This window comes from Ovis aries, chromosome 5, assembly GCF_016772045.2.
Source record: "Ovis aries strain OAR_USU_Benz2616 breed Rambouillet chromosome 5, ARS-UI_Ramb_v3.0, whole genome shotgun sequence".
NCBI lineage: Eukaryota > Metazoa > Chordata > Mammalia > Artiodactyla > Bovidae > Ovis > Ovis aries.
In genome coordinates, this window is record NC_056058.1 from 57,353,949 (window position 1) to 57,426,037 (window position 72,089).

A 72,089-nucleotide genomic window follows, 5' to 3' on the forward strand; every position below is an offset into this window, starting at 1 on the left:
ACAGTGTTATTTTCCTGGGCTCTCTTAAACGTCTCTGGGTAAGCCTTTCAACAATGACACTTTATTTTATTGAATTGTAGGTTCGAGAGAAAGGTAAAATGAATAGTTATCTAGGAGGTGGGAGTCATTGCTTTAGAAACAAGAAGCTTTCTAGAACCTGGTTCTGGAGTCTATCTACCTAATGTGTCATGTACCATTGTTGCAAACACTCTTTAAGGTCTCTTCCACAGACTTGATAACATGTCCTTCTTCTCATCATGGATCAAAGCTATTTTCATCATTGGTTTGGCATTTCCACTTTATTCTGGTGAGTAAAATTTTCAATCCTAGATGAAGCAGTTCACACATCATAGAAAATGCAGGAAACAACTACCATCATTTAGGAAGGGAGGTGCTTGATGTCCTGGGTGTGTAATACTTAAACTGGCAAAATGAAATGGGATATGTTACAAATATCTTTTTAAAAATTACATCAGATTGGTTTTTATTTCCCACTTTAGAAAGGTGGGGACAGAGAAGGTGTTTAGAATGAGCAGTAGAATTTAGTCGTTTGTTCATTTAAGACTAAAGATATCTATCTAATTTCCCCTCTTTTGAAGGTCAGATTTCATGGTTGCTAAATGCAGAGTGTGGGGAGTAATGCTGTCCTCTAGACCTAGTATCCCTCGACAATTCAACTTCTTGTTTGCCAGCTCTAAGTGTATGAAGGACAAGGTTTTGTGTAAGGAGAGAACGATCCCTCTGCTGACAACTTATCTTTCTTAAAGCAAAGGCAGCCCATCAATTTCAGAGTAGAGTAGCTTAAAGTTATTAAAGTGATCCATGAACCTCAAGCTGAGTATGAAGGAATTAAATAGTCATTTACTTCTACATATTAAGTGACTTAATAAAAGCACATTACATGGCACTAAGCAAGATGTTGTTTTCTCTGACTAGAACGTCTCACATATAAATATGGGGGGGAAAGGGATCTCCACAGAAGGGTTGGTGATTATTAAGCCGTACTTCATTTTTCACAGAGTGAGATGAATTTAGAATTGTTTCCAGACTTTAAGTTATTTTGTGAAATTATTTTGATACTGCCACAAAAGCCTCACTTCATTATGGGAGGGGTTTGGGGTAGACAACTTGCATAGTATTTTGCTCTTAAAAGATGTGAGTATTTCCCAATTAAGACAGTGTTTTTCTCTCTTCATCTTCTTTTTAATTTTCTATTTTTGTGTTGGTTGCAGAAACTGCTTTTGTACCTTCTGGAGAAATTCGCAAAAGGGCAAGTTCATATTACTTAATTTGGAAATTGAAATTTTTAAAATTATTTTTATATTTTAAATTTTAACAGAAAACTTCACCAGAAAAAGTAAAACATAATAACCCTTCAAAAAGTACATAAAGTGTCATTATTACACTCAGTTCAAAAAACAGAACCTTACCAGACATATTAAACCATTTGTCTTTTTACAAGGTAAAATTATCACATCATTCAAAATTTTACTATTAGGCAGACAGGCATCTGAAAAGGATGTTTAAAGTAAGAATTTTTCCCCTCACAAATAAGAAGCTTAAGAAAAATAACTTTTCACTGAAAGGAATGTAAACTAATCATTTTTACACAGAGTCAAATATTACATAGAGATGAAGAAAATCAATTATACTTCTAAACATCTAAATAAATAAAGGTAACTAAAGATGTTAAAAGAGCATGTCATATAAGAATACACACATTATTGTTTAATTATGTATATTGACTACAAAGTCATCACTCACCAAATTACATATATACATATATAGTTAAACACACATATACAAACAGTCATATATATGAATACATACATATATGGTGACAATCTGAAACTATAAGATTATCTAGTAATGAAACTATTGAGAAAAACAGTAGACTCACAATACTTTCACTTTTATCATTTCTTGTGCTATGAGATAATGAGGAAACTCTCACTCAGGTATGAGAAGAAACACGGGCAGAGTAGCTAAATTATTAAAATGTATCCAGCTATTTGAATGTTTTTAAAACATAACACTGGGGTTGTAAGAACATATCAATATATATTTATGTCTAAACTGGTTGTTGATACTTGATATTTATATTTAATCTCAATATAGAAAACATTTATTCTATTTTGATGCATACAATGTTGTATGAAGAATAAGGAATATTTTATTCAAAAAGTCCACTATCTGAAAAATTTGATGTTGTCTCTTTGTTTATCAGCCAGAATGTAACGTGTATAAGGATCAATTACACTTTTGCACAAAAGAAAAAGATCCAGTCTGTGCAACGAATGGCCAAACATACTCCAATAAATGCAATTTCTGCAGTAAAAAGCTGTAAGAACACATGACTAAATACTGGTTCTCCCAACATAATGAAGAAACAACCAGAAAATAATAGGAACATCCATATTTCTGATAGCCAAGGCTCAGTATACACGGAAAGTAACTGTTTTTCCTCTGTGAAAGCCACAGAAACATGCCAGTACCTTTCCCTGAAGTCATATTCCTAAAAGTAGTTTTATTTGACCTCGAAGTATATCCCTGCTGGATATTACCCACATGCATAAATCATTACATTAACTGGATTTTATTGCTATGACTTACTACTGGCAGTCTGCTTACCAATACAATGTAATTCTTAACTCCAGAGGCTGAATGATAACCTCATAATGTAGCTCCAAACTACAGGGAGCATAACTGAGCAAGAAACTCTACTGACTTCATCAGTTCTAATGAGGTGGCTGAACCTAGAACCGATTATACACAGTGAAGCGAATCAGAAAGAGAAAGATAAATAACATATTCTAACACATACATACGGAATCTAGAAAAACAGTACTAAAGAATTTATTTACAGGGCAACAATGGAGAAACAGACATAGAAAATAGACTTACGGACATAGGGAGGGGGGAGGAAAGGGTGAGATGTATGGAAAGAGTAATATGGAAACTTACATTATCATATGCAAAATAGATAACCAACAGGAATTTGCTGTATGGCTCAGGAAACTCAAACAGGGGCTCTGTATCAACCAGGAGGGGTGGGGTGGGGAGGGAAATGGGAGGTAGTTTCTAAAGGGAGGGCATATATGTATACCTATGGCTGATTCATGCTGAGGTTTGACAGAAAACAGCAAAATTCTGTAAAGCAATTATCCTTCAATAAAAAATAAATAGATTTTAAAAAAAAGAAAGAAAGAAACTCTACTGACTTCAGAAATTTGAATCCATCACAATTTATGTCAAAAGGAATTCTCACTATGTCAGGAAGAACCATCCAGGGGATGGTCCATTTTGTCCCCTGAACTTCATGACAGGACTCCAAACTTTCTTCAGAGAGCAGGGCAGTCTAGGACACTTCCACCCAGAGTCACTTCCTGCCTCCTTCCCCCGGGGTGGAGTTTTCTGAGGGTTTAGCCAGCCTTCCTACCTCCTGCCTCATTTTCTCTTTCTGGTGTTTCCTCTCACTGAATCTCCAGATGGGCTTCTACTTCTAGAGAACCAAGAAAGCAATCTCTACTCCTCCTCCTGAGGTCTGGGAGGGTTCCCAGGTTGAGTCAGGAGGGAGCATGTAGGAAGAGTCAAGTAGCCTCAGGGGATCAGGAGGACCTGTGCAGGGTAGGCGGGGCGGGCAGTGGGAGGGGCCCCGCTGCTTGTGTAAGGGAGCATAGCCCTCCTAGCTCTCTCACAGTCAAATATCCTCATGGAGAAGCATTTAGTGCAATACTCAAACAATTTTAAATACTTAAAAAAATTTTTTTTCTCTTTTTTTTTCTTTACAGAGAAAACAGAGGAAATTTTGATTTCAGTCATTGGGGTCGTTGTTGCTGACTCTGCCTCAACTGCACATTCCTATGGCTCTTATTACAATCCTATTTTGCCATGGATTCTACAACCAATCAGTCTTCACAATCAGGGCTTTAAATTCCTAGATGAGCAGACTAACCCTTCAGTAGTACACAAGATGTACTACAGATTGTTGGAAAATTTTTCAACTCTAAGAGCCTACCAGTGAAAGATTTCTATTTTCAATTTTCGATTATACAATGATGGTTAAAAAACCTATCTTAATTGTGTGTTCAATAATAGAAAACCTAGTGCAATTTGTAATCATGAATATTCCAGTCAATAAAATGCTAAATACTATTATCTCTATTAAAATACCCTTTCTTTTTTTGTGGTTGGATTGGATTCAGTCCAGGTCAGTTGCTCAGTCGTGTCCGACTCTTGGTGACCCCATGGACTGCAGCACACCAGGCCTCTCTGTCCATCACCAATTGCCGGAATCCACCCCAAACTCATGTCCATTGAGTCGGTGATGCCATCCAACCATCTCATCCTCTGTTGTCCCCTTCTCCTCCTGCCCTCAATCTTTCCCAGCATCAGGGTCTTTTCCAATGAGTCAGCTCTTCGCATCAGGTGGCCAAAGTATTGGACTTTCAGCTTCAACATTAGTCCTTCCAATGAACACCCAGGACTGATCTCCTTTAGGATGGATTGGTTGGAACTCCTTGCAGTCCAAAGGACTCTCAAGAGTCTTCTCCAGCACCACAGTTCAAAAGCATCAATTCTTTGGCTCTCAGTTTTCTTTGTAGTCCAACTCTCACATCCATACATGACCACTGGAAAAACCATAGCCTTGACTAGATAGATGGACCTTTGTGGACAAAGTAATGTCTCTGCTTTTGAATATGCTATCTAGGTTGGTCATAACTTTCCTTCCAAGGAGTAAGCATCTTTTAATTTCATGGCTGCAATCACCATCTGCAGTGATTTTGGAGCCCAAGAAAATAAAGTCAGCTACTGTTTCCCCATCTATTTGCCATGAAGTGATGGGACTAGATGCCATGATCTTAGTTTTCTGAATGTTGAGCTTTAAGCCAACTTTCTCACTCTCCTCTTTCACTTTCATCAAGAGGCTCTTTAGTTCTTCTTCACTTTCTGCCATAAGGGTGGTGTTATCTGCGTATCTGAGGTTATTGATATTTCTCCCAGTAGTCTTGATTCCAGCTTGTGCTTCATCCAGACACACAAAGACTTCTGGTAACTATAATTATAGAAATAGTCTCAAAGGTCAATAAATAATCTATTACTTGAAAGTTTATTAAAAAGTACAGACAACTGCACTTCTCTCTATTGTAAAGCTTCAAAAGCTCTAGAAGAAGAATCTGAGAACTTGAATTCTCACAAATACTCCATGTCAATCTTCTGATCAAAAATGTTAGCCAAGACAGACTTAAATTCTAAGACATAGGACATACCTGTAACTTAATGAATTGCAGAGACTATTCAAAATATTGCATGATTTCTGAAGTTTGGGAGAAAAAAAATTATGTTATTTTCTCTCTCATGAAGCATCAAGAGACAGTTCAGTGATCCTGGCAGGCCAGCCAACTCTGCTTTTACCGATCTAGGATATTCATTTGTAGTCCAAGTCTGATGCTCCTCTATTTCTCTTTACCTCTGAGGCAACAAGAAACTGAATGAAATTTGATTGGTCAAAAACTTATTTAAAGTTTGGTTTTAATGGCAGAAATGCAGACTGCTAGAAAGCAAGTTTCAAGTTGCTACATATGTGATATCAGATCTGCTCTTCCTTTCAGTAAATATTTTCACCTCTAAGAGATAATCTACATGGGAGTTACTTTCACTTACTTTCCTTAGTATTAATTCTTAATGAAAGTATCCATTAAAATGTACAAATATGGAGCCACATTATAAAAATGAATTCAACTACTTTCATGGTTTTTTTTATTATAGAATACATATATAAAAACATTATTCAGTGAATGCTGCTAAATTCATATATGTATTCTTTTATTTGGACATGGGGTATCTCCATACAGTTGTCCAGCGAAGTGCAGCTACCGCTCCTGACCTTGGAGGTGGGGTGTCTCTTCAGGGCTGCTCTAGTGAAGCACAGGCACTGCTCCCGACCTTGGACATGGGGTATCTCCTCTCAGCCGGTTGCTGCTCCAGCGCCACATGGCCACTACTCCAAGGTCAGAAAAACCCTGGTAAGACGGTAGGCACTGGAGCAGCTGTGAGGAGATACCCCACGTCCAAGGGCAAAGGAGAAGCCCCAGCAAAACAGTAGGAGCAGCAAATTCACGTTGAGAATCAAACCCTGTTCCTGCCAGAGATGCTCAGAGGGCTCAAACAAACCTTGTGCGCATCAGGACCCAGGGACCCCACAAAGACTGAGATGGAACTGTGTCTGAGTGTTTCCTGTGGAGGTACAGATCAGCAGTGGTCTGCCACAGGGATAGGGGCTCTGGTGTGGGTATGATAGAAGTCCTCTTGCAGGATGTCACCATTAACCCCACTATAGAACTGCCAGAACTTACGTAGGACTGAAAAACATACTCTTGGAGGGCACAACAGAACCTTGTGCACCAGGACCCAGGAAAAGGAACAATGACCCCAAAGGAGACTTGACTGTGGGTATCCAGGAGTCTCCTGTGAAGCAGTGGGTCAGTGCTGGCCTGCTGCAGGGTTGGGGGCATGGACTGTAGCAGTACGTGCCTGGGATCTTTTGAGGGAAGTTCCTATTATTTTCATTACCTCCACCACAGTGTGGCCCCTCGTAAATAGCAGGGAGGGAACACAGCTTCACCTATCAACAGAAAATTGGATTCAAGATTTACTGAGCACAGCCCTGCCCATCAGAACAAGACCCAGTATCCCCCTTAGTCAGTCTATCACATCAGGGGGCTTTCATAAGCCTCTTATCCTTCTCCATCAGAGGGAAGACAGACTGAAAAACACAATCACAGAAAACCAACCAATCTGATCACATGGACCACAGCCTTGTCTAACTCAATGAAACTATGACCCATGCCGTGTAGGGCCACCCAAGAAGGATGGTTCATGGTGGAGAGTTCTGACAAAATGTGGTCCACTGGAGAAGGGAATGGCAAACCACTTCAGTATTCTTGCCTTGAGAAGCCCTGAACACTATGAAAAGGCAAGAAGATGGGACACTGAAGGATGAACTCCCCAGGTTGGTAGGTGACCAATATACTACTGGAGATCAGTGGAGAAAAAAACTACAGAAAGAATGAAGAGATGGAGCCAAAGCAAAACAATACCCAGTTGTGGATGTGACTTGTGATAGAAGCAAGGTCCGATGCTGTAAAAAGCAATATTGCATAGGAACCTGGAATGTCAGGTCCATGAATCAAGGCAAATTGGAAGTGATCAAACAGGAGATGGTAAGAGTGAACGTCGACATTTTAGGAAACAGTGAACTAAAATGGACTGGAATGGGTGAATTTAACTCAAATGACTATTATATCTACTACTGTGGGCAAGATTCCCTGAGAAGGAATGGAGTAGCCATCATAGTCAACAAGAGAGTCTGAAATGCAGAACTTGGATGCAATCTCGAAAATGACAGAATGATCTCTGTTCATTTCCAAGGCAAACCATTCAGTATCACAGTAATCCAAGTCTACATCCCGACCAGTAATGCTGAAGAGCTGAAGTTGAACGGTTCTATGAAGATCTACAAGAACTTTTAGAAATAACAGCCAAAAAAGATGTCTATTATAGGGGACTGGATTGCAAGAGTAGGAAGTCAAGAAACACCTGGAGTAATAGGCAAATTTGGTCTTGGAGTACAGAATGAAACAGGGCAAAGGCTAATAGATTTCTGCCAAGATAACGCACTGATCATAGCAAACATCCTCTTCCAACAACACAAGAGAAGATTCTACACATGGACATCACCAGATGGTCAACACCACAATCAGACTGATTATATTCTTTGCAGCCAAAGATGGACAAGCTCTATACAATCAGCAAAAACAAGACCAGGAGCTGACTGTGGCTCAGATAATAAACCCCTTATTGCCAAATTCAGACTTAAATTGAAGAAAGTAGGGAAAAGCATTAGATCATTCAAATATGACCTAAATCAAATCCCTAACAATTATACAGTGGAAGTTAGAAATAGATTTAAGGGACTAGATCTGATAGACAGAGTGCCTGATGAACTATGGAATGAGGTTCATGACATTGTGCAGGAGACAGGGATCAAGACCATCCCCATGGAAAAGAAATGCAAAAAAGCAAAATGGCTATCCGAGGAGGCCTTACAAATAGCTTTGAAAAGAAAAGAAATGAAAAGCAAAGGAGTAAAGGAAAGATATACCCATTTGAATGCAGAGTTCCAAGGAATACAAGGAGAGATAAGAAAGCCTTCCTCAGTGATAAATGCAAAGAAATAGAGGAAAACAATAGAGTGGGAAAGACCAGAGATATCTTGAAGAAAATTAGAGATACCAAGGGAACATTTTATGCAAAGATGGGCTCAATAAAGGACAGAAATGGTCTGGACCTAACAGAAGCAGAAGATATTAAGAAGAGGTGGCAAGAATACACAGTAGAACTGTACAAGACAGATCTTCAAGACCCATATGATCATGAAGGTGTGATCACTCAGCAAGAGCCAGACATCCTGCAATGTGAAGTCAAGTGGGCCTTAGAAAGCATCACTACAATCAAAGCTAGTGGAGGTGATGGAATTCCAGTTGAGCTATTTCAAATCCTCAAAGATGATGCTGTGAAAGTGTTGCACTCAATATGCCAGAAAACTTGGAAAATTCAGCAGTGGCCACAGGACTGGGAAAGGTCAGTTTTCATTCCAATCCCAAAGAAAGGCAATGCCAAAGAATGCTCAAACTACCACACAATTGCAGTCATCTCACACACTAGCAAAGTAATGCTCAAAATTCTCCAAGCCAGGCTTCAGCAATACGTGAACCGTGAACTTCCTGATGTTCAAGCTGGTTTTAGAAGAGGCAGAGGAACCAGAGAGAAAATTGCCAACATCTGTTGGATCATCAAAAAAGCAAGAGAGTTCCTGAAAAACATCTACTTCTGCTTTACTGACTATGCCAAAGCCTTTGACTGTGTGGACCACAACAAACTCTGGAAAATTCTGAAAGAGATGGGAATACCAGACCACCTGACCGGCCTCTTGAGAAATCTGTATGCAGATCAGGAAGCAACAGTTAGAACTGGACATGAAACAACAGACTGGTTCCAAATAGGAAAAGGAGTACGTCCAGGCTGTATATTGTCACTCTGCTTATTTAACTTATATGCAGAGTACATCATGAGAAACACTGGGCTGGAGGAAGCACAAGCTGGAATCAAGATTTCTGGGAGAAATGCCAATAACTTCAGATATGCAGATGACACCACCCTTACGGCAAAAGAGCCTCTTGATGAAAGTGAAAGAGGAGAGTGAAAAAGTTGGCTTAAAACTCAACATTCAGAAAACTAAGATCATGGCATCTGGTCCCATCACTTCATGGGAAATAGATGGGGAAACAGTGGAAACAGTGGCAGACTTTATTTTCTTGGGCTCCAAAATCACTGAAGATGGTGACTGCAGTCATGAAATTAAATACGCTTACTCTTTGGAAGGAAAGTTATGACCAACCTAGACAGCATATTCAAAAGTAGAGACATTACTTTGCCAACAAAGGTCCATCTAGTCAAAGCTATAGTTTTTCTAGTAGTCATGTATGGATGTGAGAGTTGGACTATACGAAAGCTGAGCACCGAAGAATTGATGCTTTTGAACTGTGGTGTTGGAGAAGACTCTTGAGAGTCCCTTGGACTGCAAGGCGATCCAACCAGTCCATTCTGAAGGAGATCAGCCCTGGGATTTCTTTGGAAGGAATGATGCTAAAGCTGAAAGTCCAGTACTTTGGCCGCCTCATGAGAAGAGTTGACTCATTGGAAAAGACTCTGATTCTGGGAGGGATTGGGGGCAGGAGAAGAAGGGGATGACTGAAGATGAGATGGCTGGATGGCATCACGGATTCGATGGACGTGAGTCTGAGTGAACTCTGGGAGATGGTGATGAACAGGGGAGCCTGGCGTGCTGCGATTCATGGGGTCACAAAGAGTCAGACACGACTGAGCGACTGAACTGAACTGAACTGAACAATCATTTTGCTGTACACCTGAGACTGACTGACACAACATTGTAAATCAACAATATTTCAATAAACATTTTTTTAAAAAGCATCATTCTCTAACCTCCAAACACATGTCCATGAAGAACTGCCCAATTCCAATCCAACTCTTTTGTCTACTGGTCTTAACTGTTATCAAATCCCTTTGGGCTCTGAGATATGAATCTCATTAGAAGAATCCAATCACTTTTGAACATTTAGTATATATGCCCTTGAATAATTCAGTTTTTAAATGTATGTGGTCTAAAAAAAAAAAAAAAACCTGTATTATACAGTTACCTGGAGGAGGGTCCAGTATTAGGTGGAGCTAGTGTTTTAAATTAAAACACTAGTGTTTAAATTAAATCCATGTAGCTCATCTCTAGTATGGCCTAGAATGGTGAGTTTCTTTGCTCCCTATTTACAGTAATACTGACTTGGGAAAGATGGAAACTGCTCTATGTTCCTATTCTCTCTCTGTTAAAATATCTATCTTCTCAACTCAAGTGTTTTCTTTCTCACCACCATCCCTGCCACAATTTGAAGAAAATATACATCTTTTTTTTGTTATGAAGTTAATATTAAAAAATCCTCAAGTCTAACATTTCCTTTTCTGGTGAATTTCAAAATTTTATAGCCTGCTGTGAGTCAGATTGTCTCTCCTCCTCTTAATCTCTGTTGATAAATAAATTTAAGTGCATGGTATGTAAAGAGCTTCTCTATAACTTCCCCTTTAAGCTTCAGTTTACTTTTCCCTAAAATATCCTGCAGTATATGAATTGGTCCATCATAGGCATCTCTGATGGCATCTAAATAATTAAATCCAAGAGCTACTCTAAGCATAATAGTTACTTTACTATATGTGGGTCCTTCAATTAAGTTGGCCTAATAAATTAATAATCTTAAATGTTTCTTTCTAAACCATGTTTCTCTTCACTTTGAAAAGGCACAGTAACCGAATGACAAATATCTCCCAACTACACAACTTGAAGGGAAATAGTTTAAGTATTTTACATGTAACATTTAAGACGAACAAAGGCATGTGGATATATTACCCTCACATTTAAAATAAGCAAAGTTACACTGCTGCTGCTAAGTCACTTCAGTCGTGTCCAACTCTGTGCGACCCCATAAGTGGCAGCCCACCAGGCTCCGCCGTCCCTGGGATTCTCCAGGCAAGAACACTGGAGTGGGTTGCCATTGTCTTCTCCAGTGCATGAAAGTGAAAAGTGAAAATGAAGTTGCTCAGTCATGTCCAACTCTTAGCGACCCCATGGACTACAGCCTACCAGGCTCCTCTGTCCATGGGATTTTCCAGGCAAGAGTACTGGAGTGGGGTGCCATTGCCTAGAAAGTCTAAATACTGAGTCAAAGTTAATAAAGGATAGACTGAATTTGTACCCTGATCTTTGAACTGCCCAAGCCCTTTCCAATGACTCAGACTATGAGGTAGATTAGTTAATAAGGAAAAGATAACTCTGATCAAATCTCTCATTTACTTGAAATGCCTTCAGTGTCTTTCATTACCTATGCTGTGAAGATAAAATTATTGAACAAAAATTCAGGGCATCACTCCATGTGTTCTCAGCTTAACTTCCCAGCCTTCTTTCTCTTCTATCCCAGAAATTCACATCCTGTGCCCTGAGCCAGGCTTGCCCAAACCTGGCTGGTCCTGAGAGGTATCTGAGAACTTTAAAAATAGACCATTGCCCAGGCCTCGCCTACACACACTTGTTCCACATTCTTGGTCATGGACTCCTAAAAAGGTTTCTAGCTAACATCAAGTACTGGTTGTAAAATTGTATAATAGTTTTACATGATGTAACCATTAGGGGAAACTGGTCAAACTGGATTTCTCTTATTATTTCTTACAATTGTAAATCTACTATTATCTCAAAGTAAAAAAAATAAATAAAATAGAATAAAAAATATTTTTCAATTGAGTATAATTCAATCCTGGTATTGAAAGATGAGGGTCAAAGGTATATATGTAATTATAGTTCACAAAACTCTTCTTGCTTAAATCCTCTTGTTTCTTTCCAGCTCAATCACTTAGAAACCTTTCACATATCCTCTCTATCTTAAAATCTATTTTATATATATATATATATATATATATATATATATATATATATATATTTTTTAAACTGGGTCTCTTCCCCATAAATCTGGATTCATCAGATCAAGTTGTCCTCATACCTCCTGCTGAGGGAAGATCTGTTGAGGGGTGTTTGTGAAGCATCTCTCAAGAACTTACTTGACAGCCCCTGTGAAGGCAAAGAATATCTCTGTGTTTTATCTGTCCTGGGGCTTCTGTCTTTCCCCACTGAGCTCCTTTCTGTATCAAGAAGAACAACTTAGCTGGGGAGACTAAGGAGAGACTTGAAGAGAAAAGGTGAAGTAGATAGTTTCAAAAGCTGCTGGCCTCACGCTCCACAATCTGTCTGTGCCAGGTAGTTCAGGTGTGGAACCGCAGGCGTTAGCCCTGGTGTGCAGAACTGCTGGGAGGGCGGCCCCACGTGCGCATGTTTTCCGACCTGTAGCCAGGTTCCTTATGAGCTGACATACAGAGCTGGGAAGGAAGGTAAGCAGCCTCTTTTCCGTGCAAACAAGACCTTGTCCCACGCCTTTCTCAGGTATCTATGCAGCCTACAGGTTATGTCTTGAATCTGAGGGTTGGAAGAAGAAAAAAGGAAATGGTTCATCTAAATTAGTAATCTAGGGGACTGGAATGGTTCCTTTACCAAAGGAACTATTGATTGGACTATAGTGTGGACTATAGATTCTGTTTATCTATTTATAGGAAAAATCAGGATTTTTCTCTGTTCGTGAGTTATCAACCATTATAAAGTTTTCATCTACTGACTTGATAAAATGTCTTTCTTCTCATCATGGATCAAAGCTGTTTTCATCATTTTCTTTGCATTTCTTCTTTGCTCTGGTGAGTAAATTTTCCAGCTCTGAGTTAAACAGACCCTAGAAAATTCAGTAAACAACTGCTGTAAACCAACTCTATTGGGTCTGTAATCCTTAAACTGGTAAAGTGAAACTGCACATGTAACAGATGTCTTGTTTTAAACTGCAGCAATGGCTGCTTTTCTTCATTTCCCACATCAGATGAGTGAAGACAGAGTAGTGGGTTTGAATGAACAGTAGGTTTTATGTTTTGTTCATCTGTAACTCAAGAACTTTAAATTCTTCTTCCTTACAGGGGCTCAATTCCATTGTTGTTATATGCAAAGTGTGAGGAGAAATGATTTCTCCTAGATCTGGTATTTCTTGACAATCTGATTTGGTGTTTGCCAGCTGATTCCTCTTTTTCAAGGCCTTGTGTAAGAAGGGAACTCATTGTTGACCTTGTCACTGGGTTACCTTCCTTAAAGCTTATGGTGGCTAAATAAATTTCACAATTTATACAGTAAGGTTGAAGTGAAGTGAAGTTGGTCAGTCGTGTCCAACTCTTTGCGACCCCACGGACTGTAGCCTACCAGGCTTCTCAGTCCATGGGATTTTCCAGGCAAGAGTACTGGAGTGGGTTGCCATCTCCTTCTCCAGGGGATCTTCCTAACTCAGGGATTGAACCCGGTCTCCCACATTGGAGGCAGACGCTTTACCCACTGAGCCACCAGGTAGTACTGATTAATTTCTTCATAATTAAGTGACTTCTTTCTTTGTTTTCTTTGATGAGGATCTCAACTACAAAGATGAAAAGACAATGGTATCTCTAAAGCAAGGTGATGGGAATAGTTAAAAAAATAATACAGGAAATTCAATGGTTAGGACTCCATGATACCACTACACAGGGGGATAAGTTCAATCACTGGTTGGAGAACTAAAATTCTATATTCCTCAAGGCATGGCAAAAAAAGAAAAAGAAAAAGAGCATTACTTTTCACACTGTGAGATTAATCTGGGAACTAAAAAGTGTTTTTTGATTTTGTTCTATTTTGTGAACTTAGTGTTTTGCAGTCGTATTTGTATTGTTAGCATAGGCAATTTTCATTTCTGCTACTAAGATGTGTCACTTACTACCAGAGACTATGCCTGTTTTCATCCTGTATCATTTTTATCTCTTCTTTCCCAGAAGCTTTCCTCCGATATAAAATAAAAATGCATAAGGTAAGATAACACTTAACTCTTTAGGAAGTTAAAAATGATAATAACATTTTTAATGTTGTAAATTTTAACAACAAAATTGTGTGGTCGTTTTGTGAAGTATAATGGACATAAAAAATATTGACAATATTTTACATTTTAAATGGGTAGTGGTTCTATTGAGGTTTGTTCTTAAACTTATATACAGAATATATTTATCCCATTTAGATGTGGGGCATTTCATATTAGACTTGAAGAACGTTTTTTACTCTGTTATTTGATAAGTTCCATGTTTTTGTTTAATATTTTTCAGACAAACTGCATGTCATTCATACTTTCATCTTACGTTTGTACTGGAGAACATGAGCCAGTCTGTGCAACCAATGGTCAGACTTACCGTAATATATGTATTCTCTGCAGTGAAAAGATGTAAGCATATGACAGTAAATATTTTCTCTTCCAGAGTAATCAGGAAGTCATTTCAAAAGAATAGGAAAATTCATAGTGCCGATAACCTAAACACAGCATATGCACGAAATAACTGTCATAACCATACATAAAAGATGTCCTGTACACACTTGTACTTTTCCTTAAAGTTCTAATTTCTGAAAAGGAGTACTGCTTTAGAGCTCTCTACATAACCATGCAGAATGTTCTGAAAATCAGTTATTATCTACTAACAGCAGACTAATGTACGGTAATTCAGAAGCCCTGAGGCTGCACAGTAAATATTGGTATTGCCATGAGCAGATCTTCAGCTTCAGCAACTATTAACTGACACAGGACCCTATGGGTGTAGTCTGAAATCAATCACAATGCACTATTCCTCCTAGAAAGGGATTCTTCTGATGGTCCTCTAAACCCCCAAGACAACCTTTCAAACCTTTCTCAGACTGCAGGGTAGTAGTCTATGACACATCTACCAAACTTCGTCATCTCCTTCTCAAGGATCACAAACACATTCCCTAATCCTCCCCTTTCTCAGATACAGCAGATTCAAAGTATGAGCCAGAACCAGCATGCAGGAGTTTCTACCACAGCAGAAACTCAGGGCCAGGAATAAGCTGCAGCCCAGTTCCTTACAAAACAGGAGCACAGCCTCTCCATCCTGTCCCAAGTTCAGACTCCTCATTAGGAAGCACTTGATACACTTATCATGAAGTTTAAAATACTATCTTGCTAATTTGTTTTTCTTTCTCCTTCTTTTCTCTATAGGGTTCTTCGTGAAAATTTTTAAGTTGATCATTTTGGTGTTTGTTGAATTTTGATGAAGATATACACCTTTATAGTTCTAATGTGATCTAATTTTGCAGTCAATTCTACAATTAGAATTTGATTTCTTTCAACTGGGTCCTTAAATTCACAGATGATCAGATAAATCCTCTTATGGAACATGAGATGGAAAATAGAATTTCAAAGTTACTGCTAATTCCAAGATTTTTTTATTTCAGGACTTTGATTCTCCATGTTTGATTATTCAGTGACAGTTTGAAAAATATCTTAAATATGTTTGATGTCATAAAACCTAATACAACTTAAAATCTTAAATATTTCATTCAAAAAAGTTAATGATTTAGTCTTTTTAAAAATCTTTCTTTTTTATAATAAAGGGAATATTGCCCATTAGGATATAAAAATACATTCATTTAGTTGTATAATCTTTTTTTTACAGATGCTTCTAAAGTAGTTCAGTAAACATGGTATATCGATACATGTGTTCTTTAATTTTTATTCAATAAATTACATAAAAGCCTACTGAGAGCTTACAGTGAACGATGTCAGTTTGGATTCATGATCTCTGAAGAAGATTTAGCTTTGGGACCAGGGACCAAACTTGATCACTCACGAGTTTTTGTGTAGCAGAGTTTTACTAAAGTATCGGAAGGGTCAGAGAAACCGTCCAACATAGACATCAGAAGAGGGTCAGAGAAATGCCCTCAACTCACAAGTCTTATCAAGGCCTTATATACTTTTACCAGACCCACTCTCACAACAGACATCTTAAATTAACAAGATTAGAACTAACAATAGAAGGGTCTTACCAGACCCCTCCCACAATATAGTCTTAAAATAACAAGATTAGTCAGAAGGTTCTTGTTAAGGAGAAACATGACCTCTATCAAGATACATTATCATATTGACTAAGATAAAGCAATGTAGAAAACCAGGTTTGTTCTTTTCTCCTTGAGAGCCCCAGACCCCTTTCTCCTTGAGGGCCCTGAACTCCTTTCTCCTCCTTCGGGACACTGGACTTCTTATCAATCTGCCTAGAAAATGACTCTCTCATCCCTCCCTTTTCTTTTAGGAGAATTATGTTGCCAAGGGAAAGGGGCATCATTTTTATTCCATAACTATGTCCTTCTGTTGAAGGGCATCATCCCTGAATTGTTGAGGCAACATATTCTCCTAACCCTCATATAGAGTCTCTGATCCAGGGCCCCCAGTAGTTGGAGGAGGCTGTGGCACTTATAGGAGCCTAGACAACAATTTGTAACCTAAAAGCTTTCATATGGTTAGAGACAAACCCCATTATACAGTTATAGATACAAGGCAAAATAGTCATTAAACCAAATTAAAACATAATCAAAATTAAAAGTCACATTATGTCCATAGTTAAGGTACAATGCATGATATCAGCCCATCTTAGGATTTCTAGATGTCATCAGATCAAGAAGAGGTGTCACATATGATTGTTGTTGGTGAAGATATTCCCAGAATTGAAGAAAGTCCTTACCTTGAAGGGGAGAAACCCACCACGTCAAGCCTTCAATCGATGAGGAGTGCTCCGCAGAACCAGCAATTAGACCAATTGTGGAGGCTGGGTCAGGGGTCACCTCCCAGAGTTCTCATAATGTCTGTTGAAACGCTGAAAGCTGAGTCACATAGTTGGTTCTAAGGCTTCAGGATCTATAACAATATCTGTGTGCAAAAACACTCTGTCATAGAGACAGACCCTTCTTCCTAGGTGCAGTTCACCCTCACTAGCTTTGTTTGTAGGGGTGCTTCCTCAGGTCAACTTCCTAAGGCCCTGGAATCCTCACATTCCAGGATGTCTGGCTCTAGATGAGTGATCATTCTATCATGATTATCTGGGTCATGAAGATCTTTTTTGTATAGTTCTTCTGTGTATTCTTGTCACCTCTTAATATCTCTGCTTCTGTTAGGTCCATACCATTTCTGTCCTTCATTGAGCCCGTCTTTGCATGAAATATTCCCTTGGTATCTCTAATTTTCTTGAAGAGATCTCTAGTCTTTCCCATTCTATTTTTGCATTGATCACTGAGGAAGGCTTTCCTATATCTCCTTGCTATTCTTTGGAAGTCTGTATTCAAACGGGTATATCTTTCCTTTTCTCCCTTGACTTTCGTTTCTCTGCTTTTCACAGCTATTTGTAAGGCCTCCTCAGACAACCATTTTTTTTTTCCCCCTATTTCATTTTCCTGGGGATGGTCTTGATCCCTGCCTCCTGTACAATGTCATAAACCTCCATCCATAGTTCTCCAGGCACTCTGTTTATCAGATCTAGTCCCTTGAATCTATTTCTCATTTCCACTGTATAACTGTGAGGGATTTGAGTCAGGTCATAATTGAATGGCCTAGTGGTTTTCCCTACTTTCTTCAATTTAAGTCTGAATTTGGCAAAAAGGAGTTCATGATCTGAGCCACAGTCAGCTCCGGTCTTGTTTTTGCTGACTGTATAGAGCTTCTCTATCTACGGCTGCAAAGAATATAATCAATCTGATTTCAGTATTGACCATCTGGTGATGTCCATGTGTAGAGTATTCTCTTGTGTTGTTGGACGAGGGTGTTTGCTATGACCGGTGTGTTCTCTTGGCAAAACTCTATTAGCCTTTGCCCTGCTTCATTCTGTACTCCAAGGCCAAATTTACCTATTACTCTGGGTATTTCTTGACTTCCTACTTTTGCATTCCACCCCCCTGGACTTTTTTTTATCAACCTGACTAGTAATTGACTCTCCCACTACTATGTGTGAAATAGTAGAACAGACAATAAGGATAAGATGGTCAGTAAAACTGAGTATCAGTGTTCTCTAGGATTTTTCACTGTGCTGGCTAAAGTTATTATCTATTATCAAATGGGATTTTTCTTTGAGTGCTTTTATCTACAAAAGCTGCAGTAGGCCATTTCCCACCTGTTAGCTAACTTAGTTCTTAAAAAAATCTCATCAGACATTGGCTCCATACTTCAGCTACATAAAAGTGAGATGGGACTGTCACAATATTTAAAACATTCCATTTTTACAATGAAAAGGCAATTTTAATAGAGAATGTGCTATCATATTACTTTAAAAACAGATTTATGGATATATTTACTTACCAAAATTGTAAACATTTTTAGGAATAATACAATGATTTTTATAAATATACAGAAATATGCCACCTTCAGTGTGATCCTATTTAAATTATTTTCATCACCCCCTAAAAGTTCTTCAGGCTTGAATGCAGATAATCCTTCCCATTCACATCTCCAGGCAACCACTAACCTACATCCTCCCCATACTGTTTTGCCTTTTTTAGGATGTTTCACATAAATAAAATGAAGCATGATGCAGTTGTTTCTAATTTGCCTCTTCCACTAGGCATGATAACTTGTAAGTTCATATACTCTATCATTTATTAGTAGTTCATTATTTTTACTTGATGAATGAATGACAGTGTGTTTATTTACCAGCTGATGGGCACTTGAATTATTTTCACTTTTTGGCTATTAAGAATAATGCTACATTGAAAATTAGTGCACGAGTATTTGTGTGGACAAATGTTTTTCTGTTTCTTTTTCTCTTGAGTGAATAGCAGGAACAGAAAGGATGATTCATATGTTAGGTGTATGCTGAAATTTTTAAGAACCACTTTGTAAGAGCCCATTATCTAAAGTGTGTGCATGTGTGCTCAGTTGCTTCAGTCATGTCTGACTCTTTGCAACCCTATGGACTGTAGCCCACCAGCCTCCTCTGTCCAGGAGATTCTCCAGGCAGGAATACTGCAGTGGGTTGCTGTGCCTTTCTCCAGGGGATCTTCTGACCCAAGGACCGAATCCACATCTCCTGTGTCTTCTGCGCTGCAGGTGGATTCTTTACCACTGAGCCACCAGAGAGGCCCATTATCCAAAGTGGCTTCTTATATTTCCACCAACAATGCATGACATTACAGTTTCACCACATCCTTATGAACAATTGTTATTATTTTTCTGTTTTGATTATAGTCATTGTGGCAGTTATCATTTGTATAATTGTAAAACCACGTCGTGGTGGTTTAGTTGCTAAGTCGTTTCCAACTCTTGCAACCCCATGGACTGTAGCCCACCAGGCTCCCATGTCCAAGGAATTTCCCAGGCAGGAATACTGAAGTGGGTGGCCATTTCCTCCTGTGTGTGTGTGGGGGGGGGTGGGGGGCGGGGATCTTCCCGACCGAGGGATCGAAACCTGGTCTTCTGCATTGCATGTAGATTCTTTACCAACTGAGTTACCAGGGAAGCCCCATGTAGTAAACCGCAAATTAAAGTGATGTTGGAAATCAACTCTACTTCAGTTTTTAAAAAATAAAATTAATCAATTATTTAATTAAAACCATTTAAATCAGTATATGAAATCTGTGTATATACTATGTCATCATCGTTAAGAAATAAAGGTCAAGTCTTAATAGAAAATAACACACCAAATACTAAACTCAGTTGTTTCTTAGCAATAGTTTCTTTCCTCACCCCTTTCTTTATTTAGTGATGAAGATATATTTACTGGGCTTCCCTGATGGCTCAAATGGTAAAGAATCCACTTTACTGGGTTGTGAAGATCCCCTGGAGAAGGGCAGGGCAACCCACTCTAGTATTCTTGCCTGGAGAATTCCATGGACAGAAGAGCCTGGCAGGGTACAGTCCACGTGGTCACAAAGAGTCTGACACAACTGAGCGACTAACACACTTAGGGAAAACAACTTCAAAGAGCCAAAAAAGTATGTCCATGTTTTTACTGCTAATATGACCAAAGTTTACCCAACTTAACATTCCCCAATAGTTACGGTAGATACTGAAGTTTCTCCTCCAGTTTCCATAATAACAAGCAAGTAACTGTTCATTTAATTAGGCTCCAGGGAAGAACTGGGCTTCCCTGATACCTCAGTTGGTAAAGAACCCACCTCCATTGCAGGAGACCCCGGCTCAGTTCCTGGGTTGGGAAGATCTGCTGGAGAAGGGATAGGCAACCCTCTCCAGTATTCTTGGGCTTCCCCTGTGGCTCAGCTGGTAAAGAACCCACCTGCAATGTGGAAGACCTTGGTCTGATCCTTGGGTTGGGAAAATCCCTTGGAGAAGGGAAAGGTTACCCACTCCAGTATTCTGGCCTGGAGAATTCCATGGACTGTATTGTCCATGGGTTTGCAAAGAGTTGGATACAACTGAACAGATTTCACTTTCAGGGAAGAACTAAAGATAATCCTGGGCACCCTCTTAAACCAGCAGGATATCAGGACACGCAACCATTAATGCCATTTGCTATGGACTGAATGTTTGTGTCTTCTCCAAAAGGTATATTTTGAAATTCTAACTCTCAAGATGATGTTACAGTGAGGAGGATATTTGAGAAGGTGATTAGGGCATTAGAGGGCAGAGCCCTCATCACTAGAATTAGTGCTTCTTTATAAAAGAGACTCCAGAGAGCTAGCTTGCCCCTTCTGCCATGTAAGTTTACAATAAAAATGCTTTCAACCAAAACCAAATGTGCAAGCATCTTGATCTTTGACTTTTCAGCCTCCAGAATTGTGAAAAATAAATGCTTGTTGTTTACAGACTACTCTATTCATGGTATTTATGTGTTACTTGACTTTCCTATTATCTTTGCATTCCAGAAATAAATTTCACTTGGCCATTTTAAAATTATATATGATTCTAATATTTTATTTAATAAAATATTTGATTACTATGCCAAAGTCATTAGTTCTGTAATATTATTATTATGTTTAAGCTTAAGTGTTATAGTTGTTTCAGAAAAATAGGAAGATTTCCTTCATTATTCTCTGTCTGGAACTATTTTTATGTCATTGGGCTTTTCTGATTTTGTCAATTTAGTAGAATTCTTTTTTGAAACAATTTGAGCTGAGTAATTTCACTGGCTCAATTGACATGAGTTTGATGAAACTCTGGGAGATAGTGAAGGACAGGGAAGCCTGGTGTGCTGCAGTCCATGGGGTCACAGAGTTGGACACGACTTAATGACTGACAACAACTATTTTTTTTTCCTGGGATTTTTCATTAATGTTTATATCTTTTAATGGTTTTTTTAAACTTTTCCTTACTCATTTGTTTTCCTAAAAGATGAATATACTTCTTTAAATGCAAATTTATTTGAAAAGTGGTATGCAATGTGGTCTTTATACTAATTTCTTCTCTTTGAGTGGTTCTTTCCCCCCTTGTATTTTGATATATTATCCACATTTGCTGTGTTTCTATTCTGTTTTTATTTTTCTTATTATCTTCCTAATATTAAAGGTTGAATTGATTTTTTAAAATTTTACTTTTTTTTACTTTACAATACTGTATTGGTTTTGCCATATATCAACATGAATCCTCCACAGGTGTACACGTGTTCCCAGTCCTGAACCCCCCTCCCACCTCCCTCCCCATACCATCTCTCTGGATCATCCCAGTGCACCAGCCCCAAGCATCCTGTGTCCTGCATCAAACCTAGACTGGCGACTCGTTTCTTATATGATATTATACATGTTTCAATGCCATTCTCCCAAATCATCCCACCCTCTCCCTCTCCCACAGAGTCCAAATGACTGTCTATACATCTGTGTCTCTTTTGCTGTCTCGCATACAGGGTTATCGTTACTATCTTTCTAAATTCCATATATATGTGTTAGTATACTGTATTGGTGTTTTTCTTTCTGGCTTACTTCACTCTGTATAATAGGCTCCAGTTTCATCCACCTCATTGAACTGATTCAAATGTATTCTTTTTTAATGGCTGAGTATAATACTCCATTGTGTATATGTACCACAGCTTTCTTATCCATTCATCTGCTGATGGACATCTAGGTTGCTTCCATGTCCTGGATATTATAAACAGTGCTGTGATGAACACTGGTGTTTTCTAGCTTTATAAATGGAAGGTTTAATTCATTTTTTCACTTTTATAAACAGTATTATTCTTTGTCCACCTGACTAGTTATACACTGAGAGTGATGCCATATATGTTCTCATTATTAAGTTTCTATTCTTTTTTTCCTGTCCTCGCCATTGTTTCTCTTGAGCATACATGCTTTCTCAGTTACTTATAACATTTAATGATATCTGGCTTTAACTCTGCTTTGTCACAAGTGGCAATACAGACAATGCTTTCTAATCACTTTTTTAATTCCTATATATCTTTGCTTTTCCCTTTATTCTCAGATGATGAATCACTTTGTTATGTAAGTATCTCTTAGATACAGAATATAGTTGAACCTTACTTTGAAAGCCATATTAAATTTTTATTTAAAAATTTTAATTATTAAGTTAAATCTATTTCTGTAAATCAATATGACTAATACTAGTTTCAAAATGCAGTAAATTTTTGGTTAAAATTATTTTTATTATATTTCCTACTCATCTTTTAATTCATAATTTATTCTGTTTTTATGCTTTAAAATACTTTTAACATTTAAGATATATCTTTTCTTCTAACAACTACTTTTATATTATACTTTCTTAGAAAATTTTCTGTTCCTTGATTTCTTATTTAACCGATTAGTATCTGATCTATAAGATTTTCATGCTATCATTTGCTTCTCACTTTTTTCCTAATGAACTCACTGTACTCTTCTCTTTCCTTTCTCCTCTTTATGAAATTTATTATCTTTTTTGTCATAGCATGTAACATAACATTTTTACATAAAATTTTCACTTTATGTCAAGCTGTCTCTTAGTATAAAATGTTTTAAAATACATTAAATGCTCATAATCAGCCCCTAACCAAACTTCTCCTTTAGTCACTTGGCTGAATCAAGCCCATCCATTGGAAAACTGCTCAAGAAGGGCTCACAAATACAAGTATAGCTTAAGTTATTTTGCACTTAAAGACCCTTTTTCTCTTGGCTTTACCCTAGAAAAATATCTGACTAGATACCAAATTCTGGGTTCCCTTATATTTCTTTGAGATTTTTGACAATGGTTTTCTATATTTATCTTCCTTTGCATGTTCCTATTGAGCTATTTGAAACAGACAAGTATCTGTTTTTTGTCTTGTTAATTATTTGGACATTTTGCCAGAAGGTCTTGAAAATTTTTCTTTATGGCACTTGGAAATTTATCTTTCATCTGATAAGATCACTTGCTTGAAGGCAAGTATAGCCTTGTGCCTAGATGAAATGACAAAATACTGCCTACAATATAAGTGAATATGATTTTCAGATTTGTATTCAGATTTGCAATTTAGATAATGTCATATATCTTCCAACATGAGATGTTCTAAGCATGTCTGTCTTTGACTTCTTCAGGGATAGGATCCATTTGTTGGCGACAATCTTCCACTGAAACACAGGAAATATGATAACAGGCCTACGTCCGGTTTAGGCTTCTTTGATTTTCCAGATCATTGAAATTACCTGCCAACGCTGAATAACATGGTTAGTTTTTATGCTTTTATTGTCCCCCATAAATTTGACTCTTTGTCTTCAATTTCTAAAACACTCTCCTAAGCATCACAGATTTCAAAGTATTGGAGATGATATCTTAATGATCATTTACTCCACTATTTTCAAGCCAGCATTGTTTTAGAGACTTCTAAATTGAAGTGATAGGCTGGGTGTGAAGAGTTTCCTCTTCACCTCTTGAAACAAGCTCTTTCATCTTCTCTCTCGCTTCCTTGGTTCCACATAATATTAAACTTGAAAAGGTAGGTTTTATGTTACCACATTTTGTAAATCACCTTTTACTCCAAAGTTTTCATTTTGCAGAAGACTTATGAATTAATTTATAAGATAGCAATGACTTATTCATACTGAGAACTTGAAAGAAATAGAGAGATACGCTATATTTTTAGATGGAAAAACTTGAAAGCACAAAAGAGAGAAAATGTACATCTATTAACTTGTTTGAACAATTGTATTTTGACTAGTAATGGATAAATCTTATAACTAAACAAAACTGCTCTAAGGTGACATAAAAAATATGACAATTTCCTAGAGTTTTGATCATAGAAACAGCATGATTCTATGTAGGATTTATATTACTATAGAGTACGAATCTATAAACCCTTTAAAAACTTAATTTAAATATATAATTATCTGATAATATAAGGTTAAAATGTAAAAACTGAATAACAATCAGATGTGCTTCTAGTACAGACAACTTCCAAGGCGTCATGCCTGTATCTAATTATCACTACCCAAACTCTTCCTTTTGTTGCTTTAATTTTCTCACTCCTTTCTAGGCCACTTGCTTACAAAACTTGTTCATCTTAAAATCTGTAGCCACACATTACCTTTCCCCCTCCCCATATTTCTGGGTGTATTAGACCAAATTGTCTCCAACCTCGCATGAATGACTTTAAAACCTTTAGGTAGAACACAGAATGACTTTGTGTCTTATTTGCCCTAGGCCATCTGTTTCACCCCCATCAAACTTCTCACTCATAAATTAAAGAATGCAGTCTGATCTATGTGACCAAGGAGAAAAGTCAAACAAGATAATCAAGCTCCAGTGCTGTTAATCTTTGTCTTCTCTACTTCCTTTGTGTAAGGTAGGTCATGTGGGAAATCTAGGGAGGTAGCCCTGGTGTATAGTATTCCTTCCAGAAATAACAGTCCCTATTTCCTGAGGGAAACATTGAGATTCAAAAGTATGTTTTCTTTAAATGTAGCAACACTTTTTGTAGGCTTACCAAAGCACTGGAAGAATAAGCAGCTCCTTTTAATGTGTGTACAAGGGACGTTATACCTGCACTTCCGATCACATATTCAAGCCTTCTGTTCATATGCTGTGTTTTATTGATCTTAGGGTTGGGTAAGAAAAAGAGATTTGTTGGCCTTAGTTACAGTTGTAGGTGGTTGAAACAGTACCTCTGCAAGTAGTGAACTTTAGAAAAGTGGATCCAGATTCTGTCCACTGGAAATATATACTACATTCACATCTATTTCCCTGCTCTGTCAGCTGAAAGACTCTAGAAACAATGATACTCCTATAACAAAGAGCATACCTAACACTTAGATTTTGGTTTCTAATCATATTCTCTAATAAAAGGAAGTAGAAGTCCTCGGAGAAATGACTGATTTTAGGAGCAGGGCAGCGAATAAACAAGTTGAGCCTGGGGCATCTTGTGGTGCCAGAAAGTAAGGAAGTGCTCAGATAACAAATCAATGATGGTATGTCAGAGACCTTGTTGTCAAATGAAAGAGATCCCAATAGCCAAAGCTGGGGGGAAAAGTGTGCTTATGAGGAAAAACATACATTTTAGGATAGAGACAGTGTCCAAATAAACAATATGAGTTCAAGTAGACTTTTTGAAATAATATCTATGGAATGAGTGCAAGCTGCTTGAGGCAAATGATCTTATCTGCTTTGCCTACCATTATATTCTTACTTTTTTTTTGTCACCTAGGCTGATATATAATAGGCATTTAATTGTATACACTGAATTTTTTAAAAGAGATCTAATGCAGACATTAACAAATATTAGTTCTTGCCCATCTACACCTAAAGCAAAAAAAAAAAAAAAATACTGCACAGCTTAATGGTAGAATTTTTAGAAGCACTGGAAACGATTTGCTCACACTGTTTTGAACTGTGTACCTTAAGGACAGGGTAGATGAATAGAAGCAATAGATGAAACATCTTTGTTTCATTACGTATACATTCATTGAGCAACCTTAATAACTACTCTTGCTAATAAATGTCTTCCCAATACCAGATGTCTCACAGAATATCTATTTAGATACAGCACTTAATCCAATAAAAAACACACATACTATGTTCTGAAGTTCCTTGATCATGAGGTTTATGCAGTAGGTTTGTTAATCCACTGTAATTTAGTGACCCTTTCCTGGAAATTCTAATCTACTTTAATGGTATGATCCCAGGAATCTATTATGCAAAAGCACTCAGATTATTCTTGCGACTGTGCATATTTGAAATACAGTTCCATATGTGAAATCTTTTTTTGCGTTAAGCATCTTCCTGGCTTCCATTTCAAAAATGAAAACTAAGAACATTCTTTAATACCATACAGACAAACTCAAAACGGATCAAAGACCTAAACATAAGGTCAGACACTTTTAAATTCTTAGAGGAAAACACAGGCAGAACACTCTGATATAAATCACAGCAATATCTTTTTGGATCCACCTCCTATTATAATGAAAACAAAGACAAAATAAACAAATGGAACCTAATTAAACTTAGAAGTTTCTGCACAGCAAAGGAAACCATAAACAAAATGAAAAGACAACCCCCAGAATAAGAGAAAATATCTGCAAACAAAGCAACCAACAAGGGATTAATCTCCAAAATAAACAAATAGCTCATGCAGCTCTATGTGAAAAAAAAAAAAAATAGTCCAATCAAAAAACAGGCAGAAGATCTAAACAGACATTTCTCCAAAGAAGAAATTCAAAAGGCCAAAAATCACATGAAAAGATGCTCAATATCACTAATTGTCAGCGAAATGCAAATCAAAACTTCAATCAGGTATCACCTCACACTGGTCAAAATGGCTATCATCAAAAAATCTACAGACAATAAATGCTGGAGAGGGTGTGGAGAAAAATGAATGCTCCTACACTGTTGGTGGGAATATAAATTGGTACAAGCACTATGGAGAACAGTATGGCGGGTCCCTAAGAAACTAAACATAGAACTACCATATGATTGAACAATTCCACTCCTGGGAATATATCTGGAGAAAACAATAATTTGAAAAGATATATGTACCCCAATGTTTACTGCAGCACTGCTGACAACAGCCAAGACATGAAGGCAACCTAAACATCCACATCCAGAGGATGGATATAGAAGATGTGGTGTTTATATATATAATGGAATATTAGTTACAGAAAAGAATGAAATAATGCCATTTGCAGCAACATGGATAAACCTAGAGATTATCATACTAAGGGAAGCCAGACAGAGAATGACAAATATCATATCACTCATATATGAAACATAACTTTAAAAAGATGATACAAATGAAGTTATTTACAAAATAGAAAGAGACTTACAAATATTGAAAACACCATAATGAGTAAATCTAAGTAGACCCTCCACTTTCTCTAAAGAGAAAACTTTGCATTCAGCTTTAACACACTGGTTTTTATCAAAACAACTCTTTCTCTGAAAATTAGAAAAATTAGACATAAAATGCATATTGTAATTTTATATAAATATTTACACTTTTGTATTACATAAAATTATATAATATACACACATATTTATGTGTGTGTGTATGTGTGTGCATATAATTTCTGATATTATCTGAAAATGACCAAAGAAGCCAGGATCCTAGAAAACAGAGGAATATATTGAAATCACTCCAGCAAGCCTGTATATAACAGGCAAGGGGTCTAGAGACTGAGAAGAGGAGCAGGAATTTGACAACTGCAGAGAAAGGGGAATTAAATAATAACAAAAAATAATTCAAAGTTACCAAGGGACAACGAAATATATGAATTACTTTTATCCCATTGTAAGTTAAGACTACCTGCCACAGTTTCTCTTTCAGAACCAGTAAGAGCTAAAATTCTGAAATACCCTACAGTGATATACATGACATGACCACCAACGGCCATTCTAACTTCTACTACTATTCTCAGTTCACTTCAGTTCAGTCGTTCAGTCATGTTCGACTCTTTGGACCCCATGGATTGCAGCATGCCAGGCCTCACTGTCCATCACCAACTCCCAGAGTTTACCCAAACTCACGTCCATTGAGTCGGTGATGCCACCCAAGCATCTTATCCTCTGTCGTCCCCTTCTCCTCCTGCCTTCAATGTTTCCCAGCATCAGGTCTTTTCAAATGAGTCAGTTCTTCGCATCAGGTGGCCAAAACATTGGAGTTTCAGCTTCAACATCAGTCCTTTCAATGAATATTCAGGACTGATCTCCTTTAGGATGGACTGGTTGGATCTCCTTGCAGTCCAAGGGACTCTCAAGAGTCTTCTCCAATACCACAGTTCAAAAGCATCAATTCTTTGGGGCTCAGCTGTCTTTATAGTCCAACACTCACATCCACACATGACTACTGGAAAAATCATAGCTTAGACTAGATGGACCTTTGTTGGCAAAGTAATGTCTCTGCTTTTTAATATGCTGTCTAGGTTGGTCATAACTTTTCTTCCAAGAAGCAAGTGTCTTTTACTTTCATGGCTGCAGTCACCATTTGCAGTGATTTTGGAGCGCCCCCCCCACCCACCCCGCCCCTCCGGCCCCTTTGGTAAAGTCTGTAACTATTTCCACTGTTTTGCCACCAATTTGCCATGAAATGATGGGACTGGATGCCATGATCTTAGTTTTCTAAATGTTGAGCTTTAAACCAACTTCTTCACTCTCCTCCTTCACTTTCATCAAGAAGCTCTTTAGTTTCTTCTTTGCTTTCTGCCATAAGGGTGGTGTCATCTGCATATCTGAGGTTATTGATATTTCTCCCGGCAATCTTGATTCCAGCTCGTGCTTCTTCCAGCTCAGCGTTTCTCATGATGTACTCTGCACAGAAGTTAAACATGCAGGATGACAATATACAGCCTTGATGTACTCCTTTCCCTATTTGGAACCAGTTTGTTCCATGTCCAGTTCTAACTGTTGCTTCTTAATCTGCATACAGATTTTTCAAGAGGCAGGTCAGGTGGTCTGGTATTCCCATCTCTTTCATAATTTTCCAGTTTATTGTGATCCACACAGTCAAAGGCTTTGGCATAGTCAAGAAAGCAGAAGTAGATGTTTTTCTGGAAATCTCTTGCTTTTTCAATGATCCAACAAATGTGGGCAATTTGATCTCTGGTTCCTCTGCCTTTTCTAAAACCAGCTTGAACATCTGGAAGTTCATGGTTCACGTATTGCTGAAGCCTGACTTGGAGAATTTTGAGCATTACTTTACTAGCGTGTGAGATGAGTGCAATTGTGCAGTAGTTTGAGCATTCTTTGGCATTGCTTTTCTTTGGGATTGGAATGAAAACTGACCTTTTTCAGTCCTGTGGCCACTGCCAAGTTTTCCAAATTTGCTGGCATATTGAGTACAGCACTTTCACAGCATCATCTTTTAATATTTGAAATAGCCCAACTGGGATTCCATCACATCCACTAGCTTTGTTTGTAGAGATGCTTCCTAAGGCCCACTTGACTTCACATTCCAGGATGTCTGGCTCTAGGTGAGTGATCACACCACTGTGATTATCTGGGTCATGAAGAACTTTTTTGTACAGTTCTGTGTATTCTTGTACCTGTTCTTTATTATCTTCTGCTTCTTTTGGGTCCATGCCCTTTCTGTCCTTTATTGTGTCCAGCTTTGCATGAAATGTTCCCTTGGTATCTCTAATTTCTTCAAGAGATCTCTAGTCTTCCCCATTCTAATGTTTTACTCTATTTCTTTGCACTGGTCACTTAGGAAGGCTTTCTTGTCTCTCCTTACTGTTCTTTGGAACTCTGCATTCAAATGAGTATAGTTTTCCTTCTCTCCTTTGCCTTTCACTTCTCTTCATTTCATAGCTGTTTGTAAGACCTCCTCAGACAGCCATTTTGAGTTTTTGCATTTCTTTTTCTTGGAGATGGTCTTGATCCCTATCTCCTGTATGGTGTCACAGACCTCCATCCATAGTTCCTCAGGCACTCAATCAGATCTAATCCCTTGAATCTAGTTCTCACTTCCACTGTATAATTGTAAGGTATTTGATTTAGGTCATACTTGAATGGCCTATTGATTTTCCCTACTTTCTTCAATTTAAGTCTGAATTTGGTATAAGGAATTCATGATCTGATCCACAGTCAGCTCCTGGTCTTATTTTTGCTGACTGTATAGATCTTGTCCATCTTTGGCTGCAAAGAATATAATCAATCTGATTTTGGTATTGGCCATCTGGTGATATCCATGTGTAGAGTCTTCTCTTGTGTTATTGGAAGAGGGTGTTTGCTATGACCAGTGTGTTCTCTTGGCAAAACTTTATTAGCCTTTGCCCTGCTTCATTCTGTACACCAAGGCCAAATTCGCCTGTTACTCCAGGTGTTTCTTGCCTTCCTACTTTTAAATTCTAGTCCCCTATAATGAAAAGGACATTTGTGGGGCGGGGGGCGGGGGGGGGGGAGGATGCGGTATTAGTTCTAGGAGGTCTTGTAGGTCTTCATAGAACTGTTCAACTTCAGCTCCTTCAGCATTACTGGTTGGATTGTAGATTTGGATTACTGTGATACTGAATGGTTTGCCTTGGAAGCAAACAGAGGTCATTCTGTTATTTTTGAGATTGCATCCAAGTACTGCATTTTGGACTCCTTTGTTGACTATGATCACTACTCCAATTCTTCTAAGGGATTCTTGTCCTCAGTAGTAGATCAAATGATCATCTGAGTCAAATTCAACCATCCCAGTCCATTTTAGTTTGCTGCTTCCTAAAATGTCGACACTCATTCTTGCCATCTCGTTTGACCACTTCCAATTTGCCTTGATTCATGGACCTAACAGTCCAGGTTCTTATGCAAGATTGCTCTCTACAGCATTGGACATTGCTTCTATCACCAGTCATATCCACAACTGGGTGCTGTTTTTGCTTTGGCTCCATGTCTTCCTTCTTTCTGGAGTTATTTCTCCACTGATCTCCAGTAGCATATTGGGTACCTACTGAACTGGGGTCATCTTTCAGTGTCCTATCTTTTTGCATTTTCACTCTTCATGGGGTTCTCAGGGCAAGAATACTGAAGTGGTTTGCCATTCCCTTCTCCAGTGGACTACATTTTGTCAAAACTCTCCACCATGACCCATCTGTCTTGGGTGGCCCTACATGGCATGGCTTATAGTTTCACTGAGTTAGACAAGGCTGTGGTCCACGTGATCAAATTGGTTAGATTTCTGTGATTGTGGTTTTCAGTCTGTCTGCCCTCTAATAGGGAAGGATAAGAGGCTTATGGAAGCTTCTGGAATGAAAAAACTGAACAAGGGAGCAACTGGTTCTTGTTCTGATAGGTGGGGCTATGCTCAGTAAATCTTTAACCGAATTTTCTGTTGATGGGTGGAGCTGTGTTCCCTCCCTGTTATTTACCAGGGGCCAAACTATGGTGGAGATAATGAAGATAATGGCGACCTCCTTCAAAAGGTCCCATATATGCACTGCTACACTCAGAGTCCCCAACTGAGAGAGTCAATTCCTAGGCAAATCAATAAGAAGTCCACGGTCCCCAAGGAGAGAGGGTCTGGGGCTCTCGAAGTGGAGATAGGGGTCTGAAATTCTCAAGGAGGAGAAAAGGACAAACGTTTTTATTTTCCTCTACATTCCTTAGTCTTAGTCAATTACACAACTGTACTAGGGATTATAAAACAACAATGTAGCCTGCTGGAGGACAGTTTCTCCTTCCTGAAAACCTTCTGACTAACCCTGATATTTTAGAGTGTATATTATGCCAGTAGGTCTGGTAGGATCTTTCCATTGTTAAAGTCTAACCATGTTATCCTAAAATGTAAATTGTGGGAGTGGGTCTGGTAAAATTTTCACAAACTCGAAACTCTCTTTTGATTCATTGTAATAACTAATTAAAAGGTATATAACTCCATTGCTAACACTAGTAAGGGGGTACTCTTTCTGCTCCCTTCTGATGTCTATGTCAGAAGCTTTCTCTATCCCTTTTATACTTTAATAAAACTCTATTACACAAAAGCTCTGAGCGATCAAGCCTTGTCTCTGGCCCTGGATTTAATTCTTCTCCTCTGGAGGCCAAGAATCCTGGTGTCCTTCGTGGCTCAGCAACAACCTTTCTCAACCCTGCAGCAGGCCACCACTGATCCATGCCTCCACCGGAGACTCCTGGACACTTCCGGGCAAGTCTGGGTCAGTCTCTTGTGGGTCACTGATCCTTTCTTCTGGGTCCTGGTGTGCACAAGGTTATGTTTGTGTCCTCCAAGAGACTATTTTTCAGTCCTGTGTAAGTTCTGGCAGCTCTATGGTAGGGTTAATGGCGACCTCCTCCAAGAGGGCTTATGCCATCCCCAAGTCTGCTGCACCCAGAGCCCCTGCCCCTGAGGCAGTCCACTACTGACCCATACCGCCACAGGAGACACTCAGACAAAGTTCTATCTCAGTCTCTGTGGGGTCTCTGGGTCCTGGTGCACACAAGGTTTGTTTGAGCCCTCTGAGCATCTCTAGTAGGAATAGGGTTTGAGTCTAAACGTGAATTCGCCCCTCCTACAGTTCTGCGGGGGCGTCTCCTTTGCCCTTGGATGTGAGGTATCTCCTCAAAGTTGCTCTAGCTCCACCCATCTGCTGCTCCAGTGCCTACCATCCTGCTGGGGCTTCTCTGTCCTTGGACGTGGGGCATCTACTCACAGCCCCTCCAGAGTCGCACAGCTGCCTCTCCTTCAGCCAAGCTAATACACAAGTCTCTTTGCTGTTACTTAATCATGCTATGAACTAGATCCCAGCCTAAGGACGTTTACTCTAGCTCTTCCCTTTGCTTAGAATCCTCTTCTAGCAGATAAATGTCCAGCCCAATCCCTTACCTCTTTTAGGTCTTTGTTCAAATTCTAGGTCCTCAGACTATCCTATTATCTTATTTGTTACCACACACATTCCTGTTTCAACACTCCATTTAACCTACTTACTTTTTTAGAAGTTAATTATTATTTTCTAATATTCTATAAAATTTACTTCCTTATTAGGCCTTTACCTACTATGTGTTTCTTCTAGTGACATGTAAGTTTTACAAAGACAGGGATCGTTGCTTAAATATAGATTATAGTCCCCTTGAATAGGGTTAAATGCATAAATAGGCACTTGAAGTATTGCTGAGTAAACTGCATTATGTCAATTTATGTGCAGAGTAGAGAAATTACTTGCTCAAGACACAAATATTTTGAACATAAAAAACAGGAAGTAAATTCATAACTTCTTGATCCAATTCCCCTTCTTTTTGCACTATTACATTTCTCTTAACAATCATGGACAACTATTTGGGTTTCCCTGGTGGTTCAGATGTGAAGAATCCACCTGCAATGCAGGGGATCAGGGTTCGATCCCTGGGTTGGGAAGATCCCCTGGAGAAGGCAACAGCTACCCACCCCAGTATTCTGGCCTGGAGAATTCCATGGACTCAGTCCATGGGATCACAAAGAGTTGGACACGACTGAGCAACTTTCAGGTTGTTCGTCACTGGGGACATCAGAGTTAAACTGAGGTTTTTCTAACATAGTCTTTCCTGGACTGGAGTTGGTTTGCATTAATTAGAGAGTTACGGGTGACCAGAACTGAGGAGATCAAAGAGTTCAGCTTTACCACATGAAACCCAGTTCTGAAAAGGAGCACAGGCACATTCTGTCTGGATAAAAGACATGCATCCTTTTCATGCTTTTCACATATTCCCGACAGAGAGAAGATTGGATTTCATTTTATCGGTCAATTTCTTTAAGGAGCCTGCAATGAAGCTGTCAATTTACCTCAAACTCTCTCCCTCCACCCCAAAAATACTCAAGAAAAATAAAACATTGATTTAGAATTGATGGAAATAAAGAAATAAAACCTTGTCTCATAATTACTAGAAGAGACAGTGGAACATGAAATTTGTATTTGCTTTTTAAGGTGTAATCACCTTCCTAGATATACAGTCACTCCTGATGGACTGGATTGACTTACTGCCTTACACACCACATGTCCTCTGCTCTGTCTTACCAGAAAAGCACATTTTTTTAAAGACTGGAAAGTAATAACCCATGAAAGGTCACCTCAGAAGAAGGTGAGCATAGAGAAATAATAAATGTCCAAGTGGAGGCACTTTTCTAAGTGCACTTTGTGAGGACTGGCACAGTGTGACCCTGGAAAATGAATCACATTGACTCCATCAAAGCAAATTCCACAGGCCACAGAGCAAAAGGAAAACACAGCCCCCGAGGGCAGAGATGGAGAACACTGTGTCCAAGAAAGAAGACAGTGGGAAGAACATTAAAAGTGGGGAAATCATAGGAAGGATACGTGATGATCTGCCAGGTTGCTCCTGGAGCTTTTAGAATACGGAGTATTGTGTTTCCATTTTCTCATAGTGTCTTGGTACAACAACTTAGCACTTAGAAGGCTTATGGTAGTTGAACTTCTTGAATGAGCAGTAAAATTGCAGTCTAGTACAATTACATATCTAGCAGACATGTACATAGAACAATGATAGGCTCTGAACATATCATTCTATCTGAACATAGAACCATGTGGCGTATACCTCTCCCCTAAGAGGAGAGGAAGATTTTTATAAAGCAATGAAGGAATGAGAATCAATCACAGCCTACTTAGAGAATAAATTTCCCTTAGATTTTATGGGACAAGAACCATTTAGGTAAAACATAGAGATAAACATTTTTTTTAAGTCTGTATCAGTCAGGTGTACTAGGGCATATAAAAGTGCCAAGTCTCTCACACGCAATTCCCTTTATGAGAGAGAAGGGAGAGTTTGGCAGGCTTAAGAATTCTATAGTGCTTATGTAAATACAAAGAAAGTGTGTTTCCTCCAGTGATTTCATAATGAGAAATTTTTTCACAATATTTTAAATATTGTACTTTGTTTTGTAACCAGAGGTCCCCCAAAAATGTAGGCCATGGAAAATCAGAGATTACAGAATAAAAGCAGTTGATTTATATAGCTACTGACATAAAAGTTGTGGAGCAAATAAGAATCACTTCAATGAGTACTCCACTAATTATCAACAGGGTAGTATCATGTCCTATGTATTTTTTTAAATTGAGGTATGACTGGCATATTAGTTCCAGAGGTACGACATAAAGATTCAATATTTATACAAGAAATGATTACCACAATAAGTCTAGTTAACATCAGTCACCATACATAATTATTTTATTTTCATGTGATGAGCATTTTTAAGATCCATTCTTTTAGTAACTTTCAAATATGCAATATAGCATTATTAACTCTAGTCACCATGCTGTACATCACATTTTATTTTATTCATAACTCAAACTTTATACCTTTTGACAGTTTCACCCATTTTGCCCACCCCCAGCTGAGCTCTTTTTTTTTGTTTCTAGATTCCACATATGATATCATAAAGTATTTGTTATTCTGAGTCTGACATTTCACATAGAATCATGCCATCAAAGTCCATCCATGTTGCATCAAACAAGAGGATTTCCTTCTTTTTTATAGCTAAATAACATTGCACTTTTATATACAGCTTCTTTACCCATTCATCCATTGATGAGTACTTAAATTGTTTCCAAATCTTGGCTACTGTGAATAATTTCACAATGAACAAGGGAATGCAGAGGTCTTCAAGATATTGATCTCATTTCCTTTTTGACACATACAGAAATGGGACTGCTGGATCCTATGGTAGTTATATTTTTAAAGATACCTCCATTATATTTTCCATAGTGGCTGTGACAATTTACCACCAGCACAAGAGTTCCCATTTCTCCACTTTTTGACCAACACTTGTTAGTTTTTGTCTTCCTATTGATAGCCATTGTAACAAGTGCGAGGTGACTGTGAGGTGACATCTCACTGTGATATTGATTTGCAGTTCCCTGATGATTAATGATGTTGAGCACCTTCTCAAGTACCTATTGGTCACTTTATGTCTTCTTGGGGAAGATGTCTCTCAGATGCTCTGTCCATTTTTTAATTGGATTGTTATTTCCGTTATGAAGCTGTATGAGTATATATATATATATATATATATATATATATATATATATACACACACACACAGGATATTAACTCCTAATCAGATACATGATTTGCAAACATTTCCTCCCCTTCCATAAGTTGCCCTTTCATTTGTTGGTTTCCTCTGCTGTGCAGAAACTAGTTTGATGTAATCTCATTTATTTATTTTTCCTTTTGTTGCCTTTGCTTTTGATGTCAAATCCAAAAAGTCATCACCAAGACTTAATTCTAGCAGTTTTATAGTTTCAGTTCTTATGTTCAACTCTTTAATCAATTTTGACTTAATGATGTCCTATGTTTTTATATTTGAGCACTTCCAAACCCATACCACATCCTATATTTAAAATTATTTTTAATAATTTGGAATACTTATTGAGGTATCTTGAATTAATATTAATTTTAAAACAGCAAATGCTCATTTAGTTTTCTTACCTTACATTATAGTGACTGATTTTTATTCTGCAAATACTTTAAATAATTTTCCAGGGCAGGAATGTTTAGAACTTTGTATTATCTTACTGTTTCTGATAAAAGTAAGTGCTTGATTGGGGGGAAAGTTGAATCATTTTATGATGCTTCATGAAAATGTCTATGTTTGATAAAACATAATGATGGATCAAATAATGATAGGTTTTATGCACAACCAATTTTTTTCCTCTATGTTTTTGTCTCTTTGAGCAAGTACATTTGAAAGAATCCTTGTGTCAGTATAATAGCTATTTGCAGGAGTCCAAACAAACAAAGAAATAAACATTCTTCATATTAAATTTAGAAGAGACCCACTTGGGGAAACAAAAATGTGTAGATAGTTTTGTGATATTTTGAAAAATAAAGTAATGTTTGAGCCTTAGGGCAAATCAATCCAGATGTATATTGACTCTTAAAGTTAAAAACTAATAAATCTAGACTATTTGACTATAGTGAGTTCAGTTCAGAAGCTCAGTTGAATCTAACTCTTTGTGACCCCATGGACTTCAGCACACCAGGCTTCCCTATCCATCACCAACTCCTGGAGCATGCTCAAACTCATGTCCATTGAATTGGTGATGCCATCCAACCATCTCATCCTCTGTCATCCCTTTTTCCTCCTGCCTTCAATCTTTCACAGCACCAGGGTATTTTCCAATGAATCAGTTCTTCACATCAGGTGGCCAAAGTATTGGACCTTCAGCTTCAGCATCAGTCCTTCCAATGAATACTCAAGACTGATTTCCTTTAAGATGGACTGGTTGGATCTCTGTGATGTCCAAGGGACTCTCAAGAGTCTTCAACACCACAGTTCAACAGCATCAGTTCTTCAGTGCTCAGCTACTTTATGGTCCAACTCTCACATCCATACATGACTACTGGAACTACCATACCATACTACTAGATGGAACGTTGTTGGCAAAGTAATATCTCTGCTTGATAATATGCTATCTAGATTGATCATAGCTTTTCTTTCAAGGAGCAAGCATCTTTTAATTTCATGGCTGCAGTCACCATCTGCAGCGATTTTAGAGCCCCCCAAAATAAAGTCTATCACTGTTTCCACTGTTTCCCCATCTATTTGCCATTAAGTTATGGGACCAGATGCCATGATCTGAGTTTTTTGAATGTCGAGTTTTAAGCCAGCTTTTTCACTCTCCTCTTTTACTTTCATCAAAAGGCTCTTCAGTTCCTCTCGCTTTTTGTCATAAGGGTGGTGTCATCTGCATATCTGAGGTTATTGATATTTCTCCCGGCAATCCTGATTCCAGGTTGTGCTTCATCCAACCTGGGATTTCACATGATGTACTCTGCATATAAGTTAAAGCAAGGTGAAAATATACAGCCTTGACATACTCCTTTCTCAATTTGGAACCATTCTCTTGTTCCATGTCTGGTTCTAACTGTTGCTTCTTGATCTGCATACAGATTTCTCAGGAAGCAGGTAAGGTGGTTTGGTATTCCCATCTCTTTAAGAATTTCCCACAGTTTGTTGTTTTCCACATAGTCAAAGGCTTTAGCATAGTCAATAAAGCACAAGTAGATGTTTTACTGGAACTCTCTTGCTTTCTCTATGATCCTAAGATGTTGGCAATTTGATCTCTGGTTCTTCTGCCTTTTCTAAATCCATATTAAACGTCTGGAAGTTCTCGGTTCATGTACTGTGGAAGCCTAGCTTGGAAATTTTTCAGCATTACTTTGCTAAGGTGTGAGATGAGTGCAATTGTGTGGTAGTTTGAATACTCATTGTCATTGCCTTTCTTGTGACTGGAATGAAAACTGACCTTTTCCAGACCTGTGGCCACTGCAGAAATTTCCAAATTTGCTGGAATACTGAGTGCAGAACTTTTATAGCATTGTCTTTTAGGATATGAAATAGCTCAACTGGAATTCCATCACCTTCACTAACGTTGTTCATAGTGATGCTTCCTAAGGTCCATTTGACTTCACACTCCAGGATGTCTGGCTCTAGGTGAGTGATCATACTCTCATGGTTATATGGGTCATTAAGATTTTTTTTTGTATAGTTCTTCTATGTATTCTTGCCACAGCTTCTTAATATCTTCTGCTTCTGTTAGGTCCATTCCATTCCTGTACTTTATTGTGTTCATCTTTGCATGAAATATTCCCTTAGTATCTCTAATTTTCTTCAAGAGAGCTCTAGTCTTTCCCATTCTATTGTTTTCCTCTATTTCTCTGCCTTGATCACTTAGGAAGGCTTTCTTATCTCTTCTTGCTATTCTTTGGAACTCTGCATCCAAAGCAGAGTATATCTTTCTGCTTCTACTCTGCCTTGCTTCTCTTCTTTTCTCGGCTATTTGTAAGGCCTCCTCAGACAACCATTTTGCCTTTTTGCCTTTCTTCTTCTTGTGGATGATTTTGATCACCATCCCTTGTACAATGTTACAAACCTACGTCCATAGTTCTTCAGGCACTCTACCAGATCTAATTCCTTGAATCTATTTGTCACTTCCACTGTATAATTGTAAGCCATTTGATTTAGGTCATACCTGAATTGTGTAGTGGTTTTCCCTTCTTTCTCCAATTTAAGTCTGAATTTGGCAATAAATGGTTCATGATCTGAGCCACAGTCAGCTCCCAGTCTTGTTTTTGCTGACTGTAGAGAGCTTCTCCATCTATGGCTTCAAAGAATATAATCAATCTGATTTCACTACTGACCATCTGGTGATGTCCATGTGTAGAGTCGTCTCTTGTGTTGTTGGGAGAGGGTGTTTGCAATGACCAGTGTGTTCTCTTGGAAAACTCTATTAGCCTTTGCCTGCTTCATTCCATACTCCAAGGCCATTGACTGACTATTATTCCAGGTATCTCTTGACTTCCTACTTTTGCATTCCAGTCCCCTATAATGAAAATGACATCTTCTTTTGGTGTTAGTTCTAGAAGGCCTTGTAGGTGTTCATAGAACCGTTAAACTTCAGCTTTTTCGGCATTAGTGGTTGGGGCATAGATTTGGGTTACTGTGATAACTGAATGCTTTGCCTTGATAATGAACAGAGATCATTCTGTCATTTTGGAGACTGCACCCAACTACTGCATTTCAGACTCTTTTATTGACTCTGAGGTTAAGGGGTTCTTGCCCATATTAGATAGAATGATCATCTGAATTAAATTTGCCCGTTCCTTTATTAGTCACCAAAAGTGAGAGAGAGCAGAGTTTCACTTCTGTATAAGGGAACTTTCTGAAATATTTGAGGCTAGTCTGGCGGCAGGATTAGAAACAAAGGGGAAGACATATATTCAGTTCAGTCGCTCAGTCATGTCTGACTCTTTGCGACCCCATGAATTGTAGCATGCCAGGCCTCCCTGTCTATCACCAACTCCTGGACTTCACTCAGACTCACATCCATCGAATCCGTGATGCCATCCAGCCATCTCATCCTCGCTCATCCCCTTCTCCTCCTGCCCCTAATCCCTCCCAGCATCAAAGTCTTTTCCAATGAGTCAACTTTTCACATGAGGTGGCCAAAGTACAGGAGTTTCAGCTTTAGCATCATTCCTTCCAAAGATATCACAGGGCTAATCTCCTTCAGAATGGACTGGTTGGATCTCCTTGCAGTCCAAGGGACTCTCAAGAGTCTTCTCCAACACCACAGTTCAAAAGCATCAATTCTTTAGTGCTCAGCCTTCTTCACAGTCCAACTCTAACATCCATACATGACTACTGGAAAAACCATAGTCTTGACTAGACGGATCTTAGTCGGCAAAGTAATGTCTCTGCTTTTGAATATGCTATCTAGTTTGGTCATAACTTTTCTTCCAAGGAGTAAGCGTCTTTTAATTTCATGGCTGCAGTCACCATCTGCAGTGATTTGGGAGCCCAGAAAAATAAAGTCTGACACTGTTTATACTGTTTCCCCATCTATTTCCCATGGAGTGATGGGACCAGACACCATGACCTTCGTTTCCTGAATGTTGAGCTTTAAGCCAACTTTTTCACTCTCCTCTTTCACTTTCATCACGAGGCTCTTTAGTTCCTCTTCACTTTCTGCCATAAGGGTGGTGTCATCTGCATATCTGAGGTTATTGATATTTCTCCTGGCAATCTTGATTCCAGCTTGTGTTTCTTCCAGTCCAGCATTTCTCATGATGTACTCTGCATAGAAGTTAAATAAACAGGGTGACAATATACAGCCTTGATGCACTTCTTTTCCTATTTGGAACCAGTCTGTTGTTCCATGTCCAGTTCTAACTGTTGCTTCCTGACCTGCATACAGATTTCTCAAGAGGCAGGTCAGGTGGTCTGTTATTCCCATCTCTTTCAGAATTTTCCAGTTTATTGTGATCCACACAATCAAATTTACTAATTTCCCATAGATTCTGATTGAGTCAGTTCATACATGTGGCTATATGAATGGGACTTTAAAGTGCCTGAAGAAAATACAAAAAGCTTGAACTTATAGATGTCAGGGCAAGTTGGAAGTGAAAGAGAGCTGCATTACAGCCATACTAGGATGCAGCCATAAAAACCTTCAGTGGACAGAATCTACTGCCAACCTTGTATGAAAGAAGTAGCTTATAATGAGAAGGAAAAAAATATATGTATGTGTGCCGACCTTGGAAAAGAATGGAAAGACTGGAGTAGAGCATATGGATGAACATAATGGAGTATGCGTGAGTATGAAGATCTTTAAATCACATATTAATGTCAAACAGAAAGTATCCATTATGAAAGAGGCAGTGAATAAATCATACATGTGACAGACACTGACAAAATGACTTATACGTTTGATGTCTGCTTTGCCTTCAGACACAGCAGTGCAGGTACAATGGGATCACTAATAAAGTAGCCTCTATGGCAGAGATGGGGGCTATGCATGGGTCTCAACATGAGTCTCATTTACTAAAGACTATCTAGTGACTTCTATCTCTAAATGTCCATCCGGTCAGAAATAAAGGTCAGTAACATGTCCTGAACAGGCATGTGGTGTGATTTAGTCACTAAGTTGTATCCAACTCTTGTGACCCGATGGACCATAGCCCACCAGGCTTCTCTGTCCACGGGATTTCCCAGGCAAGAATATTGGAATGGGTTGCCATTTCCTTCTCCAAGAAAGTGAAAGTGAAAGCTGCTCAGTTGTGTCCGACTCTTTGTGACCCCAAGGACTTCTCCACGGAATTCTCCAGGCCAGAATACTGGAGTGGGTAGCCTTTCCCATCTTCAAGGGATCTTCCTAACCCAGGGATCAAACCCACATCTCCCACATTGCAGGCAGATTCTTCACCAGCTGAGCCACAAGGGAAACCCTGAATAGGCATATTGAGATCCAATTATCAACCAATTGTCAACTTGATGACAATTTGACTACATTAAATTTCTAGTTCCCCACTCTTGAGAGGTTAGTGGTTAATTCTCATGGGAACAAATATTTACTTCAGATGTGGGTTTATAATTACAGCTTGCAAAACCTCAATCAACACTACTATCCAGGAGCTTACAGGGTACCAGGTTCACAATCTTGGGACTCTACACAACATATTAGCCACTCACATTCACAGCAAATGTGTCACTGGAATGGGTTCATGACTATGGGTTACAATTGCAGTATCACAAACAGTACCAACCAGAAGCTGCTGACCTTCTTGAGCACTAGAATAACCTGCTGAAAGCACAGCCTAAGCACCAGATTGTAGGCAATGGATCCATCAGAATATAGCATACGCTAAATTAAGAGAGCACTATACATTACTGCATCCTCAATAAAAAGAATACATCAATCTTCTGATAGGAGTTGTCCCACAAATCATCTCTCCCAGTGAACCACTGGGGACTTCATACTTCTCAGTCCTTGTAACTCTGGACACTGTGCTTACAGGAAGTATTGGCCTACAAACAAAGCACATTCTCACAGAGTCCCATTGAACAAAAAACTAAAATTATCACTTGAAACAAAGGACTCTGTGTGTTCAAGAAACAGTAATCAATAAGAAGAGTCATTTATTTTGGTTGGAGTAATTGACTCTAATCAACTGGAAGATGTGTACATATACAAAAAACAGGGACAAGAAATACGTATGACTCTCAGTTAATTCGCATGGATGTCACTTGCTACTACCTCTCCCAGTTGTGACTATAAGTGTTAAGTGGGAATCTCCAGCTTGGAAAATCTGTGTTTATCAGAAGCTCCAATATCTTAGGAATAATGGCTTGACTTACACCAGCAAATAAGCCATTGAGACCATCAAAACTGGTCATAGCATAGCTAAGTGGAATTAATATGGATTATAAAAAAGGGCAACACTGACCTATGTAATAGAAACAGGGAATCATGACAGCCAAAGTTGTATACACAATTTGGATCTTCCTTTAAGAGAGAACTTGGATCAGCTATGAGGAGTGCCCATACTTAGTGGTCATCAGATTCAGTGACTTTCAGATCCGCCACAGGGGCTGGGTTGAAACAATGCTCTTCCATGGTTCACTGAGGCTTTCTTAGAGGTGCACTGAAGTCTAGGGTGTCTTTACCCTATATTTCTCACTTTGCCATCTCCTTTCTTATATGTCAGATGTCCATCAGAGCATAGCATCTTTCCTTAGCTACTTGTACTCACTCTCCATTTTATCTTTCAAGGCTGCCCACCAATAAACCACTTGCACTTTTAATCTCTGTCTTGATGCCTGCTTCTCTAAGTACCCAACCCATACATTAATTAACTTATCAAGTTACCATATACAAGATCAACATATATAGAAAATTCAACTTATCTTTATGGGGAAAAAAAGCTAATACATAAAAATAAAAATCTAATACGAAACCAGATCCAACAACACAATAAACAAAAATATTTAGGAATAAGTTTCTCAAAACATAGGAAATGTTTCTCTACTGAAAGCTATAAAATGGTTTTAAACAAAATTAAATAAAATATAAATAAGGTCAGGAATACTCCAAATTCATGACTGGAAGACACTGTTATGAAGACATCAGTTCTCTTCAAATAGATCTATGAACTGAATGCAATCCCAATCAAAATCTCTGGAATTTCTTTTCTTGGGTGTTTATAATGGATTCTAAATTTTATATAGAAATTTGAAGGACTTATAAAGTCAGAACTTTACAACAGTGTATTTTTATTCCTCCAACCCCAGCTGTTCTTTGTGCTCTTGTCAGAAACCTTACTTATATGTATTATAAGAATTATAATACAGTATTAGCTTTGATTTAGACAATTCTAAACACTGTGTATGGGCTTCCCTGGTGGCTTCCCTGGTTATAAATACTGGGATTTAACAAACAAGGAAATGAATAATGGATAGTGGGAACCAGGTTTCTCATTGATAAAGTGTTAAGGTGCATACATATGAGGGGAGAAACTTAAAAAGATACAGTGTCACATGGTACTGGATGAGAGCTAGTGATATTAGCAGATATTCAAGTTTTATATATATATATATATATGAGAGAGAGAGACAGAGTGTTCTATCCTCACAAAAACTTATAATCCCATGTAATTAGAAAAACACTAGACATATTCAAATTGAGGAGATGAAATATAAAACGGTCATCTCAATAGATGCAGAAAAAGCATATGACAAAATTCAACATTCATTCCTAATTAAAACTCTCAAAAAACTGGGTACTGAGGTACTTTATTACTTACTTCCACATAATAAAGGTAATATATGATAAGCCCACAGCTAATATCATGCTCAGTGGTGAAACTGAACATTTTTTCTTTAATACTGGTAACAAAGTTACCTACGTTTACCACTTTTACTCAAAATAGTACTGGCAGTCCTAGCCAGAGCAATCAGGCCAGAAAAAGAAATAAAAATCATCCAAATCAGAGAGGAAGAAGTAGAACTGTTTCTATTTGCAGATGGCATGTTGTTATATATTGAAAAACTTAAAGAACACACCAAAACAAACACAAAAACTGTTAAAATTAATAAATTTATTTAGTAAAATTTCAGGAAAAACTATGAATATACAAAAATCAGTTGCATTTCTATACTCTTAACAACAAACTATCAGAATGAGAAATTTAAAAAAAGAAATCCCAATACAATTGCATAAAAAGAAAAAATCTAGGAATAAATGTAACCAAGGAGGTGAAAGACTTCTACTCTAGACACAATAAAATACTGATGAAAAAAACTGAAGACACAAATAAATGAAAAGATATTTCATGTTCTTGGAAAGGAAGACTTAATATTGTTAAAATGTCCATACTACTCAAAGGAAGCCCTACACATTCTACATATTCAATGAAATCCCTCTCAAAATTCCAATGGTATTTTAAGATACAAAACAAAACAAAACAAAACAAAAAAACCCCACCCTAAAATTCATATGCAACCACAAAAGACTCCAATGAGTCAGAGCAATCTTGAGAAAGATCAAAGCTGGAAGCATCACACTTCCTGATTTTAACCTATCAATATATTCCAAAGCTATAGTAATCAAAACAGTATGGTATGGGCATAAAAAAGACATATATACTAATTAACAGAATAGACAGGTCAGAAATAAACTCATTCATATATGGTCAATTAATTTATGACAAAGAAGCCAAGAATACTTGGGTCTGTCTCCTAGTGACAACTGTCACATCTGTGGGTCATCATGTAATTTACTCTTGATATTGGATGACATGGAATTTATAACCAATAAATCAGATTACCAGGGTTTAACTGAGCTAAGAAAGATCACTCAGTCTAGCTATAAAAGTTTATAAACTAAAAAAAATTTCAAAGTCATAAAATGAAAGAAAAGTCAGTCAAATTGCTTAATTACAGAAATGTAAAGAGTACCCAGATCTCTAGCCTCTAAATAAAATGGTCTTTTCAAGTCTCATGCTCTAAGTAATAAGGAAGACTCAAATATCCTGGGGTGAGAAAGGTCATTACAATCAGGAACTACAAAGAAGTTACAAACTCAGGGATCACAAAGTTGACAAAAAAAAAAAAATTCTGAAATGGAGCAGGACCCTATGGTCCTTGCCGACCCCAACCCCCCCATTCCTCTGTCTGTCTTGTGTCTGTGGAAAACTTTAGTCAAAGAATAAGTTTAATCAGAGAAATGAAAAGTGCAGAAACAAAGGAAACAGTCAAAGGAGACCAAATAATAATAATGTAGTCATTAAGCATAGTCAAGGACCACTAGTTATTTTTCAGGGGCTATAGATAACATTCTGAGCCACCTCTGTGAGCTGTCTTGTAGACACTAAAACATCAGGGTGAAGAAATTAACTACATGATGACCGGACTGTACCCACAATATAAGCAGCCATAATTCTGAGAACTGGCCTCAAAGAAATGAGCACAAACAGACCCTGGAACTGAAGATCAACTGTACAACTGAAGATCAAAACAACCCCAAGATGATGCTGGTCATATCATCAGTGACCAATTTGAAGATGACTGTCAGAGCTGACTGTGATATTTCTGCATGTAACCCCCTCCAAACGGTCCATAAAAGCTTCTGCCCACTGGTTGCAATGATGGGAGTGGTGGTGGGGGGACACAGGGAGGCAGTTGGCCTTTGGACAGACATCTGCCCTCCCCCACAGTTGCCAGCATCTGAAATAAAGCTAATTTTCCTTTCCACCAATTTGGCCTGTTTATTGGCTTTAGAACAGCAAGCAGCCCAACCTCAATCATCTTTTGGTAACAATTCTAGTGATTAATTTCACTGTTTTCAACATCCTCTGGTAACTCAAATGATTAACACAAGGTCCAGTAAAACTATTTACCAGAGAAACGGAAAATCAAGAGTAAAAAGGACATATTTATCATTAATGAGATGCCATCATTGACTGTTGGGAAATAAAAATATCAAGGACATCCAATTCTACCAATAACACTTCGGTCATTCCCTAGCAGATGAATCAACAGAGATCCAGGAATTACCTTCTTTAAAGAGTCCCATCTTCAGCAGATTGACTTCCAGCTCCACCTGACACATTTGGAAGGCCTAGTCTTCTTGATCTCATTAATCCCTCAAGAACAGCAGGAATCAGTTTAGAAATAACAGGACTAGAGAGTTTAACAGACCAGTTCCCAGTAAGTGAAGCATGGCCCTCAGAAAAAGACTCAGTGTGCAGTACTTCAGCAAAATGACAGCTAGGAATTACGCCCCCTGCCAGTCAGCAGCCTCAGCCAAGAAATGTCAATTTTAACAACAATCTGCACATGAAAAATAACCCTCCCAAGAGTTTAGAATTCCAAGTGAGGGATGACCAGCACCTTGGTGAAGCATAGTGATAAGAAAGGACGCACTGAGGAGAGTAAGAAAGACAAATTTGTAGAAGCCCATACTCTGCTCTCAAGCCCATGCAGCTCATGGGAGAAGTAAAGTGAGCACTGGAATACACTAAGGACTCCAGAGCTGGCTCGTCCCGGCATCTGACCCACTCCTGAAGCCTTACGTGTCTCCCCAATAGTGCCAGGAATTCAAGCCCTTCCAACCTTATGCCAGCGCCCCAGGCAGCTCCTGCAGCCTCAAAGGCGTACCCTTGTCACCAGTTTGCCAAGGGGGTTCCTCGTGAACCAAAAAAGCCAGTTCACTCACCACTTCCGTACTCCTGATCCTCCCCGGGACCCACCACCTGTTGCCAACCTCCTCCAGCGGCCCAAGGAGTCCTCCTCAGCACCGAGTTCCCAGAAGCCTCCACAACTAGAAACCCACTCATCGGAAAGTCAGCCTTTTCCTGCGACCCAGGCTCCGCCCATGGCTGCGCCCCCTAGAGGTTCCTCGGAATACAGGTCCCTGTTGCACCCAAGCTCAAAGCAAATGGGCTCCTGTGAACACAGGTCGTAAGTTATCCTCGTGTCCAGTGGCTCCAGTGGCTCCAAGGTGGCATCCTTGGCACCAGGCACCTGGAAAGCTGCACTGAATTCAGGCCCCAGCTTCACCTAGCCACCTGCTGGCTCCAGTTCCCCATCCCTTGTCCCACAGCTCTCAAGGTCCAGGCAGCTTCCTCAGCTTGCAGAGGGCTGTGTGAACTCAGGTTTCTGGCCCACTCTGATGGCTGTGGTCACTGGTGGCTTCTTGGCTCCAGGAAGCTCCCATGAACTCAGGTTCTCAATCCACTCCAGGAACTTCAGGCTCCCAAAATCTCAGACAGCTCCAGCAACTCCAGGCTTTGGGCCACCCTGTGGCTCTCACATGGGAACAGACCCCTAGAGGACCCCTATGAATCCACATCCTAGCTTGACTCAGAACTGCCTAGCTCATGTGACACTGGTCAGCTCCCGATGGGTTTCAGCAAATTCAGGATCCTGGCATTTCCCATGGTTCTGAGGTCTCAAGCTCCCAGACAACAAACATGAGGGAACTCAAGTTGGGAGGTGGGAGGGTGGGGGAGGGAACCTGAGGAAGACAAAATGAAAATCCACAAAATGAATGAAAAGGCAATCTGTGTAATATGAGAAAATATTTGCAGACCATATGTCAGACAAGGGGTTAATTTCCAAAATATGTAGTTCAGTTCAGTTCAGTCACTCAGTCGTGTGCGACTCTTTGCGACCCCATGAATTGCAGCACGCCAGGCCTCCCTGTCCATCACCAACTCCCAGAGTTCACTCAGACTCACATCCATCGAGTCCATGATGCCATCTAGCCATCTCATCCTCTGTTGTCCCCTTCTCCTCCTGCCCCTAATCCCTCCCAGCATCAGAGTCTTTTCCAATGAGTCAACTCTTCTCATGAGGTGGCCAAAGTACTAGAGCTTCAGCTTCAGCATCATTCCTTCCAAAGATATCACAGGGCTAATCTCCTTCAGAATGGACTGGTTGGATCTCCTTGCAGTCCAAGGGACTCTCAAGAGTCTTCTCCAACACCACAGTTCAAAAGCATCAATTCTTTGGTGCTCAGCCTTCTTCACAGTCCAACTCTCACATCCATACATGACCACTGGAAAAACCATAGCCTTGACTAGACGGACCTTAGTCGGCAAAGTAATGTCTCTGTTTTTGAATATGCTATCTAGGTTGGTCATAACTTTTCTTCCAAGGAGTAAGCGTCTTTTAATTTCATGGCTGCAGTCACCATCCGCAGTGATTTTGGAGCCCAGAAAGATAAAGTCAGACACTGTTTCCACCATTTCCCCATCTATTTCCCATGAAGTGATGGGACCAGATGCCATGACCTTCGTTTTCTGAATGTTGAGCTTTAAGCCAACTTTTTCACTCTCCTCTTTTACTTTCATCAAGAGGCTTTTTGGTTCCTCTTCACTTTCTGCCATAAGGGTGGTGTCATCTGCATATCTGAGGTTATTGATATTTCTCCTGGCAATCTTGATTCCAGCTTGTGTTTCTTCCAGTCTAGTGTTTCTCATGATGTACTCTGCATATAAGTTAAATAAGCAGGGTCACAGTATACAGCCTTGACGGACTCCTTTTCCTATTTGGATCCAGTCTGTTGTTCCATGTCCAGTTCTAACTGTTGCTTCCTGACCTGCATACCGATTTCTCAAGAGGCAGGTCAGGTGGTCTGTATTCCCATCTCTCTCAGAATTTTCCACAGTTTATTGTGATCCACACAGTCAGTAAAGCAGAAATAGATGTTTTTCTGGAACTCTCTTGCTTTTTCCATGATCCAGTGGATGTTGGCAATTTGATATCTGGTTCCTCTGCCTTTTCTAAAACCAGCTTGAACATCAGGGAGTTCACGGTTCACGTATTGCTGAAGCCTGGCTTGGAGAATTTTGAGCATTACTTTGCTAGCATGTGAGATGAGTGCAATTGTGTGGTAGTTTGAGCATTCTTTTGCATTGCCTTTCTTTGGGATTGGAATGAAAACTGACCTTTTCCAGTCCTGTGGCCACTGCTGAGTTTTCCAAACTTGCTGGCATATTGAGTGCAGCACTTTCACAGCATCATCTTTCAGGATTTGAAACAGCTCAACTGGAATTCCATCACCTCCACTAGCTTTGTTCATAGAGATGCTTTCTAAAGCCCACTTGACTTCACATTCCAAGATGTCTAGCTCTAGATTAGTGATCACATCATCATGATTATCTGGGTCGTGAAGATCTTTTTTGTACAGTTCTTCCATGTATTCTTGCCACCTCTTCTTAATATCTTCTGCTTCTGTTAGTTCCAGACAATTTCTGTCCTTTATCAAGCCCATCTTTGCATGAAATGTTCCCTTGGTATCACTAATTTTCTTAAAGAGATCTCTAGTCTTTTCCATTCTGTTGTTTTCCTCTATTTGTTTCATTGATCACTGAGGAAGGCTTTCTTATCTCTTCTTGCTATTCTTTGGAACTCTGCATTCAGATGCTTATGTCTTTCCTTTTCTCCTTTGCTTTTCGCCTCTCTTCTTTTCACAGCTATTTGTAAGGCCTCCCCAGACAGCCATTTTGCTTTTTTGCATTTCTTTTCCATGGGGATGGTCTTGATCCCTGTCTCCTGTACAGTGTCACAAACCTCATTCCATAGTTCATCAGGCACTCTATCAGATCTAGGCCCTTAAACCTACTTCTCACTTCCACTGTATAATCATAAGGGATTTGATTTAGGTCATGCCTGAATGGTCTAGCGGTTTTCCCTACTTTCTTCAATTTAAGTCTGAATTTGGCAATAAGGAGTTTATGATCTGAGCCACAGTCAGCTCCCAGTCTTGTTTTCTTTGACTGTATAGAGCTTCTCCATCTTTGGCTGCAGAGAATATAAGCAATCTGATTTCGGTGTTGACCATCTGGTGATGTCCATGTATAGAGTCTTCTCTTGTGTTGTTGGAAGAGGGTGTTTGCTATGACCAGTGCATTTTCTTGGCAGAACTCTATTAGTCTTTGCCCTGCTTCATTCCACATTCCAAGGCCAAATTTGCCTGTTACTCCAGGTGTTTCTTGACTTCCTACTTTTGCATTCCAGTCCCCTATAATGAAAAGGACATCTTTTTTGGGTAGTTCTAAAAGGTCTTGTAGGTCTTCATAAAACTGTTTAACTTCATAACTTCAGCGTTTCTGGTTGGGGCATAGACTTGGATAACTGTGATATTGAATGGTTTGCCTTGGAGACGAACAGAGATCATTCTGTCGTTTTTGAGATTGCATCCAAGTACTGCATTTCAGACTCTTTTGTTGACCATGATGGCTACTCCATTTCTTCTGAGGGATTCCTGCCCGCAGTAGTAGATATAATGGTCATCTGAGTTAAATTCACCCATCCCAGTCCATTTTAGTTAGCTGATTCCTAGAATGTTGACGTTCACCCTTGCCATCTCTTGTTTGACCACTTCCAATTTGCCTTGATTCATGGACATGACATTCCAGGTTCCTATGCACTATTGCTCTTTACAGCATTGGATCTTGCTTCTATCACCAGTCACATCCACAACTGGGTATTGTTTTTGCTTTGGCTCCATCCCTTCATTCTTTCTGGAGTTATTATGTAAAAATCAATAAACCTAATAACAACAATAAATAATGAAACAACTTGATCAACAAATGTGCAGAGGAACTGAATAGACAGCTTTTGAAACATATCAATGGCCAACAGGTACATGAAAAGGTGCTCAACATCACTCATCATCAGAGAAATGCAAATCAAACCTACAATCAGAATGGCTATCAATAAAAATACAAGAGATAACAAGCATTGGTAAGGATGTAAAAGAAAGGGTAAACTTGTGCACTGTTGGTGGGAATGTAAATTGGAGCAGCCACTATGGAAAACAGGCTGGAAATTCCTCAAAAAATTAAAAATAAAACTACCATGTATGTACATGCTTAGTTGCTCAGTTGTGTTCAACTCTTGGCTACACCATGGATTATAGCCTGCCAGGCTCCTCCGTCCATCAGGACTTCTTCCCAACTCAGGGTTCGAATCCAGGTCTCCTGCATTGCAGGCAGATTCTTTACCATCTGAGCCCACCAGGGAAGCCCCAAACTACCACATGAGCCAGCAGTCTCTCTTCTGGGTATAAATCCAAAAGAAATGAAGAGATAGCTGAACCACCTTGTTCTTTGCATCATTAGTCACAATATTCAAGATTTGGAAACAATCTATTATATGTGAATACATTGAATATACATATATTTGAATGTTATTAGCTATAAAAAGAAGAAAATTCTGTTATTTGCTATTTGATATAACATGGATGGATTTTGAAGGCATTACAGTAAGTGAAATGAGTCAGACACAGAAAAACAAATACTGTTTGACATCATTTATGTGTGGATCCTAAAAAAGTTGAACTGGAAGAAACAGAATAGAATGGAAGTTTCCAGGAACTGGGAGGTTCGGGAAATAAAGAGATATGCATCAAAGGATACAAACTTCTAGTTATTAAGATGAATCCGTTCTGGAGACCAAATGTATAGCATGGTAAGCATAGTTAACAATACTGTATTGTATGTTTGAAAGTTGCTAAGAGTGTAGATCTTAAATGTTCTCATCACAAAAATAACATGATAATTGTATTAAGTGACAAATGTATTGATGAACCCTATGGTGATAGTTTTTCTTACAATATATAAATGTATTGAGTCACCATATCATACACCTACAAAATAGTACATGTCAATTATATTTCAAAAAAGCTGGAAATTCTTTTAAATAAAGAAGAAATGCATGAATTCCTTAAATAACATGCAATAAAAGATTTTTTCACAAATAGACAACCTGAAGAGTCCTATACCTACTAAATGAATTGACTTTCTTTTCTAAGAAAATTAGCTACCTAGAAAACTTTATTAGAAAATTTTACCTAACTTATAACAAAGAAATAATACCAATTCAAAGCAAAATCCTGCAGAATACTGAAATGGGAGGAATGTTTTCCATATCTTTCTGTGAAGCCAGTTAGATTATAATCTAACCACACAGACATTACAAGAAAAGAAAACTACATGCTGATATGCTTTATTTATTATTGATTACAAAATTTAAACAAAATTTTGAAAAACTGAAGTTAAGAATATATAAAGTGACACAGTGAAGTGTGTAAATACAAATTGTATTTAACATTTGAAAATCAGTTATTCAACATAGTGACAACATCAAACTAGCCAAAAAAAAGTATGATTATCTCAGAAGATGAAAAAAAATGGACAAAATCCAAAAGCTATTCTTGATTTTAATGAGAAAAAAACAGAAAACTAGGAATAGAAGGGAATTTCCTCAACCTGAGAAACAGCTACAAAAAATCTACAACTTTACATCTAATAGTAAAATTCAAAATGTTCCCTGAAAACATTAAAAAGGAAAAAAGATAACATTTTCAGCTCTACTTTTTATTCAACATTGTTATGAAAGATCTAGCCAGTAATCCAGCAAGAAAAAAAAGATAGTTTATCCAGATTGAAAGGAAAATGCAGTTTGGCCATTATTCAAGTATAACACAACTATCTATAGAAAACACAATAAAATGTACAAAAGAAACCCACCAAATGATGGTTGAACATCTGGATATTCATATACAAAAAAGTGAACTTCAATTCACACTCCATACCATATATAAAATTCACATGAAAAGCTTCTTAGATCTAGATGTAAGACAGAAAACTAAGTTTTAATAAGGAAAAATCTTTATGATTTTTTACTTAAGGAAAATGTCTTAGCTATGACATCAAAAGCATGATACAGGAAAGTAAATTGATTTATTGGACTTCATTAAAATAAAAACTTCTTTATAAAAAGTTTAATAGTTTCTTAAAAAACAAACCATAGACCCATTATATGATTCAGCCATCCAATTCCCAGTTAATTACTTGAGGGAAAAATATAAATGTCATACACAGCTATGTACAGAATGTTATAGCACCTTGGTTTATAATGGCCACAAACTGGAAACAACTCAAATAGGGTTAAGCCCACTTTGATAAGAGATTGGATAAGCATGCTATGGTATATTCATTAAAGAATGGGATAGTATTTTGTGATTTAAAAAATAATTTCCTATCCATAGATGTAACAACATACATGAATCTCAAAAAAAATAATTGTTAACGAATGAAGTCAGAATGAAGAATATATTCTAATCTACAATGACAAAGAGCAGAGCAGTGATTGATTGGTGGTATCTTTCCATCCTCCTTTATACCATTTTTTAAAAGTAGCTACATATATTCACCTGCTTTTTGATAAATGGTTATGTTGTATGAACAATTTTCAGTAAATTATTTTTATTCTTCCTGAAGTGTTCATGAAGATTGAGCCAAAGGGCCTTTCTAATTGGGAATGTAGGGATGGATAGAGAGCAGAGGTATTCTTTTGAGGTGAGGACCCTTCAAGGAAGTAATCTTTGCCATTCTCCTTCAGCTGAATACAATCACCAAGATATGTGTCTTTTCAGACTACTATTTGAACTCATTTCTTTTCCCAGAGCCTCACTGCCAGTTCACTGAAAAGACAAAATGGCTTACTTTCAAATGATAAGGTCTATTTCATTCTTCATTTTGGCATCTTCCATTTTCTCTGGTGAGTAATTTTTCTCTCAGTGAGAAACATTTAATCATTCAGTATTTGTCAAAACTTGGGCCAACTATGGATAGAGTCCTCACTGATGAGACTGATGATAAAATTTTTTTTATACCAGTGCTCAATGGATGATGTAGGAGGTGCTTTTAAAGCATACTAGAATAAGATTGGTCTTCCATGGTGGTTCAGGCAATACACAGTCTGTCTGCAATGCAGGAGATCCAGGTTTGATCCCTGGGTCAGGAATATCCCCTACAGAAGGGAATGGCTACCCACTGCAGTATTCTTGCCTGGAGAATTCCATGGACAGAGGAGCCTGGCAGGGTAGATGAGATATAATGAATTTGTTTGCAGATTCTAATCCTTGAATGTGGAATGCTTTCATGTAAGTTCAGGCTCTTACTATATTTCAAAGTTCTCATCTACAAAGTGGGGTACTACCTATTTTTGACAGAGTTACTGTTAGCTGGAGTTATATAAACTACTATAGAAGAGTATGTGCAATGTAGTCAGATTCAAAGCAGACATAAATGAATGCATATTGACTGGGATTTAAGTTTTGGATTTTTCTTGTATCAGTTCAGTTCAGATTAGTTCAGTCACTCAGTTATGTCCGACTCTTTGTGACCCCATGAATCGCAGCACACCAGGCCTCCCTGTCCATCACCAACTCCCGGAGTTCACCCAGACTCATGTCCATCGAGTCCGTGATGCCATCCAGCCACCTCATCCTCTGTTGTCCCCTTCTCCTCCTGCCCCCAATCCCCCCAGCATCAGAGTCTTCTCCAATGAGTCAACTCATGGCATAATCTCGGAAACAGAAAGACATCATCACAAATATATATTGAGGGTTTGTTTTTTTTTTTACAAAGAATAATATTCTTTATTCTGTTTTTAGATAATAACTTGTCAAAGAACATCAAAGAGTGACATATTATTAATCTATGCTCTGGTTGCAGGTATTCTCTTTGGAATTTCAACAAGTTTTGAAATACATCTGGTAAACTATCATTTGAATGTTTAAATTAAAACTTACTGTTTGTTATACCATCAAAATATATTATTGTATATACTGTTTTCCTCAGCAGCACAGTTCCATATTTTTGAGAAGCAGAAGATAGCAAGACTCAGATACAACTGGGTTGTTTAAGGAAGTATATGATAGCACTGTGGATGTGTTGGGGAAATAAGGAGCAAGTGAACTACATGTAACAGTGAAAGAGTAGTACAGATATTGTCCAAAATGGAGAGATCTCTGGGGCTGGAACACAAAGACAGAGATCAAAGTGTAAGATGACTTAGATAATTGATGGAAGCCATTGATATTTAGTTTCATAGGCAATTAAGGATTTGAATGTTGATCCTAAGAAAAGTGGGTTTTGTTTTTAGCAAAGATACAAGGATTCAATACAAATATTTGGGAACCTTAAAAGTGGCTGTAGTCAACCACTCAGACAGACAGACAGACACTACAATTGACCTGAAGGAGGTGATGATAGCTCAGAATAGGAGAGTGGAAAAGAAAATAGATATGAATAGAATGTGCCATCTAACTATTTTCAGGTATTCAAAACTGTCACAGAGCTTGTTCCATGTGCCAAGAAATATTCTAATATTACAATTACAGTATTTAAATTTGAATTCAAATTGAATATTCAAATATTAAATCAAGAAAGAACTAAGTTTTGGACATCAGTAGGCTCACAGTGTATGGAAGATGCTTTTCATATTGTTATTGTAGCCTGACTGTGACAAGTTTGAAGATATGATGGGTTGCACCAATGAATACTTTCCTGTCTGTGCATCAGATGGCAACACATATAGCAATGCACATGCCTTCTGCAGTGAAGTTAGGTAAGAAACAAAATCTGTATGTTTATCTTCATACTAATGCTTATTTTTAATATTAATGCCTCTTTAAGAACTCTAGGATAGAGACTTACCTGGTAGGTAGCTCAGTGATGAAGAGTTTGCTGCCAGTGCAGGGGATACAGGTTCTATCCCTGGTCCAGGAGGATCTCACATGCTGTGGAGCAACTGGGCCTGTGTGCCATAACTGCTGAGCATTAGCTCAGAGTCCGTGCTCCACAACAAGGGAAGCCATGAAGTGAGAAGCCGGTGCATGAGAGCAGCCCCCACTCCACAGCTAGAGAAAAGCCCACGCAGCAACAAAGACTCAGCTCAGCCAAAAATAAATAAACAAATAAAATTATAAAAGAAAAAGAACTCTAGTTAGTACTGGCATTAATTCAAATACACTAAGGCACAATTGCTATACCTTTGAATTTATCATTTCTAAAGAATTTTGTTGTGGGGTTATCTTTAGAATTACTCTCATTTGCAGTGCAACACCCAAATTAAATGAATGAAATATAACTAAACAATTAAAATGTTAACAACAGTAGAAATAGATGAATTACTTCGCCTAAAACAATTTTTAACTTTTACTTTAATGACATTGAGATAATATATTCATTATAAAGATACATTTTCATTATCTGCATTGTACAGATTTTTTAACTTTTCCCTACACTTTTTTAGTCCATTTATAATTACAAACTGTGCAGGAACAACGAAGTGACCCTTTGTAGAATGAAACAGGATAAAGAAGGGACTGTATCTTAAATATTGTTCTTTGAACTAAATTTCCAAAATTCTGTTATTCACTTAACTTTTAATTAGGCTAGATTTTCATGCACTTACTTGATCACAACGTAAGTATTTGATTATGTCTTAAAGAAGGAAGCTACTAAACAATCAAGCAATAGAAAACAATAGAAGAAGCAATAGAAGAAAACACAAATTTTCCTTCCTATGAAGATAGATCCAAATAGTGTGGCTTTCAGAGGTTGGGTCAATATGCTTTTGTTGCTCAGGGATGGAGAGATGGGTAAGAAGGAAGACCACACTAGAGAAAAGCCTCAGAAAAGTTTAATTCAGCAGGAGGATTATCACAACTGGAGAAGCATCAGTAGACAAACAGTCGGCCTAGCAAGCAGTGTGTCCATCCTCCTTTTCCATAGGTGGGAGAAGAGCCAAAAGGGACATCTACATAGGGAATTGAGGGTCAGAAAATACTCAAAACCTGGTTAGATGATCAGCCAGCCTCTGAGATATGCCTCAATAGGATCTGCCCCAAGGTGCAGTTTTCCAGTGCAAATTGGAATTAAAGCCATTGGAATCTGCACAGAGAGCCAGGCCAGTCCATAAAAGAAAACTCTCATTCTTTTCAGAAATTAAACAGGCAATGATGTCAATTTATTCTGAAGCGGAGAAGGCTGATTCTCATTCTTAAAACACTCTTTGCCAGTCAAAACATACTTTTATAGAGCAAGTAAGCATGGTTTCACTGGCATAGCGGAGACAAAGGATGGCTACAGAGTTTGGCTATGGTCACTAGACAGCTCCTGGCCCTTCAAAAAATAGATTATACCAATGCTGAGTCCTTTAGTCAAAAATCCTAACTCAGGGGAAACACGGTGAGTCTCATACAGAATTTACAATGTAATTATGTTTTTTTTTTCTTTTTAGGAAACGTGGTGACCAACTTAAATTTATTAGTTATTTTCCATGCTGATTCCTTGATGTAACTTTCTATATGAAATGATTCCTCTTATCCTTTCTGTTTTACTGAAAGGTATTTCCATGGTTTTTACAAAGGGTAAGGAAACTCAGGACACATTCTATATGATTGATCTATACATTCTTTTTCATAGTTAAGTTTGAAAATTCTTGAATTCAATATTTCTGATTCTATATGATTTTAATGACTTTCCTGTTTTAGAAAACACAAGGCATACATAATTTCGTACGAAAATTCATGATTGCCTAAATAAAAAAGATTAACCATGCAAAAAATATAATGTCTCTTGTGGGTTCTTGTTCTCTGTCACTCTCATATCCCTAAGTGGTTGAAAGAACACAGCGGATACTTAAAAGATTTATTCACAATTAAATAAGAAACAATCCTGTGTAAAGCTCTTTTGAGAAAATTGGTATTATAAAATTACTTATATTTCTAGGGACATAACAGTTGTTCAGAAAGTTATATAATTGAGTTTGTAGTATCGATCTACTCCTGTGGACTGTTTCAGTTCCATCATTGAAATAAATGCTATTGAGTCACTATCTCAATCTACTGAAGCCTTGCCTTTGCTGTTCTATTCTGTTGTGCTTGCTTTAAAAAAGGTTGATAGAAAAAAATGGTTTGAAATGCTCTTAAAGTTGTGTGTGTGTGTGTGTGTGTGTGTGTTTCTTTAACCAAAGAAGGGGATTTGATACTAATAGAGATGTTCTATTATCAAAACTGTGGTAAGGCTTCACAGACTTACTTGCTTTAGTCCTCACAGATACGTGGTTAAAGTGTGATGGAAGTTGCTCAGTCGTGTCCGACCCTTTGCAAACCCATGGACTGTAGCCTGTCAGGCTTCTGTCCATGGAATTCTCCAGGCAAGAATATTGGAATAGGTTGCCATTCCCTTCTCCAGAGATCAGTTCAGTTCGGTTCAGTCGCTCAGTCATGTCCAACTCTTTGCAACCCCATGAATTGCAGCACGCCAGGCCTCCCTGTCCATCACCAACTCCCGGAGTTCACTCAGACTCACGTCCATAGAGTCAGTGATGCCATCCAGCCATCTCATCTTCTGTCGTCCCCTTCTCCTCCTGCCCCCAATCCCTCCCAGCATTGGAGTTTTTTCCAATGAGTCAACTCTTCACATGAGGTGGCCAAAGTACTGGAGTTTCAGCTTCAGCATCATTCCCTCCAAAGAAATCCCAGGGCTGATCTTCAGAATGGACTGGTTGGATCTCCTTGCAATCCGAGGGACTCTCAAGAGTCTTCTCCAACACCACAGTTCAAAGGCATCAATTCTTCAGCACTCAGCTTTCTTCACAGTCCAACTCTCACATCCATACATGACCACTGGAAAAACCATAGCCTTGACTAGATGGGCCTTTGTTGGCAAAGTAATGTCTCTGCTTTTCAACGTGCTATCTAGGTTGGTCATAACTTTTCTTCCAAGGAGTAAGCATCATAGGTGTAATTAATTATCTAAAATTATAGATTATTGAAGTTCTGTCTTAAATCATGAAAGGAAAGCCCATGAACCATCTTATCTCAGCTAATTTAAACATTACCTTTGTTGCTTTTTATATTTTGCTTTCAGGTTTGGGCAGTATAAAAAAGGATTGTTGACATTTCATTAAAGTTTTTTTTTTTTAAGAGAAGATGAGAAATTCTCATTTATTTGATATTTCAAGAAGTATGTTAAAGCTCTGCACATTTCTTAGTCTTCGTGGAAAAGTGATTTAGCTGTAACAAAGTCCATTTTTTGACAATAAGGAACTAAGATGTACAATTTTAAATATACTAAAATATGCTATTATGATAATAAAGATAAATTTTACTAAACTGCATTACTCTTTTATTAAGTCAGGAAGACAGGAGGTTGCCCCAGATGAGTTTCTGTGATGATGAGTTGAATATCTTTGACTAAATAGGGAAATATGAATCAGTGTACATATAACCAGTTGGATAGAAGAATCAGAAATAGCCCTGCAGGGTCTCATGAATAAGTAGTTATACAGAAATCATTTTGAATTTTCATTATTTGGATAAATGCATCAATGATTTCTTCCTCTTTATAGCCATAGCCATGGCAAGGTTCATTTATATTTGTCCTATCTTAACCTGGCAAGGGATTTTTTTCTTCAGAATGCTGACAGTTCCATACATGCCAGCAGCATAATCACCAAACCGGCCTTATATCACACATACTGACTCTAACTTTTCAGGAAGTGTTCTCACCTTCCTTCCTTAGGCCAACAGATGGCCTTCATGGCCTTGTTGGCTTCCTGAGTTTGATCCTCCTTTGCTGTACCTTTTAGGGAGTAATATAGTGAAAAATTTTACTGTATTAAAGAGTTACAGAGAGAAAAGAAAAGTTATAGATATTTAGTCTATTACTTTTCCTATCTTATATGGTAGAAATAGTATAGAGATGATCTGAGTATATGTGTACGGGGATGGCAAGTGAGAGACTGAAGCTTCCTTAGTACAAATTTACTGTACATTTTTTTTTAACACTGATCATGTTGTGTGGTTTCTAAAGTTGGATGCCTGGAGATGTTCCAATATGAATTTTTACATTCTTTTTAATTTCTGTTTTTGGTTATGTTCTATATTGATCAAAAGACGTTCCTGTCAATGTATGTAAGAACATGAAAAAGAATAAATATATATGTATAACTGAGTCACTTTCTGTACAGTAGAAATATAACACTGTATATCAACTATACTTTAATATAATTTTTAAAAATACATTATAGTAATGACATATAATTAAAATAAATATATATTATAAAACATTTTACCTATGAGGGTATAATATCAAAAATGCTTGCAGACAACTAATCCCTGCTTTAATGCAATGTCTTATTGTATAAGCAAGGTTAAATGAAATCCAGAAAGAAGAACTTGCCTGAATAACAGGTACGACAGAATAAGATCTAGAGATCAAACATCCTAATATTCAGGATTATCAGTTCTCTACCTTTCTCTTACTTAAAATGATTTTTTATATATTTATATCTGGTATAAAGCCTAAATTAAGATACCATATTGGACTTTCCTGGTGGTACAGTGGATGAGAATCCACCTGCCTATGCCGGAGATACAGGTTCGATCCCTGGTCCAGGAAGATTCCACAAAGCCCATGCACCACAGCTACTGAGTCCATGTGCTACAACTACTGAAGACTGTGCTCTGTAAGAAGAGAAGCCACTGCAATGAGAAGCCCACGCACCACAACAAAGAAGCCCATGCCATGGCTTGCCCGAAGGCCTGAGCCAAGCAGTATAGACCCAGCACAACCAAATAAATAAATAAACCTTAAAAAAGAATCTATAAACAAAAAAGATGTCATTAAAAAAACAACAACAACAACATATATTAAGTCCTACCTGCATATCTGAGCCTTGTGTGTGCTTAGTTGCTCAGTCGTGTTTGACTCTTTGAGACGCCATGAACTATAATAGCCGACCAGGCTCCTGGTCCATGGGATTCTCCAGGAATAAAATACTGGAGTGCATTGCCTTTCCCTTCTCCAGGGGATCTTCCAGAGCCTGAAATGCTTAACCATGAGATTCCATGCTCTCACCAGGGACAAATCCCAACCGATGATAATGGCTGCCCACAGGATAGTACCTCGATCAACTATATTCCAGTTGGTCTTCAACCTGATGGGTTTCACTTCCATGCCAGTCTGAAAATTATTGAAACAAGCAAATTACATCATCCCATAGCAGAGAGGTCACTGTATTTCTTGTTACTATAAAACCTGCTTCTCACAACCCCTACTGTTCAACCTAATTGTTCAATTGAATAATTTTGTTGGATGGGGCATCTCTGTCCATTTCATCCTCTTGGGACATACATTATACAAAGAAAAAGAAGTCAAAGGAGTAGACACAAGGGACAACATAGTGTTTCATTGTATTTATATAAAACTTCCAGAAAAGGCAAAGCAATCAAATAAAACATAGATTGGTGGTTGCCTGGTGCTGAGGGTTGGAAGTAGGAGTGACATCTAAAATATAAGAAATATTATACCACATGATGTGAAAGGAAAGGAAAGTGAACTGGCTCAGTCGCGTCCAACTCTTTGCAACCCCATGAACTGTAGCCTACCACACTTCCCCGTCCATGGGATTTTCCAGGCAAGATTACTGGAGTGGGTTGCCAATGCCTTCTCCAGAGGATCTTCCCGACCCAGAGATTGAACCCGGGTGTCCTACATTGTAGGCAGACGCTTTACCGGTCTGAGCCCTGGTGGCTCAGATGGAAGTCATTGGATGATGTAAATGTTCTTAAATTGTTGTGACGGTTATATATCTAGGTATATTTATAATAATCATTGCATTATACCTAAAAATGACTATGTTTTTGGTATATAAATATCAAAATAAACATGTTTAAAAGTAATAAAATACAAGTTGCATATTAAAAGTGCCTTTTACTACCAAAGTGTCAAGTTTTAACTATCATTAAATCCCAAGGTTTTCATTTTCATTATTGAGTAAAATATAAGATTATTGTAAAACTAAGCTAGATTACATATGGGAAGCTGCTTCATAGAGCTTTGGTAGGCAATAGTGACTTAATAAGATATGGTTTCCATTCTTAGTGGACAATAATTTTAAATAGTATACTGAAAGTTCCGAAAAAATAGTATTATATATTTTTTTGCTTAACAGCTTTTCCCTATCATCTTACTTAGGGCTTGATACATAATAGGTTTTTATACAATATTTTTAATAAAAATAAAAAGAATACATATATGAATACATCAGGGTTCACGAAATAATTTTCAGAATTTTAATTGTGGTAAAATACATATAAATTTTATTGTCTTAACCATTTCTAAGCATAGTTTATTAGCATTAAATATATTGACACTGTTGAACAATCTTTAAAACTCTTTTCATCTCACAGAACTAAAATTCTCTACACTTTAAACAACTACCCAACTACCATCTCCCTCTCCCTGAGCCCCAGGAAACCACCATTCTACCTTATGTGTCTATGGCTTTGCTACTACTCTAGTAGTACTACATATAAGTGGAATCATCGAGTATTTGTCTTTTGTTATAACATGCGTCAGAATTTTTCTTTCAATGCTGAATAATATCCTATTTTATGTATATACTGTATTTTGCTTATCTGTTTATTTGTTGATGGTCATAGGTGTTACTTCCATTTCTTCGCTACTGTGTTGTTAGGAATATTGGCATACAAATATCTCTTCAAGATCCTGGTTTCAAGTCTTTTGAGTATATGTCCAGGAGAAGAACTACTGGATTATATGGTAATTCTATTTTTAAATTTTAAAGGAATTGCCAAACTGTTTTCTATAGTAGCTGCACCATTTTAGACTCTTCAAACAGTGCACAAGAATTCCAATTTTTCTGCATCTTTGCCAACATCTGGGGTTTTTTCTGATTTTTTGATAGTAGACTTTCTACTGGGTATGAGGTAGTATCTCACTTTGATTCTGATTTACTCTTTGAAGAATTATTTTCTACACAACCTATGTAGAGAAAAAGGTCATGAAACAAACTGAATGCTTTTTTTTTTAACAATGTGACTCCTCAAATGTACACTTCATTAAACAATTTCATTAAGAATTAATATTGGAGAATTTAAACAAAGAAAATCCACCATGTAGATCACAAAAATGAAATCACAAAATTTCAATAAAAAAGTGAAAATTTTTACCAAAAAAGAAGCATGCCTTTTTAATGGCTAATTGTACTTGTCTTTCAGTATATATGAAATTCTACTCCTAGGTATATATCCACAGACATGAAAATATATGGTCACACAAAAACCTGTACAGGACTGTTAATAGCTACAGTGTCATTGTACACATCAAGGAGATTCAGTCCACTGATAAATGGATAAAGAAAATGTGCTCTATCTATATGATGGATTATTATTTTGTCATAAAAAGCAAAGAAGTACAATAGCATGCTACAACATGGATTAACCTTGAAAACATTTTGCTAAGTAAAAGAAACAGGAAACAAAATATACCTTCTATATATACTGATATTTAGGCATACCTTGGCGATTTTGTCAGTTTGGTTCCAGACCACCAATTAACTAAATATTTCAGTGGTGAGTCACATGAAATTTTTGCCTTCCCAGAGCACAGAAAAGCTATACTACAGCATACTGCAGTCTATTAAGCATGCAATAGTGCTATGTCTAAAGCAACCATGTACACATCCCTTGATTTTAAAATGCTTTATTGCTAAAGAAATGTTGACCATCAAATGATTCTTAATGAGTCATGGTAGTAAATATCAAAGATAACTTATCACAAATCACTATAGCAAATATAACAATAATGAAAAAGTGTGAACCATTGCAAGAATTTCCAAAGTGTGACACAGGGACTCAAAGTGAGCAAATGCTGTTGGAAGAATGGCACTGATACACTTGCTTTATATGAGGTTGCCACATACCTTCAATCAGTAAAAAGTGTAGTGTCCATGACGTACAATAAAGCAAAATGCAATAAAACAAAGTATTACTGTAGATACAGACCTATATGTTCCATTTATAAGAAAAATCTCACATGTTATATGATTCCATTAATGTGAAATGTCCCGAAGAGGCAGAGAGACCAGAAGCAGTTTAGTGGTTGCCAAGAATTATAGGTGGGGTATTGGGAAGTACCTGGGTTTATCTGTTTTTTTTTTTTTTTTTTTCTTGGAATGGGTGAGATGATGTAAATGTTCTGTAAGAAGATAGTGGTGATGGTTGCACAACATTGTGAATATATACTTAAAAAACAAAGTTTGTTTTAAGTTTTATGATATTGTAAAGAAAGTGTTCTTCAATTAATTTTTAAATTTTTTTATAATGGAAAAGAATACATGCATAAATTTACCAGCAATTCACTGAATAATGTTTCTTATACATGTCTTTTACAATGAAAAAGGCCATTAAAGTGGTTGAATGGATTTTAATAATGTGGCTCTAAATTTATATATTTTAATGGATACTTTCATTAGGAATTACTATTAAAGAATGTAAATGAATAAGTAATTCCCATATAGATTATCTTTTAGAGGTAAAAATGTTTACTGAAAAGCCGAGCAGGTCTGACATGACATATGCAGCAGCCTGAAACTTGCTTTCTAGCAGTCAGTCTACAGTTCCGTCTGGACCAAGCTTTAAATGAAAACTGACCACTCAAAGCCAGTTCTTGCTGGTTGGGAGATAAATAGAGAAGCGTCAGACATGGAGCACAAATGAATATTCTAAATCAATAAAGGCAAATTTGGCTGGTCTGCTACTGAACCACTTGGCTAGCATTTGTGATCAGAAGACTGACGTGTAATATTTGTTAGAATTCAAGTTCCCAGATTCCTCTTCTAGAGGTTTTGACTCTTTAGAATAAAGAGAAGCCCAACTGCCTGCACTTTTAATAAACTTCCAAGTGATGGATTATTCACCTTTGAGACTATTTCTTTAATTATAGTTACCAAAAGTATTCAGGTGTTTTAACCCACTAATCAACCAAAAACAGAAAGAGTATTTTAATAAAGATAATATTACTTAACATTTTATTGACTGAAATATTCATGATTACAAACTGTATTAGGTTTTCTATTATCAAACACACAATTAAGATAGGTTTACCATTGTCAATGTTTAATTGAAGAAAGAAAAAAGGAATCTTTTTCATTGGTGGGTTCTTAGAGTTGGAAAAATTCTCCAACAATCTACATTCTGTCTTGTGTACTACTGAAGGCATAGTCTGGTCATCTAGGAATTTAAAGCCCTGTTTTAGAAGACTAATTGGTTGTAGAATCCATAGCAAAATAGGATTGCAATAAAAGCCATAGGAATGTGTGGCTGAGGCAGAGTCAGCAAAGACCCCAGTGACTAAAATCAAATCTTCCATGTTCTCTGTAAAGAAAGAAAAAGAAAGAAAAATTATTTTTAAAAAGTATTTAAAACTGCCTGACTATTGCACTAAGTGCTTCTCCATGAGGAGACTCTGACTATGACAGAGCTAGGAGGGCTGTGCTCCCAAAGTAGCAGGGCCCCTTCCACGCCCCCTACTCTGCACAGGTCCTTCTGACCCCCTGGGGCTACTTGACTCTTTCTTCATGTTCCCTCCTGACTCAGCCTTGGAACCCACCCAGACCTCAAGAAGATTAGAGATTGTATTCCTGGTTCTCTAAAAGTAGAAGCCCAATTCAGTGAGAGGAGATACCAGTGGGAGAAACTGAGGTAGGAAGTAGGATGGCTGGCTAAACCTTTAGACTGGGAACACCTGCAGAGGGAAGGAGGCAGGAAGGAAGGTTAGGTAGAAGTGTCCTAGACTGCCCTGCTCTCTGAGGAAAGTTTGGAGTCTTGTCATGGAGTTCAGGGGACAAAGTGAACCATCAGGGGAGTTCCTGTCTGACATAAATTGTAATTGATTTAAATTTCTAAAGGCAGTAGAATTTCTTGCTCAGTTATGCTCCCTGTAGCTTGAAGCTACATCACAGAGGTTATTCTTCAACCTCTAGAGTTAAGAATTACATTATCCTGGCCACCAGACTGCCAGTATTAAGTCAAGCAATTAAATCAAGTAAACGTAATTGGTTTATACATGTAGGAAACATCCAGCAGGAATTCATGGTCAAATAAAAACTATTTTTATGAATGAGACTTCAGGCAAAGATACCAGTGTGTTTCTGGGGCTTTTACAGGAAAGAACGGTTATTTTCCATGTTTTACTGTGCCTTGGCTATCAGAAACATGGATGTTCCTATTATTTTCTGATTTTTTCTTCATTATTTTTGAAGAGGCAATAGTGAGTTTTTTGTTCTTACATTTTTTCACTGCAGAAAACGCATTTATTGGAGTACGTTTTGCCATTTGTTGCACAGACTGGATCCATTTCTCTGCTACAAAAATGTAATTGACGAATATATATACTACACTCTGGCTGTTAAACATAAACAGACAACATAATATTTTTCAGATAATGAATTTCTTGAATAAAATTTTCTTTGTTCTTAATACATCATGGTATGTATCAAAATGAAATATATTCTATATTGAAGTTTAAAAATAGACACGTTACTCACATATAAAAAATGCTGCACAGTAGAAACCAACACAACACTGGAATGCAACTATCACAAGTATAAAAAAGTGAATTCATTATAATTCTCCCGTTTTTCTCAAGAGTTTCACTATTAGATAATCTGATACTCCCAGATTACTACCATATATGTATTTTTTCATATATATTAGTGTTTATAAATGTATATTTAACCATATACATATATATATAATTTGGTTAGTAATGGCAGTGTTGGTAATTTACATAAAGAAATAGAAGTGTGTATACTGACATAACCTGCTTTTTTTAAAATATATAATACCTAAATTCTTATTGGAACATAGGAATGCTCATTCACTTACTTATTGCTATATGAGCTGATTTTTAGGCATGTTTAAATACATTCATCTGTTTAGTTGTTCAGAAATGTAGTTGATTTTCTTCACCTCTGTATAATATTTCACTCTGAGGTTTTATGAAAATTATTATTTTATATTCCTCCTATAATTGGAAAAATTTTTTTAGCTACTTTAATTTTAGCCTTTCTCTTTTCTAGGGTAAACAACGCTACTTTAAACACCACTTAACTGCTTTCAGATGATGGTATATAACAAAGTTTATGCCCAGTAATAAAATCTTGAGTAAGGGATATTTTTACCTTGTCTGAAATGAGAGATGGTTTGAATGGCTGGCAAGATTCTATTTCTTGAACTTAGAGTAATAAGGACACTTTATCTTACTTTCTGAAGAATTATTAGGTGGGTTTTTTTTTTTTTTTGGTAAAATTACCTTTTAAACTAAATAATGAAAAGTTTACCTTTTTCAATTCCCACATTAATCAATATAAACTTACAGCTTCACGCATTTCACTCATTTTTCTTGAAGATGCAAAAGAAGTTTCTGCAATCAACATACAAAAGGAAGATTAAAACTAAGATGATGAAGAGGGGAAAACAGTCTTTGATAGGATATACCCACATCTATACATATCACCTACACAAACAAGCAAGCAATGAGATGAGGCTACTGTGGCAGTATCAAAATAAAAACTTCACAAAATAACTCCGAATCTGGAAACAGAATTCTAAATTCACCTCTCCATGAAAAAATAACTTTAAGTATGGTTTAATAATCACCAAAACTTCCTGTGGAGATATCTTTTTTCCTCATTTTTATAAATAAGATATTCTAGTCAGAGAAAAAACACCTTGCTTAGTGCAACTTAATATGCTTGTATGAAGTCACTTAATATGAATAAGTTACTTACTACTTAATTTCTTCAAACTCAGCTCGAGTATCATGAATCACTTTAATACCTCACAGTTACTCTACTCTGAAATTTATGGGCCACCTTGTGCTTTAAGAAAGATAAGTGGTCAGCAGAGGGATCAATTAGTTCTCTCCTAACACACATTTTGACTTTAGTGCACTCAGAGCTGGCAAGAAATGAGTAGGATTGTTGAGGAATACCAGATCTAGAGGACAGTATTACTCCCCACACTCTGCATTTAGCAACCATGAAATCCGAACTCCAAAAATGGGGAAAATTAGATAAATATCTTTAGTCCTAAATGAACAAATATCTAAATTCTACTGTTCATTCTAACCACCCTTTCTATCTCTACCTTTCTAAGGAGGGAAATGAGAAACCAATCAACTGATGCAATTTGTGAAAAGATATTTGTAACACGTGTCATTTGTAACACGTTGTGCCAATTTAAGTATTATACGCCCAGCACAGCAAGCTCCTCCACTCCTTGATAATAGTAGTTGTTTCCTGCATTTTCTATGATGTGTGAACTGCTTCATCCAGGATTGAAAATTTTACTCACCACAATAAAGAGGAAATGCCAAGCCAATGATTAAAATAGCTTTGATCCATGATGAGAAGAAAGACATTTTATCAAGTCTGTAGAAGAAATGCATAGGAATGCTCATAACACACCGGCGCAGGAACAAATTGCCCATTTCCAAATGAAAGTTTCTTACTTCTAAAGGAACTGACCCAGTCTCTTAGATTTGTAATTATGGTGGGAATCTTGCCTCAACCCACAGGACATACAGGTGAACAGAAGGCCTCATAGAGGCTTGCGAGAAACACTAGGACAGGTCCTCTTTGCCCACTTTAAAAAGGAGAAGTTCACTCTCCCAACCCTTGGCTCAGCCCACAAGGAGCCTGGCTGCATTTAAAGAAATATGCACTTTGGACATTTAGTATTTCCTCAGAAAATAAATAGTTGTTTCAGAAAGGACTGACCTGGAGCAGTCTTCTCCAGTGTGACACACCAGGGCTGCCTCCGTAGCATCCCCACCTGACCTACCTGATACAGAGGTGGCAGAGTGTGAGGGCTGCAGCTCCAGGGACCGTGCCTGTAGGATCTCCCCTCAACTTCCCCCAGCTGAGGAGTCTCCTTTAATGGACTGCAGGTGAGGAGCCTGGTGCAGATGACCTCTAGCAGATAAGACCTGGAGGTTTTTTGTGTTCTTCTCGTAAAGCTCTCACACAGATCATCTCTTAGCAGGAGTTTGGGGCAATTTTAATCTGATGAACATGTATGAGGAAGGGAGAAGGTAACAATGCTTTGAAACCGTAAGGTATAGAAGAGATGGGAGAGCTTTCCAGCTCCTGAGTTGAAAACAAAGGCTCATCAAACCACAAAGAGAAGAATGAGTTTCGGGAGCTACAATTCAATACATACCTACACCCTTAGTATTTTGAAGGACACTAGAAGCCCATTAGACTCAATAGGAGATCTGATTTTCATAATACTTTTTTTTTTGTAGTTAAATGGAAATGTTCATAAAGCTGTAAGCACTAACACGGAGAGTTACTGTGTTCCTTTAATCAATTTTCCCCAGTGAGAACATCTTGTAGGATTACAGTACAAATTCACGACCAGGAATGTTCAAAAAGCTCCCAGGTGACAGCCAGAGGAGCCAGCTTTGGGAAGCTGAGCTGGAGGACAGCAAGAAGGAGAGCAAGAAGGTTTGGGAATACAACTGAGATCACAAGGGACAACACCCTAAATAAACTATATGATGAATATAGTTTACAATCTTTAGTCAAGTAGGAAACCACACAGAGTTTGAAGTAGTAGGAAAAGATGTAGTATAAACTATTAAATCTGCTTCACAGCCTGAAAGTCCAGAATTCAAATGCCATCTACCACTCAGCAACCTTGAGATAATATTCAGACTTTCTAATTTACTATTTGCTAATTTAAAATGTGAGAATAATAATTTCTGTCTCAAAGATTTGTCATAAATATTAGTGATAAAATATTAAAACAGGATGAACTTAAAGTTGTGTTAGGCTTACACTTGTCACCCTAATCTAAACATTTTTTCAGTGAAGAAGGCTAAGAATTAGAAAAGAACCTTTGAATACCGCTATTCAAAACCCACTTAATGGGTTTTGAACAAAATCTGCTAAGTATAAAAATCTGCTAAGTACAAAAATGTTTCCTTTATTATAGTAAGTTATGACAATGCTTCCACTAGATTTTTGAAATATTACAGAGATGTCATCAGAGACGTCTATGCAGATAATCCTGGCACATGACATTAGACGAGAAATTAAACAAGTTTAGAGTTGAAGTGAATGTAAAGTCCTTGTACTGGTGTTTTTCCTCTATGTCCATTTGTTAGTGGAGGTTAAGAGCTGGAGACACTGCCTATGAAACAGAACAGGTCACAAGCTTTCTAAATTATCCACTAAAGGAGTGTTAGATATGTGGGTTATTTGACGCATATCTTTTCTGAAAATCCTTGCATACATAAATATATTTATATGCATAAAGGTACAGGTATTTATTACATAACTATACTAAAATCACACATAAATATATGCATATGTATATATATGGATATATTCATAAATGTATATATAGTTCTATATATATATATTCACAAATATAGTGACATATACATATAATAAAACATATCTATAATAACATTATCATTAGAGATACACAGAGACATCTATATACACATAGTATACAAATATACACATATATACACACATATATATAAACATAAGTTATCTAAGTGAGCCTTAAATGTCATCACAAGTATTCTTAAAAAAGGGAGACTGAAGGAAACCTGATGCAGACTCACTAAAAAGGTCAAAATGAAGATGGAACTAAGAGAAATTTGAAGATGCTGGCCTTAAATATGATTGATGATAGATAAGAATAGAGACAGAAAAATAAAATCAAGATACTTCCTTGTAAGTAGTTTTTTTTATTTGAAAAAATAAAAAAATTTAAAAATTCCCACTGGAAGAAATATATATGCATATATTCCAGGTTTATTGAATATGACAAAACAGACTACTTTGGAGATGAGGCAGAATTATGTTCCAGACTATTTCATGAAGTAAATATTGCAATGAAGTAAGCAACACAAATTTACTGGCTTCCCAATGCATGTAAAAGTTATGTTTACAGAGCCTGGGAAGCAACAGTTAAAGATTTGGACACAACTGAAGGGACTTAGCACACACATATACATGTAATCTATAAAGTGTACAGCAGCATTATGTCTTAAAAACAATGTACACACCTTAGTTTAAAAATACTTTATTGCTAAAAAATGCTAACCATCAACTGACAACACAGGGTTGCCACAAACCTTCAATTATCAAAAAAAAAAAAAAAAAACCACAACACAGTATCTGCAAAGTACAATAAAGTAAAGCTTGGCAAAGCACTAATGAACATAGATGAAACAGTCCCCAGCAAAATATTAGTGTACATAATTCAGCAGTATGTTAAAAGGATCATACAACATGATCAAGTGAGATTCATTCCAGGGATACAAGGATGATGCAATTTCTACAGATCAATCAATGTGATACACTAGGGCCTCCCTGGTAGCTTAGTTGGTAAAGAATCTGCCTGCAATGCAGGAGACACCAGTTTGATTCCTGGGCTGGGAAGAGCCACTGGAGAAGGGATACGCTACCCACTCCAGTATTCTTGGGCTTCCCTGATGTCTCAGCTGGTAAAGAATCTGTCTGCAGTGTGGGAGACTTGGGTTTGATCCCTGGGTTGGGAAGACCCCCTGGAGAAGGGTAAGGTTACCCACTCCAGTATTCTGGCCTGGAGAATTCCATGAACTATATATTCAATTTCCACAAATCAATCAATATGATACACTACAGTAAGATATCAAAGAACAAAAGTGATAAATGATGTTCTCAATAGATGAAGAAAAAGCTTTTGACAACATTCAACATTCATTTATGATTTTAAAAAAAACTCTCAAAAGTAACTATACAGGGAACACAATCAACATAATAAAATAAATCTATGACAGTTCAGTTCAGTTCAGTTCAGTCATTCAGTCCTATCCAACTCTTTGCAACCCCAGGAACTGCAGCATGCCAGGCCTCCCTGTCCATCACTAACTCCCAGAGTCCACCAAAACCCATGTCCATCGAGTCAGTGATGCCATCCAGCCATCTCATCCTCTGTCGTCCCCTGCTCCTCCTGCCCTCAATCTTTCCCAGCATCAGGGTCTTTTTAAATTAATCAGCTCTTCACATCAGGTGGCCAAAGTACTGGAGTTTCAGCTTCAACATCAGTTCCAATGAACACCCAGGACTGATCTCCTTTAGGATGGACTGGTTGGATCTCCTTGCAGTCCAAGGGACTCTCAAGAGTCTTCTCCAACACCACAGTT

At 37.8% G+C, this 72,089-nt stretch overlaps 2 protein-coding genes and 1 long non-coding RNA gene across 8 annotated transcripts; 2 read left to right on the forward strand and 1 right to left on the reverse strand.

The window, feature by feature from the left end:
* The first annotated feature begins 12,241 nt into the window (after positions 1-12,241).
* LOC121819736 (sperm-associated acrosin inhibitor-like) lies at positions 12,242-15,848 on the forward strand. 3 transcript variants are annotated; one of them, XM_042251027.2, is made up of 5 exons: positions 12,242-12,616; positions 12,784-12,921; positions 14,068-14,099; positions 14,389-14,504; positions 15,291-15,848. In XM_042251027.2, exons 2-5 carry the CDS (start codon positions 12,855-12,857, stop codon positions 15,310-15,312), a joined length of 237 nt encoding a protein of 78 aa, XP_042106961.1. In that variant the 5' UTR covers positions 12,242-12,616; positions 12,784-12,854; the 3' UTR covers positions 15,313-15,848. The 3 variants fall into 3 exon arrangements, with proteins under 3 accessions (XP_042106961.1, XP_042106959.1, XP_042106960.1); XM_042251025.2 differs by having other exon boundaries at positions 12,250-12,616; positions 14,065-14,099; XM_042251026.2 differs by having other exon boundaries at positions 12,250-12,564; positions 14,065-14,099.
* Positions 15,849-23,531: 7,683 nt separating this feature from the next.
* LOC121819655 (uncharacterized) lies at positions 23,532-57,655 on the forward strand. The gene is made up of 6 exons (XR_006059982.2): positions 23,532-23,695; positions 24,669-24,810; positions 53,681-53,775; positions 54,735-54,775; positions 55,517-55,629; positions 57,307-57,655. It is a non-coding gene; the product is annotated as an uncharacterized LOC121819655 (long non-coding RNA).
* Positions 57,656-64,879: 7,224 nt separating this feature from the next.
* On the reverse strand, positions 64,880-68,791 carry LOC101116828 (sperm-associated acrosin inhibitor-like). 4 transcript variants are annotated; one of them, XM_042250638.2, is made up of 5 exons: positions 68,726-68,791; positions 68,237-68,313; positions 67,258-67,304; positions 66,169-66,284; positions 64,880-65,254 (listed from the first exon to the last, which is right to left on the reverse strand). In XM_042250638.2, the coding sequence occupies exons 2-5, from the start codon at positions 68,301-68,303 to the stop codon at positions 65,212-65,214; spliced, it is 273 nt and encodes a 90-aa protein (XP_042106572.1). In that variant the 5' UTR covers positions 68,304-68,313; positions 68,726-68,791; the 3' UTR covers positions 64,880-65,211. The 4 variants fall into 4 exon arrangements, with proteins under 4 accessions (XP_042106572.1, XP_042106571.1, XP_042106573.1 ...); XM_042250637.2 differs by having other exon boundaries at positions 68,662-68,791; XM_042250639.2 differs by lacking the exon at positions 68,726-68,791 and adding an exon at positions 68,410-68,506.
* Positions 68,792-72,089: the final 3,298 nt, after the last annotated feature.

Excerpts from the sequence above, each read along its gene's own strand:
- LOC121819736 (XM_042251025.2), top strand. The coding sequence starts at position 12,855 with ATGTCTTTCTTCTCATCATGGATCAAAGCTGTTTTCATCATTTTCTTT. Across the intron at positions 12,922-14,064 it reads TGCATTTCTTCTTTGCTCTG|AAGCTTTCCTCCGATATAAA; the intron begins GTGAGTAAATTT and ends CTTCTTTCCCAG. Across the intron at positions 14,505-15,290 it reads ATTCTCTGCAGTGAAAAGAT|GGTTCTTCGTGAAAATTTTT; the intron begins GTAAGCATATGA and ends TTTTCTCTATAG.
- LOC101116828 (XM_012178743.5), bottom strand. The coding sequence starts at position 68,372 with ATGGGCAATTTGTTCCTGCGCCGGTGTGTTATGAGCATTCCTATGCAT. Across the intron at positions 67,305-68,236 it reads GGCATTTCCTCTTTATTGTG|AAACTTCTTTTGCATCTTCA; the intron begins GTGAGTAAAATT and ends TGTTGATTGCAG. Across the intron at positions 65,255-66,168 it reads GTTTTCTGCAGTGAAAAAAT|AGAACATGGAAGATTTGATT; the intron begins GTAAGAACAAAA and ends CTTTCTTTACAG.